At 33.0% G+C, this 68,972-nt stretch overlaps 4 protein-coding genes across 7 annotated transcripts in view; 3 read left to right on the forward strand and 1 right to left on the reverse strand.

Moving 5' to 3' along the window:
- Window positions 1-176, forward strand: part of LOC128206123 (NAD(P)H-dependent FMN reductase PA1204-like) — a 13,972-nt gene extending 13,796 nt beyond the window's left edge. The window contains exon 4 of the mRNA XM_052908390.1: window positions 1-176. This exon is cut by the window's left edge and continues 242 nt beyond it. Within this exon, the coding sequence (XP_052764350.1) occupies window positions 1-3 (3 nt within the window). The 3' untranslated portion in view covers window positions 4-176.
- Window positions 177-2,437: 2,261 nt separating this feature from the next.
- Window positions 2,438-9,355, forward strand: LOC128206122 (quinone reductase-like). Its single transcript, XM_052908389.1, has 4 exons — window positions 2,438-3,159; window positions 4,548-4,652; window positions 4,943-5,074; window positions 8,582-9,355. The coding sequence occupies exons 1-4, from the start codon at window positions 3,012-3,014 to the stop codon at window positions 8,824-8,826; spliced, it is 630 nt and encodes a 209-aa protein (XP_052764349.1). The 5' UTR covers window positions 2,438-3,011; the 3' UTR covers window positions 8,827-9,355.
- Window positions 9,356-36,288: 26,933 nt separating this feature from the next.
- Window positions 36,289-60,442, forward strand: LOC128206121 (bombesin receptor subtype-3-like). Of its 4 annotated transcripts, XM_052908386.1 has the most exons (5): window positions 36,289-36,509; window positions 37,070-37,764; window positions 38,169-38,317; window positions 54,100-54,126; window positions 58,585-60,442. In XM_052908386.1, the coding sequence occupies exon 5, from the start codon at window positions 58,604-58,606 to the stop codon at window positions 59,564-59,566; it is 963 nt and encodes a 320-aa protein (XP_052764346.1). In that variant the 5' UTR covers window positions 36,289-36,509; window positions 37,070-37,764; window positions 38,169-38,317; window positions 54,100-54,126; window positions 58,585-58,603; the 3' UTR covers window positions 59,567-60,442. The 4 variants fall into 4 exon arrangements, 3 of the variants coding, with proteins under 3 accessions (XP_052764346.1, XP_052764345.1, XP_052764347.1); XR_008256390.1 differs by lacking the exons at window positions 54,100-54,126; window positions 58,585-60,442 and adding an exon at window positions 38,888-38,960; XM_052908385.1 differs by lacking the exon at window positions 54,100-54,126.
- Window positions 60,443-63,717: 3,275 nt separating this feature from the next.
- On the reverse strand, window positions 63,718-64,437 carry LOC128206126 (uncharacterized). The gene is made up of 2 exons (XM_052908394.1): window positions 64,310-64,437; window positions 63,718-64,107 (listed from the first exon to the last, which is right to left on the reverse strand). Exons 1-2 carry the CDS (start codon window positions 64,371-64,373, stop codon window positions 63,863-63,865), a joined length of 309 nt encoding a protein of 102 aa, XP_052764354.1. The 5' UTR covers window positions 64,374-64,437; the 3' UTR covers window positions 63,718-63,862.
- Between the last annotated feature and the right edge of the window lie 4,535 nt (window positions 64,438-68,972).

Genomic DNA, 68,972 nt, shown 5'->3' on the forward strand with positions numbered 1-68,972 from the left:
TAGATCTGACATTTTAAGAAACCCATTCCGTGAAGAGTTGTATCAACATTAGAAATGTTCGAATAAAAAACTGTGTACATTGCTTAAATTGTTGTCAAATCATGACCGTCGGTTTAAACTGTTCAAATTATGATCCTTTTCGTTTCTTCATTAAAACAATGTTTTCTTTACATTAATATTTCGTTATATTTGTCTTTATTTATGTCCATCTATATTAAATTTTGATTATGATACAGTATACTACTTAAAACGGCACTATTATTCAAAATAAACACATATTCATGTATAACAAACATACATTCTGAGTGACAAACCTTAAACTTCTTACAAAATTAAGCACAAAATTGTAACCGTGTATTTAATTGCTGAAACCGCAAACATATTAAATAATAAGTGCTAAAAAATTTACTGTGATGTACTATAGTCTCAAAAGCTAAAAATACCGTGTTTGCTGCACCTTTCTTTTAAATAAAACGCGGTATTCTTCATAAGAGCCACTGTTCTTTTTACAATTATTTATCCTTTTTGTTATATTTAAACTATTGTATTAATTGTGGTTAACCTTATTTGGGAGTAAGAGTGCATCTTTAAACTATGCACATATTATGAACATAAGTATGTGAACAATACCGAAAAAGAAACAAATAAATTCGTACCTATCAAGGTATTACTACATACATCAAGCAAATGTTGATCATATTACAACTTAAATACACACAAGAATTATTTAATACCCTGTAGAAAACAATGTTACTTTATAACAGTAAATTGTCAAACATCTAAATATTATAGTTCTATATGCGTCAGAATTTTTAACAAAATCATTTAAAAGAGATTTCATTATGGCATGATATTTTATGATTATAAAACATGTGGTATTCGTTGTCACTATATCATACATTTTAAACGATGTGAGAAAAGTAACAACTTCGGAACACACAGAGTACTGATAATCCATCATAAACACTTTATACACAACACAAATACACAACAGTATTACTGTTTATGCACTTATCAAAACATTCAACACTGTTTTAATATATGTAGAGAAATGACACTTAACATGTTTATGAAACTCACTTGATCAAATATCGATAAATAAACAAACGGTTAATTGCATGATGCAAATTGTGGTAATCTCAAGTGGGAGTAAGCTTATTTATCCTCGCCATCGGGTAATCTCCTTTCGGCTAGCACGCTACAGTTTACCTTAAGACTGCAAAACTATTATTAAAAAAAACACATCATAATATAAAAGTTTTGCAACAATATTTATAGCGTGGTTGCTTTGGACTATAAAATATATCGATGTCTACACAGTAAATAAAAATCTTAAGTTAAATAATCAGTTAACGTTTTTTAATATAATCTAAAGATAACATGATGGTCAAAGAAACAACATAAATATATCAGTAAAAATGACCTAAATCGTATTTCTTCAGACCCAGCCTAAATATATGACATATATTTCATTGGCATTGTATACACTCGCTAGTTTGTAATTCATTAATGTTTTATCACACATATATCTATTGGTCCGTTCTTGTACCCAATTATTAAGAACTCTGTGTATATGCATCCAATACACAGGGGATTTGTCACACCCCTTCCTGTCAATTTATAAAAATGAAAGGAGAAATATTTGACGTCAATCGTGGTCTTTCTACAGTTACATAACATTTTGATTGCTTTGACATTTTGTTTGACGTAAATCGAATGAAATATACGTAGACAACGTTTATTTTGTTTATTATTTTCTTTATATTAGCATCATAATATACATATGGAATTGAAATGATATTATAACAGGAAAGACATGGACCATATCAATCAACCAGAAATGTGTGGCATCATGACAAGTATATTTTGAATAGGAGTAACAGCAGCGTGCCCGAGGGTCGGAACTTTTTACCGCCCCGCATACATAAAAAATAATAATAATAATAATAATAATAATAATAATAATAATAATATTTAATATAGTTATAATTATAATAATAATAATAAGTATAATAATAATAATAATAATAATAATAATAATAATAATAATAATAATAATAATAGTAATAATATTAATAATAATAATAATAATAATAACAAAAAAATATTAAAACATAAATAATAATATTGGAAATAATTAAAAAAAAATATAATAATAATAATAATAATGATAAAAATAATTATAATGAAATAATAATGATAATAATAAAAACAATAATAGTATTAAAAAATAATAATCATGATATTAAAAATAATACTAAAATGATAATAATAATAATGATAATAATAATAATAATAATAATAATAATAATAATAATAATAATAATAATAATAATAATAACAATAATAATAATGATAATAATAATAATAATAATAATAATAATAACAATAATAATAATAATAATATTGATAAAAATAATTATTATTAAAGTAAACAAAGACAATTATTATTATTGATAATAATAATAATAATAATAATAATAATAATAATAATAATAATAATAATAATACTTATACTTATACTAATAATAACAATAATAATAATAATAATAATAATAATAATAGAAATAATAGTAGAAATAATAATAGAAATAATAATAAAAGTAACAGAAGCAATAATAATAAACACCGTAGCATACCAGTATGCAATATTGTTCTACTAAAAGTTAGTAACTGTTTATCTGTCTGTCTTTAAATATATCGAAGAATTTACCAAGTTTTTCACACTTGGCTTCGAACACCTTTAATACCTTTTGTTACACTGTCATTTACTCTGCAGTGGCTTCGCATGCACAGCATGTGTCAGGATTGTACTAAAGGATTATATTTAAGCTGTTTTAGGTGTTGTTGATTAACAAGGTCTTTCATTTCTATAAGCTCGATTGTGACTAGAGTAAATAGGTCTCGGGAATAAAACTTACTTAAGGATTGTATTTAAAACTTCTATTAGCCCGACTGTAGCGAGAGCTGAGATCTTATCGAATATCTCCCGAGAACGAAATATTTAATGAATGTACAGACAATATAAAGCAAATGAAATGGCAGGGAAGTTGAAAATAGGAGTTGTTATATCATCCACCAGAGAAGGTCGCATAGGAGAAAGGATTACAACATTTGTGAAAAATGCCATTCTTAAAGACCATGAAGTTGTTGTATTTGGTATGTAGTTATTTTTTTACAAATTTCATAGTTAATTGTGTTAATAAATGAGTTGTTATAAGCTATTGCGTTATTTTTTAAATATCTTACTATATTGTGTTCATCTATGTGTACAAAATTGGAACGTGCGCATATTCGCGTATTTTAAATATGCATTAAACGTATACTTTTCGCCAAGGCTGTATTGTTCCTGTAAAATTCTCTGCTTTTTTTAGTGTTTCATTGAATATACCCGCTTTGATGGAAAGTTTGATTTTCTCAGATGACAGTGTGTGTATATACCACGTGATAAATTACGTCATATATGCTACGCCGGGAGGCAACATTTTGCTTAAAATGAGGACTATAATCAAAGATAACTTTTCTTTTACAACACCATTTTAAATAAAACAAAGGGCAGTATATGCCGCTTAAAGAGCCCCACCTTCGTTTTATTACTGGAGTTTGATAAGGTGATTAGTTTCATCAAACACTTCGACAGACCTGTTTCCAAAATAATGTTTTGACAGTGCTCCGTCAGATGGCTGTATTGTGAAAAGGTTTGTTTAAGTGTTTTTAGAAACTAAAATCTCAATCAAACTCTGGTTAAATACCGAAGGCGGGCTTCCATAAGCGGCGTAGACTGCGCTATGTTTCATTTAAAATGGTGAAGAAATATTGAAGTTATCTTTGTTTAACGTGATCATTCGAAGCAAAATATTGCATTCCGATGTAGCATTTATGAAGCAATTTACCACTTGGTATACACACACTGGGTAAAGTGCTTGATTTATATAAACTCTTAATATTTTAATATGATAATTAACAAAAAACTAATGACACCTAGCATTTGTATGAGCACAAGTAATTAATCATGTTTACTTCGCTGGATTAAGATATCTTATACATTTTCATGTTTAAAATTGCTCTTAAACACAATTTATTTAGGTCATGAACTTATAACAACGTTATACAATGCAAAATCCATGATCATATAAACTAAAATTCACCCACCCGATCTGTGATAAAAATGCAACTGAACTTTAAGTGTGTCCCATGCTTATCATAATTCCGTTCATTATTAAATGTTTTAGACATAAAAATAAACTTGTAATACAATAAAGTAAACAAGGACATTTTTAGGTGGTAAGTTTGCCTGCTCCCCCTCAATGAAAACGCTAGTGCAATTTCATTATAAATCAACAAATAAAAGTGTTTTTATACTTTATATCAGACGATTGCATAACTTGACTATCCTTTTTGAAAAACCTGAACGCGCCTTAAAATATAGCAATTTCTCTTCGGGGCTAAACATCATAAGCTCTCCTTCGTTTTCATCCGATTCAATATATATTTGAAAGAAATATGCCTAAACATAGCAATAATTTCACCACCATTTGCAATTTCAGATCCGTTGGAAGAAGACCTTCCACTGACACAGCAGTCCTTGAATTTTATGTACAACCCCTCGTCTGTACCTCAAAACATAAAAGATCTGAATGACAGATTTAAAGGCAAGTCATTTGTTGGAAATAAATATTTTAACATTTTAAGCCTTCATTCATAATAGTTAACAAATTTAAATACGGTACGAGTTTATATCCATGATAAATCACAGAAATGAAAAAAAATGTGCTATATTTCTCAGAGAAATAGTAAATTTTAGGTAAAATACCAGTGCACTTTTGACAAAAACATGTCAAGAAGGTTAATAGCGGTGTTAAATTTTAATGTGGTACGTGCTCTTCAAACATTTAAACAAATTCATTTTCGCTTGTATATATAATTTTTCATCGTTTGACAGCCCTGGATGCACTCGTATTTGTTTGTGCTGAGTACAACTGGAGCCTACCCCCCGCCCTCACGAATCTCATGGACAACATTCCACCAACCACTGTGGCATGGAAACCGTGTGGATTTGTAACCTATTCCATGGGTAATGACGTCTTTATCATTACTTACCATTTTAACAACAGGGAAATCTCGGCTGTCTCCGTTCCACGATGAGCCTCGGATGTACTACGGCGCATTTAGTAAAAGTAGTTCGTAATAATAACATAAAACTAAGTGTTGTTTTTAAACGTGTACTTTTTATTACTGAGTTGACATTGATTCACTGTGTATTATTACATAAGTAATTGAGATTCCTAAGTGTTATGTCTTTGGCTTAAATGTGAAATTGAAACAACGACGCGATCTACTTGCGGCGTAGTTAAATGTAAAACGGTCTGACATCGTTAACCGTCCATTATACATCCGAGGATATTATAAATTATAATTGCAGAGGATATGCGTTTGCCAGTTTAACTATCAACTTGTCAATGTTTACAATTTTGAGCCTTTACATTAAAACCGTTCATCGTCATGTTCAAATGGAACTTGGTTCACATGTTGAAAGATACACATATGTACAACAAGGTGCATAACTATGGCTCCCCCCTTAAAGTTATTCCCCCGTTTAGACTTAACAAATGGTGTTCGCCCCACAACGCTCTTATCGTTATCTACCATTTTATTACCATTTAATGTTTATGTTTTGGCATAAAAAAATGTTTTGCCGGTAGTGCATCCGAAAACACTTATATAGCAAACAATTACTCTTTGACACCAACATTGCAGAAAATATACAATTTAAATATAAACAACGCTGGTTGTGGTTGACCCACGCCGGTACAGTGAAGTAAAGGAAATATAACTGATACCATAACCAATTCGCCCACAAGGACCGATATTAAGCTGGCGGATATTTAAACGTATAACAGTGATATACTCACGCGTTAATGCCATTCAACAAATCACGCTACAGCTTTTAACTGAATCGCAATACTAATGGTTGAAATGTTTCAAAATGGTTGAATTTAAAGTTAAAATGTGGGTTTATACCAACATTTTAGCCCCCAATCGTCAGTATTTTAGTGTAAATACTCCATGATTTGAAACACTTTTTTTCATAATATTTTTTCCGTGAAAAGTGCATTTTACAAACCATCAAAAAGTCCCTTTGAAACTAAAGCTGAACTCTCACAGATTCTGAAAGTGTTGCCATTGTTTTAGTTTTTGTCTTAGAATCAACTTAAATTGGTATCAATGCCTTCAATTATTTCATATAACTAACGACATCTCATAATAGAACAGATCTCATTTGTTTAGAGAACTGCCGAAAAAATATTTTTCCTTGAAACCTTAGTAACGCTTTTAGCTTTAAATAAGCAATATTCGAACGTTAATATGAAAAACAACTTCGGCGATCTGATCTTTTATCTGCAGTAACATCACCAGTTTCAAGAAATTTACGCAAACATTGGCTGGTTCAAAGACAAAAAATAAAACGACTGTCAAAACGGTCAATTTGTGAGAGTCAAAACGGTCCATTTGTAAGAGAGAGTAAAAATTGTCAATTTATGAGAGACAAAACGGTCAATTTGTGAGAGTCAAAACGGTCAATTTGTAAGAGAGAGTAAAAATTGTCAATTTATGAGAGACAAAACGGTCAATTTGTGAGAGACAAAACGGTCAATTTGTGAGAGTCAAAACGGTCAATTTGTAAGAGAGAGTAAAAATTGTCAATTTGTGAGAGACAAAACGGTCAATTTGTGAGAGACAAAACAGTCAATTTGTAAGAGAGAGTAAAAATTGTCAATTTGTGAGAGACAAAACGGTCAATTTGTGAGAGACAAAACGGTCAATTTGTGTGAGACAAAACGGTCAATTTGTGAGAGTCAAAACGGTCAATTTGTAAGAGAGAGTAAAAATTGTCAATTTATGAGAGACAAAACGGTCAATTTGTGAGAGACAAAACGGTCAATTTGTGAGAGTCAAAACGGTCAATTTGTAATAATATCATTAATTAATTGTAGTGATTTAGAGTTGTCTTAAATGATCATAGTTTAAACTGATTACCAGTGAAGTGCAGTCATAATTAAGAATCACAGGAGTTCAGTAATAAAGTTTAACTGCCAAACAGAATTACTACGCGATCTACTTGCAGTGGATTAAAACGTATCGCTTTTTGACTATGTAAACCATCCAAATACATCCGTGTTTGTCTTAGATAAAAATGGCCGAGGAGCTTGAAATGTTTAAAAGAACTCAGGTGGAAGTGTGTTTACCCGGATGCTGAGGTACTTTGATCGAAAGTTTTATAGCACTTAAAGGGGCTGTACTCCGTATGATAATATAGCGAAGAAAAAAGAAAATTGTCGATACCTGACATAAACTTGGCATTGATGTGTACAAAAAATGCATTGACACTTACTAACTGAAGTACAGCATAGTTTACAATTTATTTATGTTTAGCAGTTATTTCGTATTTTTCCATTAAAATGATTACTGGGTATGTCTACCAGTTAAAAGTCATTCCTTATGCGTAATTGGCTAGTCGGTGTTATCACGTGATATTACCGAGGTTGGTGTATAGCTTAATAATGTCACCCATTTAGACTAAGCCTTCGTAGCTCAGTGGATACGACACTGGACTGCAATTTTGGCGACACGGGTTCGAACCCTGTCTCCGACACAATTTTGGTACTTTTCTTTACAATTAGGATATCAAAGCTTAACACATTCTATTAGATATTTGTCCTGAGATTCGTTACAGAAAAAAACTTTTTTGGGTGCCAATTTGGTGCACAGTCCCTTTAAAGCGCATACACGCATGCAAATTTAAAAAAAAATCAATAACAGCAACGAAAACATGCTCAAGTATTCAACATCGTCTAGGTACATATTATAACAGCTAAATGTTAGACCAGGGCTTCCCATTTACGTTCTGTAGTTTGCCTTTACTAAGAAATATTTCTAAATTTTATATATATCATTTATAGATAGCCAAGCAATCTCATTATTCTCTTATTAGAAATCAGCTCCGACAATATAGATATTTACGTGTCAGTCAGCATTCTTTAACGTTAACGTATAAACTCACATCCTTGTTTTATAAGATACTCGTTTGAGGAAAAGCAAGTTTCTCAGTTGTTATACATTATCATCGTCATCATCATTTTTATAAGGATATCATTATTATTATTTTTATAACTATTATTATTATTATTATTATTATTATTATTATTATTTATTATTATTATTATTATTATTATTTATTATTATTATTATTATTATTATTATTATTATTATTATTATTATTATTATTATTATTATCATTATTATTATTATTATTATTATTATTATTATTATTATTATTATTATTATTATTATTATTATTCATTATTATTATTATTATTATTATTATTATTATTATTATTATTATTATTATTTTTATTTATTATTATTATCATTAATATTATTATTATTATATTGTTATTACTATTATTATTTTTATAATTATTATTATATTTTATTATTATTATTATTATTATTATTATTATTATTATTATTATTATTATTATTATTATTATATTATTATTACTATCATTTTTTTTCAAAGGACGATTGGGAGGATCAAGAGCGGCGGTTCAGCTTCGGGTATTTACGGGCGGTATGGGCATGATGGCTGTACCAACTGGTACATCCATTCCACTAGCCCACCAAGCACTAGATGAGAGCGGAAAACCCAAAGACGATACGCTGAGCAAGGAGCTTGACGTAACGTTAAAACAAGTGTATTGGGCCGCCAAGGCACTGAAGTCCTACGCTGGGAACAACCCTGCACCGAACTGGGCACCATCGTAGATCTGACATTTAAAGAAACCCATTCCTTGAAATGTTTTACCACCATTAGAAATGTTCTTAGAAAAAAAAACTGTGAAACTTGCTAAGAAGGTTTTAAAATTTCATGACCCTCGGTTAAACCACTTAGCAGGTATTTTCAGTATTTCGTTTATTTATCATTTATATCACCATACTTACAGAAGCATCACTGTCTTGACTATGAAACCGTTTACTTTATTCAATAAAATTATGTATAGTCTGCATTGATAGATTTTTATATTTCGAAAATTTAATTCAATTGTTCTAGTTTGTTTTAAAATGAGTAAAAACTTGTTTCTTCATCATCCTAACTAATATTTCGAATGATTATCATACATGTATATCAATTATAACTTTATTATCCTTTCTACTTGTAAAAATAGATGAAATGATTTTATGTATCTGTTTTAGTGTTCCAAAATGTGGCAGAGACATACATTCTAATATAGCATGTTTTGCGTTGCTTGAGGACAAGCATATAAAAAAATATCGATTTGGTGTAACATAATAATAAAACGTAACATACTAGTATGCAATTGTTAAAGTATATCAACATCAATTTTACGTAGTTTAATTTTATATATTACTTAACACCGTAACCTACTTGTGTACAATTATTATACTATATCAAAGTAGGAACAGTTTGGGTAAAAGATGAGGTATCCGTTGGGGATATCTCAGACATTCTACACCATGTGTGAAAAGTACAAACCATGTACAATAATTTATGTCAGCCTGTGATACATGCCAGCCTGTGATATATGTCAGCCTGTGATATATGTCAGCCTGTGATACATGTCAGCCTGTGATACATGTCAGCCTGTGATATATGTCAGCCTGTGATATATGTCAGCCTGTGATTCATGTCAGCCTGTGATACATGTCAGCCTGTGATATATATCAGCCTGTGATACATGTCAGCCTGAAATACACGTCAGCTTGGGATACAAGTCGGCCTGTAATGTCTGTCAGCTTGTAATATATGTCGGCATGTGATACATGTCAGCCTGTGATACATGTCAGTCTGTGATACATGTCAGCCTGTGATACATGTCAGCCTGTGCTATATGTCAGCCTGTGATATTATTAGCCTTTGATATATGGCAGCCTGTTATACATGTCAGCCTGAGATACATGTCGGCCTGTAATGTCTGTCAGCTTGTGATATATGTCGGCATGTGATACATGTCAGTCTGTGATATATGTCAGTCTGTGATGTATGTCAGTCTGTGATACATGTCAGCCTGTGCTTTATGTAAGTCTGTGATATTATCAGCCTTTGATATATGTCAGCCTGTGAAATATGTCAGCCTGTGCTATATGTCAGCCTGTGATACATGTCAGCCTGTGATGCATGTCAACCTGTGATATATGTCAGCCTGTGATACATGTCAGACTGTGATATGTAAAAGGCTGATATATATATATCAGCCTGAGATAAATGTCAGCCTGTGATACGGGTCAGCCTGTGATAAATATCTTGCTATGATACGGGTCAGGCCGTGATATGGGTTAGCCTGATATATATGTCACCACGTGATGTATGTCAGGCTGTGATACGGGTCAGCCTGTTGTACGGGCCAGCCAGTGATACGGGTCAGGCTGTGATACACTTCAGCCAGTGATATATGTTAGTCTGTGATACATGTCAGTCTGTGATATTTGTTAGCCAGTGATACGGGTCAGGCTGTGATATATGTCAGCCTGTGATACATGTCAGCCTGTGATACGGATCAGCCTGTGATACATGTCAGCATGTGATACGGATCAGCCTGTGATATATATTAGCCTGTGATACGGATCAGGCTGTGATACATGCCAGCCTGTGATACAAGTCAGTCTGTGATACAAGTCAGTCTGTGATATATGTCAGTCTGTGATACAAGTCAGTCTGTGATATATGTCAGTCTGTGATATATGTCAGCCTGTGATACAAGTCAGTCTGTGATATATGTCAGTCTGTGATATATGTCAGTCTGTGATATATGTCAGCCTGTGATACATGTCAGTCTGTGATATATGTCAGCCTGTGATATATGTCAGCCTGTGATACTTGTAGTTCACAGAGGCCTTACGAAATCAGAATTTGTCCGTTTATTATGATACAAATGCGCTAAGATGTAAAAGAAGAGGAAACACAGAACCAAGCTTCCTGTATTTTATACTTTCATAAATGTTAGTCTTTATGATATCTACAGCTTTTCAATATGCTTAAGATACCCGAAGTACATTAAATTTGTCATTGTGTTGAGCCAGTGGAAATAAGGTTACATTTTGAGGTTGTATGACCCAGTGTGATATTAGTATTGAAAGAATAGTGTTAATTGATAAACAATTTATAACAAAATGTATCACAAAAGAAAGTGATCTCTAAATTTATTGCAACCCATACGTGTATAATTTAACGTATAATTGCTCACAATATTATGGTCTTAAAAAATGACGTTATGGATTTACGGCTTAGGCACTATTTTTAATATTTTGTTTATGTTTCATTTTTAGAAAACCTTTAACAATATTTCAGGTTCAAATGAACATTCCAAATGCAACAAAATCGGACAAATTTTAGGAAACTATAACATTTTTTTATATGGCATTTTAATACTTTTTAGGATATGTCATTTATCATATGTCATTGTCTTATTTTCCATTGACAAGTGAAAGCGTATATTCATACTGAATACAATTATAATTGTCATAAGTGTACTGTATTTTGTAACTTTAAGTATAATGATCTATTTTTTAAACATCTGTTTGCATTTTTTATATCATCTTATCATTTTTTTAAAGCATCATTGAAAAAAACATCTGCAAAGAGAACAAAATTATTTGTCAGAAATCTTACAAAAATATTCTTCAATTTCTTTTTTCAAGGACTTAACGACGTGGTTTCTGCCGGCATAATTGCAGTTGTGAATCGCCCTCAATTTATATATTGGCGGTTTTTAAGATTTTAAAACTTACATTGCAAGGTTTCTTCCTTTACACATAATTTCTCTCGAATATCAACTTGGTAGATTATTTAATGTTTAATGATAACAAAAACAATGACAGCACTTTTATGTGATTTACTATACAGATTTCTTCGGCTATTAATATATGCCAGGTGTTCCGAACTTCGCAATGGAGAAAAAGAGAACTAGGAAATTGTTCCAAAGGCTAAACTTGCAAGTGCAAATATATTGATATATTTAAGAAACATTATATGCAACTTACAATGTTTGACCAGTTGTCGATCTCTTTAAGCCCTAGTAAATGCAAACATTGAGGTCATAGGGCTTGAATAAATCATCAACATCTCAATATATACGAATGTTTAAGCGCGGTATCTTTACATAACTGTTATACTTTTATTACATTAATGTAATTTCGAATCATAAATTATAATGGAACTAATGAATATTGCACAATGTTACCGTCTTAATATTAATTGCTCATGATGAACTACGAGTCACTGATTATTACATGCGGACTTTTATGATCTTGTTTGAACAATTTAACAAATGCGAGAGCATTGTCGATAATGAGTTTCAGTATGATCTGTCCATAACCTTTGTTAACATTTTAAAATCAATTTTGTAGAATAGGTTTTAGCTATGAATTGAAATATATCTTACAATGCAACGCAGTCCATCGCGTTCTTTTGACTTAATTCAAAATACAGAAAACTATAATGTCATCTATTTATCCTTTTATTCAGTAACTTTTATCTTAAATTAAAAAAGAAGCAAATACCGAACATCACTCATCAATTAAGTTCATTCAGCATTTCTAATTGCTTATATAATGTATAATAATATCATTTTATCAAATTTGCTAATTATACATCTGTTAAAACTTTACCCCAAATATAGAATACGTGTTAAAGCTTTGCTCACTATTATACAGGCTCAAAACCGAACGAAACTAAGCAGAGCCTATTCAAGCTACATGTATGTATACAAACAGGACTAGTTTTTATCATTATTGTTAAAATATCAGACTTAAGTAACGACGTAAATTTAATAGAACCGATACATTTCCTTTCACAAATCATTTTGAGCGTGTTAATGCCAGACAACAAATATTCACCAGAGCACGGTCAAAATGGGTTCGGTAGTCACCGCCAAATCGCCCGTTTCCGTCAAAACAAAACAATGTGTTAGGATTATAGTGGCCCAATAGTTCTCAAATATTTCAGCGTTTGCTTATTAACAATATATATAAATCATATTGATCAACTGAAACAGAAGGAATTATTACTATTTTATACGTTTTGGGTGAAATAAAATTTGTATTGATTTTTAAAATAAAGATATTCATACGCAATGATTTTCATTCGAAACAAAGTTCACATTTTAATGTTTTTTTTGTTTGTTTTAAAGATGCACTCTTACCCCCAAATAAGATTTACCACAATTAATAATTCTGTCTTAATATTCCATAAAGGATGAATAAATGTCGAAAACAATGGTTCATATGAAGGATACGGAATTTAATTCGAAAGAAATGAGCATAAAACATGGTATTTCTACCTGATGAGACTAAAGCAAAACACAGTAAACTTTTAAGCATTCACCAATCATTTAAAGTTTTTGCGCTTTCTGCTATAAAATACATGTTTATAAACTTGTTATTAATAATTAATGTGTTCCATAAATGCATTATTTAGTAAGCAGTTAAAGGTTTGTCAAAATTGATGTTTGTTATACATGTGTATGTATTGATTTTGAAAAGAGTGTCACTTTAACTTTGGATTTAAGGATATACTTATATGAAAAATGAGACACTTGTTGATTGGGTTTACTTGCCTATAATGCAGCCATACATGATAACCAATTTGATTTCAATCATTGTCAACAAATAACTGGTCTTCTATTGTGACTTAATTTATAGATGGAGTGGATACGGGCCAACATCATGGCTGAGTAAGAGATTGAGTTTTAAATTTGACGGAAAGATATATTAAAAACCTGTCGACCAACTGATAGAGAAGTTGAAAGTAAACAAAAATGACGTTGCGGGAGGACTCTAACCTCTGCCAAGCAACACTGTGTGCTTGTAAGATATTGTAAATATAAAATGGTCTGCGATGTTACCGGCTAGGTTTCTTTTCCTACATATCAACACGGTGCCTATGTAAGAGATTACAAGTAAAATGATAAACATGGAAGATCCAGCATCAGCATGTACCCGCACGCCAACCAACATCAGACAATACTGTGCCTGAGTAAGATATTTTAAAAAGATGGCCAGGAAAGGCGGCATGGGTTGCCATCTGCCTCCAACAAACACCATGGCTCGGTAAGTGTGCGATTAACCTTAACACGCAAATACAAGATATGCTTTGGTCACGCTAAATCAATGGACACACAATTATTTAAGTAAGCGGAGGCCATTAAGGTATATAGATATATAAGGTTAAGATTCCGAAACATGTTAAATACTCATTTTGCATATGTTCGACTAAAAGATACTTGAATGTTATCAATATTTTTGTATTAAGATTACATATTGAATTAAAATTTTGATGCTTTTCAAATAAATTGCAATGCTGGAAATGAGACAACGCAAACCTGCTCCTTTATCGTTATCATTTTTACCTTGAATAAGCTTGTAACATTGCATAGGTTGACTTATCGTAAACGCCACAAAGACCCGTAACCATCATTATTTGATCTAGTATGAATTCTATTATTATTGAGCTAAGAAAAACAAGTCGCTATGCAAATAACACTTTTAATTGTTCTGTCGAGGTCTTATAAATAAAAGTTTTTTTCACTTATTATTCGTTTTTACTGTTATAAAGTATTGCACGCCTATGCGAATTAAGTAAACTGTCAGTATTCATAGAAACGAATCCTTAAATAACAAAATATGTATCAGCAACTTTTTACAAGATTTATTATTTGTTGCACTATTATAAAAACAACATATGTTTATCTACATAAACATAAAAATACATATCACCATAAATCAGAACAATTTCCTACTTTTCCCGTTGGTATTAAGCACAATACTTGCAAACCAAAATATATTATTATATACACTATCAAGTCATACAGTTATGCATATGAAACGCGTATGTAACATAAATAAATTGGGGGTTGCAGAACGTAGCATGTGCACGAAGGTCATGTTGACCAATTGTTAAGTGCTACGTCATCCAACCGGACATGAGAACAAAGTCACGAGGGACACTGTATTTGTGAATGCCGTTCCAACTTTTATTCAAACACCTTAAAAGTAAAGCAGCTACTTTTAAGGATAGTTACACGTTGACGTGGAAGTACTAGTGTTTGTCTCGCAACCTCTCTTTTATTGCATACAAAGCAATTGCTATATATATATATATATATATATATATATATATATATATATATATATATATATATATATATATATATATATATATATATATATATATATATATATATATATATATATATATATATATATATATATATATACACACTTTCAATGTTATTAGCATAATCGTAAAGGCAAACAAATGGACATTCTGGTACAAGTTATGCGAAAACAAATATAGGATACAAGAGGAGGACAAGAGGAGGACATTACGCTCGACTATTCCGACGCATAGTTCATAGGTCGTGCAAATAAGACAGTATTCTAAGACGTGCAACAATGTTCCTCTATTTAAATTAAACACTTGACAAAGTTAATTAACTTATTTCATTTTTTTCTGTATAAAGGGATACTATTTTTTAAATATTCTTAGTCAAAAAAGGGATATAATTTCACACAATTAAACCAATATAACTTGATTGTCTGATATCGCCGAGGACACTGATCACGTTTTAAATGAATGACAATAGAATGGCAGGATACTTACAGGTTGTTGATATTTTAATGACAGTCTAAACACGAGTGGACGTATTCGCATTTTTATATAATGGTATTTTGCCTTACGCTTAAGACATATAAGTTTGTTTATTTTAACACAAAACCTCATATTTACAAGCCGAAATCGAAAGTAAAAAATAACAGAAAATCCCAACAGTCGCTTACTACCGTTTTATGCCTGGCATACATACAGAATCTGTCATTTTACCTATCCGTAAGTGCATTCGTAAACATGTATTTATTAATAATTTCGGGAATCAACAAAAATCCCTATTAACTAAACCTAGAATTTGTAAAAAAAAATGTCTAATGTTTAAACACTTAACTAAGTGTTCAAAGTAACCTTATATGAAATGAAATCAATTTAAAAGCTTAAAAATGCGAAATTGGTTTTTTGCCACTTTGTAAACATTTGACGATAAAAACTGTTTTACATCCATACCAGAACAATACTTTTTAGATTCAATGTCTTAAAACAGCCATCAGAAAAAAGCGCAATCTTTTAGAAACTATTATTGTAAAAAGTAGTACATCAACAGTTTACACGTCAAATAGCAAATGATATCGCACACACAGAAAAAGAGAAATATATAATGAATTACTTTTAAGTATATAATAAACAATTGCCCTCTTAACTTTAACAAAATTGTCTTAGTGTAAAAAGATCCTAACCTTCAGAGTTAAACTGTATATAACGGTCTCTATTATGTTAAACCATTCATATCAGTGGTTATTTACATACAGGAACTATAGAAGATTGCATTCTAGCTATATATAAAAACCCCAAAAGCATATTTCATGATTTTGAAAAGAGACATATACACTACAGGTGAATTGTATAAAAACAACAACAACGAACATGACATTTAATTGATATATATGCAGGAATTCGACGCCGACGCGATGTTTGGCTTTAGAACCGGTCCGTCGAATAGTCAAGCTATTGAAACAAAATGATTTTGATTTTAATTGTATGCTCTATGAATCGTATAAATTCTGTAAACAGGATCGTGTAAACAACCGCCAAAAAGAGCTCCTTCACTAGTCAACCAGTATGTATATAACTTCATTAGGGCATGACACATGCATATTCTTATACAAGTAATTTAAGCATTATTATATCAGGAGGAGCCCAAAGACAGTTTAAGCATAATTGATTGTTATTGAATATGACAAAGAAATCAGAACGTTAGTGTGAGCATTTTGCAATACTGCTCAATAAAAAAGTAAAAATAGATACCTATGGCAACTACGTATGTTTCTCTTGGGGATTATTTCACAAATCATGTTCAAAATCGATTTCTTCCGATACATTTGCAAAAAATGCTTTTGAGAAATTGTCTGAACTTCGAATTAAACAATCCAATAATGTACGGATTAATGACATTATTTAACATAAATGATCTCATAGCGATTTGTATGCCAACACTGAATTCTTGTTCCATTGCATTTTCGTTCTGTTTTACTGTTAAATTTACAATAAAGTAGGGCACGAAGCTAAAAACAGATGCTAGTGTTATGACAATCATCATCAGCGTAATCTTTCGTTCATCGGGATATTGCTTCGATCTCTTAGAATGATGTCTTCTTTCTCCGTTATCTTTTGAACCATTGTTGCTTTGAAAAGTAACAAACGACTTATTGATATTATTTGGTCTGTCTTCCCCATGAGTGTTAATCTTAAGATATCTGTCCTTATCCTTGACAGCAGCAATGTTGCCTGATATAACATCAGAATTTGAGTCAAACTGTATGTGCCGGATTGTGTTCTGTATCGACGGCACAAGTGAAGGCTCTGTGGTTGAATTTACTGCATCATTCTTTGCAAAATCTTCTTGTGTTTTAGAAAATGATGTTTCTTCCGTACTTCTGGCTCCTTCATACCAAATTCTTGTACCCTTCCTTTCTTGATAGCATTCTACTGAACTCCCTTTTCCTTTGTAAGTGTGTTTGATATGCTTTCGTGACACCCATAGAGCTCTGTATATCAAAACGTACAAAATTATACATCCGAAGACAACTATGATAATTGTCAGAATATCTAAAGCATGAAATACGGTAATAGCGGTTTTTAATGCAGGGTCTTTTGAGTGCGTGCAATAGAATGCCTTAATTGTTTTTCCATCTGCTTCTGTCACGTTTACATGAACAACATCCATAGTTACAAGATAATTTATCCATTGCTGCAATAACGGTAATAAGGAATGAAATCTTGGCTGATTTAATTGAAAATTGCCATCCAAAGGGTCGACAAATTTTCCGGTACCGATCAATAGCCACAAAAAATAGCATAACTGCTGACGTGATAACAACCCAATGGTTTAAGAAATACATAATTTTGCAACCGGGCTTGTTTTTGAATGTAACTGTGTAACAAAGTTCGATGATTCCGTCGACGAATAAGATGCATGCTGTAAGATCCACTATAGCAAGCCACGTTATTATTGCATGTGTAGACGTCCTTGGTACTTTGAATCCGTAAAACACGACCGACATGATATTGCCAAGTATTCCAAACACTATGACAGACACGGTAAAAGCGATGGCCCCAGTGTACTCTTCAATTTTTCTTTTATTTAGTGCTTCAAGATCATCGTTATAACTATTGTCTTCCATTGTAAAAGTCATTGATTCCCTGGAAAAAGGAAACGATAATATTAATTAAATTTAATTTTCAAACAATGAAATTATCGGTGTTATACTTTAACGTAATATGAAGTTAAATCACGTTTGTAACCTAACGTTAATCATCAAACTGTTGGGTGTTAAGACAACACTTCATACTGATTTACATTTTACTTTGACATAAAAAAGGAAGTTTGTAATTCTTTAACATATGACTGTTACAATTATGCTAGTTTGGATTGAATATTTTTATGCCAACGAATCGGAATTTTTTATAATGGGAATACCATCTGAGTAATTAATTTCCGCATTCACATTCCTCATTGTATTAAGAAACAACAGCTCAGTTTCATACTGACTTGAATTCCGCATCTTGTCAAGTATTGTAACCAAACCATACAATACTAATCTTCCGTGAGAAAATCATGACAAAACATACATTTTGCGATATCTGTTCAACATTGAACTTATTTGTTTTGTACAAAACGTACGAGCCAACACATGATAAATTACATGTATGTGCACATCATAGTGATTCTGCGAATATATTGTTTTCTCTTCAATAAATACTGCTTACTTCTTTAATGGATCATATTTTGCCTTTGTTACAATTATTTGTACAGTTATTTCTACTAACACTTTCTATAAAATGCTTTCATTCTTGTTTTCATAATCAAAGTTTTTTTTTCTTAATCATTCATATCCGCGGTTACACATATATATATGAAAGAAAGTAATTTGCATGAAACATATTAAACAAACAATCCCAAGAAGGGACTCCTATTCCAATATTTAAATTTAGAGTCATATAACAGGTTGTTTTTATAAAACGCTTTAGGGCACACTTAAAGTTTTAACTTAATAACATTACTGTTAACTGATTTATGTGCACTTAAGTGACTTTTTGTTGAGTGCTACTCCCGGTGTCAACCAACATGTTTTTCTACCATATCTCAAATTATGTAAAAACACAATTTAACAACATTTTCCCAGTGCAGATCTGAATCAGATAATATGTAATTGGTAAATACCTAAAATCTGACCCTAAATCAAAGCCAAACCCACATCAGAAAGCCTCGACAGACTCACAAAGAGAAAAAGATTTAAAAACAAAAAAGTTACATCCCCTAGCACTGAATCGTTAGACAAAAAATAAAGACATTCCTCTGGCTCAGATATCAGTAACGTAAAATAAATAAGTGTAACATTTGGGTTAACACTACTCAAAAACCTGATATTATAATTGATATGTCTAGTGCAAATGAAAATATAATCGCAATGGCAACTGAGACACATAGAAACTTTAAAATAACCCCTGTCAATACCAGACATGCATTTGCATATTGTACGCCTCTTCAACGGCAACAACAACTTCAGTATATTTATACTCCTCTCAAATTACAAGTCGACATGCAATCGCCCATATTATACATTATATCTCAGATGCCAACCAACCATCAACAGTCCATCCTGTCTGACGTGGAAATCCAGCGAATAGTGACTTGTCTTAGGGAGTCATTAAGGGATGATTTAACTGCTATAGTCAACACTATTTTCCATGAAAAAATTACAGACCCTTAAAGAAGAAGTGTCGAAGTAAGAGGCTTAGGGTTTTCACGTAGATAGTTAAAGTGAGCCAGTACAGCAGAGGAAACTGTGTACTCATAAGCAACATTAAAGAGCAGCCAAGAGAGAACACTGACTCTGTTGTTGTACAGGTGACCAAGGAAGGTGGTATCGACATATTGCCAAAGGATATTGACAGGTCCCACATAAATGGTAGGCCCAAGGACAGACCAAATATACATCATAGTGAAATTTGTTTCATAAAGTTATAAGAAAAGAATTAAGACAAAGAAATGTAGTGCCTTCATAAACAAGCACCTAACAAAACTTAGGGGTTAAACATAGCATACTTGTGTAGAAAACTTAAGGAAGAAAAAAACATTCTCCTGTCACTTACACATGAAAATATATTTATTAAAACTGAAAGGTCCCATGGCCGAAATCAACAGGGTTTCAGCCCTGGTTCCATATGGGTACAACTCACATTCCCCCCTTCCTCATGAAATATTCAAGTACATGGATTGCATCCAAGCATACCATCCCCCTCATTTAAGTTATCCAAATTCATATACTTTGTTTGTGCCAAATTGTGAAGAACGTGTATATACATGCGCTCTCTCTCTATATATATATATGTGTATGGTGTATCTATGTGTATTGATATATATGTGTAAATACATATAGAGTAGTGTACATTCATTTTAAATGTATGTAATTACCTTATACAACTTGTTTTGTGATAGAGTAACTAAGTAATATACCTCGTATCTCGAAACTTAGCTGTGAATGTTTTTTTAATCTGCTGTCTATCAATAAGAAATACGCATATACCATTTTCTTTGTACACTGTACCACGAACTAGCTGTATTATACCCAAGTTGTTTTCTTAGTCTTTCATAGTCTTAGTCAATCATTTGTATTGTTGAGGTTAACATACACTCATATAAATTTCACTTGTATTAATTTGTAAAATGCATAATTTAACAGAAATTACCTGACACATTTAACAAACATGGAATATAAACTAAGAAGCTGTTAACCTTAAATATTCCTTTCCATAAAGCTTTTCACACATTACCCGCAGTTGTACTATAATATTCTTATTCGCATTTCACATTTAATATTTATATAAAGACTAAAAAACATTTACCTAAACACTGACTTCATAATGGAACTTTCATTTTATATGTTCTAGTTATGTTACTCAAGTACTTTCCCCATACATCTTTTCTTCCCTCTTTCTCTTTCTTTTCCGTATGTGTCCGTGACACAGGTCAGACAGTATGTATATATTCCTTATTTATAGAGCTTTTTGACCCCTATATCACTTGATTTTAAATGTCTATTGTAATAGGCTGGTATCGACTGAGGGTCGGTTTGTTTTTATCAAACTCAAGCAAAAGGTGCTGAGCATTTAACCTAAATTTGAATTAATTCATTGATTGTTCAGTTGTTACTCCTTCCAAGTGGTGTTCACGAACATCACAATCCAAAATCATCTCTGTCGACCACTTCTTCCGAATCCTCTACTGCCTTTGTTGGCAGTCTAAGTATAGTAAATTACAATGTGAAAAGTTTCTTCGGCAAAACAGACATTCTTTATGCTGATTTACACGGTGATATATTAGCTTTTACTGAAACATTGCACACGCCAGACGTTGAATCTCATGAGTTGCTTTTTCTTGCCTTTCATACTCCTTTTTAGAAGAAAAAGTTCAACTGACCAATATAGAGGTGTCATTTTCTTCATTTTATCTGATAAATTTGTATTAGAGCGACATGATTTTGAAATTAATGATGTAAAATGTATTTGGATGAAAATACGCATTAAAACTGAACCTTTTGTTATGTACTTTTTACAGATATACATATTCCATTTCGTATGTACTTTGATCCATTACCAACTCAATTGCATTGGCGGTTAATACTTGTATAAAAGGCATAATCGTTACAGGATATTTTAACCGTGATATGAATAAAATATTTTACATCTCGATTAAAAAATGAGTCCGTATGTCAACTATTAAATTTCTGACAAGTCACGGACGCTACTCATTTTATCGAGATGTCAGAATCTCTTCTCCACTTATTCTTATTTTCATCATCAGATACCGATTTACAATGTGGTGTAAGGGAACATACCTGTATCAGTTTGTTTGTTATCACTGCCCTATTTATTTAATTTTGAAATTCAAGTCCGGAGTGAGTCGACCTCCGATCGCATGTGTCATCTTTTGGCAGGAGTTTTCACACAAATATAGATAGGTACGCTAAAACATTCACTAATCAAGTTATGACTTTTTGTAAAATATGTATACCGTCAAAGAAAATAACGCACTCAGGACTCCTTTAGTTTCATAATACAGTTCGTAAATTAATCCGTCAAAGACGAAACCCATATAAAAGAGTCGGACTCTCGAAAAATGAATACCACTGGCGTGCGTAAAGGACGATACGCAATCATGCTAACCGTATTATAAGAACTGCTAGGCAAACACAATATGAGAAAATTGATTCGATACATAATGATAATATCTTATCCTCAACAGAATTGGGAGTGATGTCATGCATTTTTCTGCAGCTTTTTGTTTTGTATGATGGAGCTTCATACCATGTTTTATATATTTGATATATGTGTCAATATATACGATTAAGAAGGAGCTATATTCTGTCACGGTTTTAACCTTTACCTTCATATAAATAGTATGAATCTCGACATCTATGATATATAATTTAACTGCTGTCCCCTGAATAACATAAACGAAAATGGCCATTACCATTATACTGGATGCAAAACGTATTTAGTAGAATAAGTGTAAGGTTATTATTTCTACTTTGAACCGATATAACTATTTAAAAAAATGTATAACCGTTTACAAGATTTATTATTTATTGCACTTAAAAAATAAGATACTTTATGCACGTATCCACATAAACATAAAAATACACTGGTTAGAATTTCCCTCCTTTATATAAATTCGATACGCATTATAAATTTAACACAATATGTTTTATGAGTACTCTCTTAAAAGTATGAGTTGAGTTCATTTGCTTCGAGTAATTGACAAACCAGGATGGAAACTGAAAAATGTCATTTATTCACATTAAATGACGTGTATCGCTACAAACGAAACACAATATGTTTTATTATAGAAACCAAAATGTAACATGCACTATCAAGGCATGGCCATACAAATTTGTAAATATAAACTCATGCCATAAAGACCATTTTAGTGACACCTATGTTTGTACCACACAATATATCAACAATTTAAACGTGCAATACACAATGATATCGGATGTTTGTGGACAACAGAACAGGGCCATAATGCTTGATAGTGTTTTTTAATGAAAACATTTGAATATACTTACTAGAAACACGTTAGACTTAAAAAAAACTTGACCTTCCATGTAGAAGCAATTTAATCCTAAAACGTTGCTGCACAAACTTAATCATTCATACTAGCCGTTGCTGAGAATATGAAAATAGTTAGCACGAATAACATAATACAAAATAACTTAAAGGGCAATATGTTCTATTAATATAATTTAAGAGAAATATAACAGGCTGATATAAAACCACTAACGACGCTCATAAGGTTTCAAGCATATAATATAACTGTTAACGGACATTTGTACACTATTGTGATTTCACAAAGAGCATTTATTAAGCTTAATCGGTAACGACAACGCGGAAGTGAGTTTAAAAGGGAAAAGTCGAGCTTTTGACGCAAAAATGATTTTGATACTAACTGTATTATGCATGAATCGAAATAGTAGCGGGTAAACAGTTCCCTAAAAGTTAAAGCATCAGAGTTCCTGCCAATGTTAACTCGTATGTATGCTACTTCAGATGAGGATACGACTTTAATACAATCAGAATAAGACTAAACAAGGGTTTTAATGATTGACTGAAGAAATTCAGTCCTCGTTTTGAGATTCAGTTTCAACTGTTCCTATTTATAGTAACACTGACATTGGCATTGACCCTAGAAGACCCCCAGCCCCTCCTCCCCCACCCGCATAAAAACAACAAAACACAATCACATGAAACACATTTGGTCACAATAGAGTTGTTTGCTCGGAACGAAATTTAATTACGGTGACTTTGACCTTTGACGGAATGGACTCAACACGTCATTAAAATATGCTTAATATACACGTAAGGTGTCCATATGATGACAGAATTTGTAGATTTTTTTCGGAAACGAACTTTCTATATGAAGTGACCGTAACGGTGCCCTTGACCTTTAAATGACGGTTTGAAAAACAATCACAAGCGAGCTTATCATTAATTCTTAATATTCACTGAGTTTTGTGTCCATATGATGAACGAAACTGAATATTCACCAAATACCATGACATTGCCTTTGACATGACGGAACCAAAAGCGATCCCAAGCATACTCGTCACTTGTTGTCACTTCAAAATAAATACCAAGTTTGGTTTCGATATGATGAACGGAACTATAATAAATCGCCGTAAACAAATTTCTATTTTAAGAAACTGTGACCGTGACCTTTGAAGGAGCGGACCCAAAAGCAATCCCAAGCAAGCTCTCTTCACCTATCCTGGTGTTATTACTGTATATTATGTTTGTTGTCAACAAGATGAACGAAACTAAAGTTATTCGCTAGACACACTAGTTCGACAATCGCACGCCCGACTACCCGCTCAACCCGCCCGACCGCGTGCCCAACAACCAACCCCATTCCAATAACCTGGTTTTCGTTGAAAACCTTGTTAAAATATAAATTATACATGGTCAAATTTTATAAATCCAAAATTAATGGTGATAAAGCAGGAATATTGCCCAAATATTATTTGAACATTAAATAATTGATTGCAACAAAATTATAACAACATGCATTACGTAAAAGTATGATTGAAGTTCGTTTTAATAAAACCTTTAAACTCGATTTCTCCTGATGCACTTGCAAACAAAGCCATTAACAAATTGTCTGAATTTCGAATTAAACAGTCCAATTATGTAAGGATTGACCGCATTATTTAATATAAATGATCGAAAAGCGATCTGTATTCCAACGCTGAATTCTTGTTCGCTTACACTTGCTTTCTGATTTACTGTTATGTTTACAATGAAGTGCCGCAGAAAGCTAACTATTGATGCTAATGATATAACAATCATCATCAGGGTTATCTTCTTTTCAACGTGGTATAGCTTTGTTATCCTTGAACGATGTATTGAATCATGTTTAGGATCATAATCGCTTTTGAATGTTGCAAACTTAAACGTTTTATCGGCATCATTAGCTTTGTCTTTCCCATGAGATTTTATCTTAAGACGGGTGTCCATGTCTTTGGCAGCAGCATTGTCGCCTGATAAAATATTACAGGGATCAGCATTCAAGTCAAGCTTTTCATGGCAAATTTTATCAGAATTATATAGCACACATAAAGGCTTGCTGGTAGACTCCACTTCATCATATTTTATATTACCGATGTGAGTGTTATTAAAAGACGTTTCTACTGTACTATTTGCTCCCCTATGCCAGGTTCTGGTACTGGCACCATCTTGTTGCCCGTCTGCTGAATTCCTCTTTGCCTTGTAAGTGTGTTTGATATGCTTTCTTGACATCCATAATGCTCTTGATATCAAAAGGTACAACACTATACATCCACCAATAACTATAATAAATGCCAGAAGATCAAGATAATGGAATAAGGTTTTTAATCTCGGGTCTTGTGAGTGCGTGCAATAGAATGCTTCAATTGTTTTGTCACTTTTTGTTTCTGTCTCATTTACGTGAACAACATCAATAGTAACAAGATGCCTCACCGAATAACTCATTACTGCAATAACGACTATCAGGAATGAAATCAGTACTAATTTGATTAAGAATTGCCATGCAAAAGGTCGACAAATCTTCCGATACCGATCAATAGCCACCAACAATAGCATGTAACCTGACGTGACTATAAGCCAATGGTTCAAAAAGTACATCAATTTGCAGCCTAATATGTTTTTGAATGTAACTGTAAGACAAAGTTCGATAACTTTGACGGAGAATGATACGCATGCTATCAGATCAACTGTAGCGAGCCCCGTTATCATCACATTTGTAGACGTCCTAGGTACTTTGAATCCGTAAAACACAATCGACATAGTATTGCCAAGTATTCCAAACACGATGACGAGCAGATTAAAGGCGATCGCACCGGCATAGTCCTCAATGTTCCTTTTATTTAATGCTTCGAGATCATCGTTTAAACTGCTGTTGTAATCCATTTTATAATTCCCTGACTTACTGCATTTAGATACACGCTTCAATAAATTTAGTGTTCAAATAATTGGTGTTATGTATAATAAATACTTGGTTAAAATCAAGTTCAAACACATGTTTATTCTCAACGTATATTGTCAAAACTTCCAATGTACTTGAATTTGCCTTTAAACATTCTTATTGAAAGCATACTACTCTTACGAATACACCAGGTCGAATTCAATGCAAGACCAACCGATAGGCTCCTTTATTCTCCTCTGTTTTCTTTAACAGACCATTGTTTCATATTGACAAATGTTTGTTCAATGGATAAATTATAAGGACCTTCGACCTCTATTATCTTGTTTGCCGATGAGATAAATGAGTCAAACTGCTCGACCTTTCACTTCCATTGTTGATGAGTCACGCGAAACAATTAAAACCATACAATGATATGTCAGTCTATAATTTATTGTGAGTAATCTAATTATTACATCTACGAACAGTACCACCATTAATCTTCCCATTAAATAACATTAATTTAAACACGTTTGAACTGCGTAAAGTAAGACCTTTTGTGGGGACTGCTTGACGTCAACTGTAAAGATTTATGCGCATTTGACGTCAGTTCATAACAACTCACGCGTGGTGTGTTAAAATTCGCAATACAGCTATCAGCTTCTTGAATGTTTACGGTATATAAGAACAATACTCATTTATATGATTCCGGTCTGGATTAGAAAATCCGAACATCAGGCACTGTGCATAACTGGTAACTCCCAAAGATAACCAGCTTACATACATTCCCTCTGGTCAGATAACCTAATCCGTTCAAGAAGCAAGTGAAATAAACTTACAGTCGCTTATATATTTCCATTTTGAAAACGTTGTTGTTTTGCATATCAAATCAAAATGTTTACACTATATTCTAAGAAAATAGAAAAGTATAGGTTATTTATGATTCTATACAGTACGAAGATATTTTTGGATGAGTACACATCTTGGAAAACCATATTGGACAAGCCGTTAGTCGAGTCCAATGTGGTTTCCTAGTTGTTTATGAGTTCAAATATATGCCGTATTGTACAGCACAATCACGAATAACTTATTTATTCTATATTTTTATTATTCCAAATATTTTAATCATAACGACGTTGATATTAGATTTTGGATAACATTTTGACGTTTTTATTGTACCCAAATGAGAATTGAACATTGTTAATATCACTCTAACTTGATAGCGTCTGTCGATGCAAATATTCATTCGGAACCTTTTCACGCGTTTCTTTATTATATATTTAACATCGAACCTTGGAATCGTACAATACCGAATAAATACAAGAATTGGTGTACAAACGTGCTTCCCAATACGGAAATGTATTGTTAAAAAGTCTACGATTGAACGAATAAATAAGCTGTATAATTACAGACATCTATTATAACGTACCTATGCGACTGAAAATATGTTATTCAGAACACTTGCCCTACCAGTGTTCGATTTGAAGACATCATTGAGAGGGTGTGTGTGGGGATAGTGGGATACTGACGTTGGATTGATGAATGTTTTCCGTAAATCTTTTAAAGAGAAGAAGCCCGAAGTTTTAAAACAAGTTTATAATTATGCGTTTGCCAAGCGGTTAAAACAAGAGTGTTGACGTGGCTGCATATCTGCTCGCATTCGTGTCATTGTTGGTCAATTGCCACTCTGTAGGCTTTTCGTCATTGACGGAGTAATTTGCGAATTGCGTAATGAAATTATGGGGTTGCATTACAACCTTTTAAAGTGTAATTAATTTATTAAAAAGGCGTATTTTATCAAATGAACTTACAGGCATTAAAAAGATATTTGTGTGAAAATATATACACCAATTAAATGATTGAACAGGCGTTCGAAGTTTGACACAGTCGCCTTGTCAAATTGTCCGTTTGAATATTGATCTAAACGATCATTTTAATGATGTAAAAGGCAATGAAAAGGACAATGACTCACTTACTGATCAGAACTTTTTAACCTTCCCCAAATTTTAAAATATCATATAATTATAAAACTACGATTAAGTCGAGAAGAGAATCAAACGTTTCGGTAAAACGAGTAGCGTCAAGGATTGCTTGTAACAGTTTAAATTGATGACATACGGACTCCATCTTTTGTCGAGATGAAACCTTATAAATATCAAAGTTCAAATCACATGTTATGGCTATATATAATGTACAAGTATCAATCGCCAATGATATTGAGTTGATAATGCATTCAAGGACATATGAAGTGGACATAAGAGTTATGTAAAAAGTACCAAACAGACGACGTTAATCATTTATGCGTGATTCAAGCCTTTCTATTTCGTCAACGGCAGGATCCCGTCTCTGTGGTCAAAATATGTCAGAATTAATGAAAACAATGACGCCTCACGCCGAATTAGTTTGTCTGTCCCTTCTATAAGGAATACAAAAAGCAGAACATTTAGACTCAATGTAAATAGAACGCCTTGTTTCAGTTAAAGCTAAGATGTCAGCTTACGTAAGTTAGCATACGGTATGCATTTTGTACCATACAATCTCTGCATATTATGTTGAGCTATGCTTAATCTACTATCAACCACAGTAGAAGCTTTTTAATATGTGGTCGCAAAACCGATGTAGGGCCGGGACCTCTCTAACGTCAATGCTAAACTTTTAAATGATTAACTCCTTTTGTTTACGTTTGATAAAAACAGAACGAACCGATCCCTATTCGATACGTGTCCATTTCATTATACAGTTTAGATGAGGTTATACATGGATTAGGCAGCTCTATGGACGAGGGGTATCAAATTATTCACTGACCTGCACCACAAAGCAATGGAAAGAAGACAAAGTAAGGAGGCGTATATATATGAGCGAAGAACTTGATTAACATAACAAAGACTTTAAACGAAAGACTCCATTTAGTAAGTTAGGGTAGCTAGTTAACTTTTAAAAATATTGTTTGTAGAGAACTTGTACCAGTACATAAGCAATTGTTCAACTTGTAACAGTTCGATACTGGATGTGTCATACCCAGAAAATGTGTAAAAACTAACAACAACCATAATGCCCATGTTCATAGTATTTATTCAGACCTACACACGCAATGTAATATGGTCGCCCAGCAGAGCACGCGCCTAACATGAACGTTACCTGTCAAAGCAGCCAGAACTGCCTACAATGGTTGATTGTCGTGCTCTCAATGTGAGCAATACTAAAATCCTCGTAACAATTTTAAATTAAATTAAATCCCAAATGTAACCATTGGTTTCAGTGCCGTTGTCCCATGTAGGTGCCCGGGCCGGTCGGTGCCATAAAATGGAAGAAATTGTCTGGGTTTTGGAACTTCCATGCTACCATTAGCCTGGGTCGCCGCGTTTTTTTTCTCCTATCCTGGCTAGCAAGCCTAACATTCGCTGCTATTTACCTCTGCCATAACTTAGCACTATAATGTGATGTGGTAACAGCTTAATCACATCAGTTAATGTTAAACCTCGGATAGAAAAACACATACTTTCCTTCTGAAAAGTATGTCGCTGATGTTAAATAAATTACATACCATATTGCAAACAGCGCAAACATATGAAACACTGTATACTTTTGTATTAGCGAATGGCAAATATTGATTAAAAGTCTCATAAATGAACATATTAATTCAAAAATAATCATAATATATGTACTGGGTTACAACAATTATATTCCTTAGCATTTCGATTCAACATGCTTTTTGTAACGTCGCCTGTACCAGTTGAACATAAGTACGGCATCATCTATAAGGTAAACTGAACACCCATACAGAGAATATAAAATATAATTCACTCCTTTCTACAAAAAGAAGAAAATAATGCATTTTTTTTACATTAAACTTTCCATTCGAGTTCTCAGTATTGATGGTCATTGCCAGAATTAGAGCAGCCGAAATAATATTATGTTTGTACATCAGGAGTGATGAATTATGTCCTTTGCCCAGAAAGAAGTCAATAACAAGATTTTAGGTGTCAGTCTCTCACCCAAGAGGTCGTGGGTTGGATCCCCATTAAAGGTACTTTCTCATTCTTTCGTCACAATCGAGCTAAAATAAGTTCGTATTTACGAAATTGGTTAGCTGAACACCCATATAGCTCTAGACCACTTTTATTAAGATAATTACAAAATATAATTGCCTTCTTTGTCCAGAAAGAAGTCCATTACAAGAAATAAGACTGTTAACATAACTTCCTGACATTGCTCATGAAACGCCATTGACTTTAAATAAGCGATACTTGAAAGTAAGCCTTTTGCGGTTAAGTTTTAATCATAATGAAAAAATAACCTTACTATCACTACCATTGATTGTGATTTATTGATGGCAGTAGCTCTTAAAATATTTCAGTGTTTGCTTATGAATTTGCTTATGAATAAAATATATAAATAATGTTGTTAAACTTCGACAGAAAAAATAACATTAATTTATATGTGTTTGGTAAGATAACCTGTGTGTTCACTTTAATAAAATTTAAGATAAGCATACGCTATGTCTGCTATTTAAAACGAAATTCGCTTTTAGTTCATCGGTGATATTATAGAGTTTAGAATATATTTAAAGGTTTGACAATTTTTTATTGGAAATCATTTTTTAATAATGCATTCATGGTTGATTACAAATTTGATTTCAATAATTATAAACAAATTTGGTTGATTTTGGTTTTTGCAACACTATTGCTGAGTGAGGAATTGTGGCGAAAATGATGTATAGGATGTGTAAACCAACATGCCAACACCACAGCTGTGTAAGAGCTTGTGACCTAAATTGGACGGGAACATATGTTAAAACAAATCCACCAACAGAGAGTTCGAAACTAAAAAAAATGATGCGGATGCTACTGGGGGTAGCGATGACCTTTTACACTCAAAGACGTTTTGTGTAAAAGCTAAATACCAAGGTGACACTGTGAGGGTTATAAACGCCAACGTGCGAGGCTTTAAATGATACTTTGCGAACTATCCCTTTTGTCGTTATTTTTTTACCCTGAGTAAGCTTGTGGCTTTGATAGCGTTGTCATTTCTAAAACGCCAAAAAGACCCGCAACTGTTATCATATTGTACAAACAACCTGACAATATATCTACAACATACAAAACAGCATGTTCATGACATTTTATATTTAAACTAGTATGTTTTTAATATTTCTGAGAGATTAAAAAAACTGTTACTTTATAAAGACCACTGAGAAGAACTCTATCGAAGTCCTACATATATTTCGTTTTTATTGTCAATATTCATTGCACGAGCATGAGAGTTGTGTACATTGAAAGTATTTGTAGAAACCATTCCATAAGTAACAAAAGCATGCACCTCAAAGTTTTAACAAGCGTTTTTTTTATTAAAATAGTAGAAATACAACATTATACATGTATCTACATAAACATAATAATTCACCTGCACAAGTAGTATCAGGACCATTTAACATTTTTTGGCTAAGTTCGATGCGCATTGAAGATTAATCACTATCAATGCAAAACAAAAATGGTTATACAATGTTTTGTAAATGAAAACGTTAACGTAACACCAATAATTTTGAGGGTTTGCAAAACGTTACATGTACGCGTACGTGCACGTGTTGACATCTCATTGAGTGCTACGTCATCCGAATTTGTGTACAGCCGATTTAACTAAGAGCTTTAATCAAGCTTAAACTGCGAATCTGACGCCGAAGGGATTTATACTGCGCTCCGTTTTCGTCGAACAGACAAGCCATTGACACAAAACTATTTGTTTTCCGGATTAATTGAATGGACTATGTTAACAATATCGGATAAAGAACCCCTAAAAACAGAACCTTGAACTAGTATGTTTGTAACTTAGGTAGGGCATATGACTCAATAATTACAAATATATAGTAATATATAGATTTTAAAAAGGAAATTATTAATGATGATACTATCATGACTATATCGCAATAATGGTTGGAACATTCAATAATTGATTGTTATTGATAATAATAAGGAAATCTGCACTTCGAAGATAGTTTTAATATAACTGCTACAGGATTTAAATACGACCACTTCATATGCATACATCGGAGTAATTGAACAAATAATACTCAAAATCGATTTTCCCCGATACACTTACAAAATATTTCCTTGACAAATTGTCTGAACTTCGAATTAAACAGTCCAATTATGTAAGGATTGATGGCATTATTCAATATAAATGATCTCAGAGCGATTTGTATTCCAACGCTGAATTCCTGTTCGCTTGAGCCTTCTGTCCGCTTTAATGTAAGATTTACAATAAAGTATGGCACGAAGCTAAATATAGAAGCGATTGTTATGGCAATCATCATCAGGGCAACCTTGTTTTCAACGTGATATTGCTTTGTTATCTTATCATGATGTTTTATGTCTCTGTCATCTTTTGAATTATTGTTGCTTTTGAAAGTTACATATTTTAACGTTTTTTTCGGAATCACTTGGTGTGTTTTCCCCATGAGGGTTTATCTTAAAACTTTTGTCCACGTCCTTGACAACAGCAACGTCGCCTGATAAAGTATTAAAAGGATCAGCAGTTAGAATCAAGATTTTCATGGATGATTTGATCAGGACTATATGGCACACAAGACGGCTGCATGGTAGGCATCACAGCATCATTCACTGTATCATCGCTGTGTGTGTAAGAAAATGAGGTTTCTCCTGTACTATTGGCTCCTGCATACCAGACACTGGAACTGGCCCCTTCATGATGTCCGTCATTTGAACTTCTTTCTCCTCTATTAGCTTGTTTGATATGCTTTCGCGACACCCATAGAGCTCTTGATATTAATATGTACAAAACTATACACACACCAATGACAATGATGAATGTCAGAAGATCAAGCACATGGAATAGTGTAATAGCGGTTTTAATCCAGAGTGCGTGCAATAGAATGCTTCAATTGTTTTATCACTCTCTTCTTCTGTCACGTTTACATTAACAACATCCAAAATAACGAGATATCTTACAGAATGAACCATTGCTGCAATAACGATGATCAGGAATGAAATCTTGGCTGATTTTATTGAGAATTGCCATGCAAAAGGTCGACAAATCTTCCGGTACCGATCAATGGCAACGAACAATAGCATGAAACCTGACGTAATTGCAAGCCAATGGTTCAAGAAATACATCACTTTGCAGCCGGGTTTGTTTTTGAATGTTACTGTAAAACAAAGTTCGATAATTTCGTCGGAGAATAAGACGCACGCTATAAGATCAACTGCAGCAAGCACCGTTATTATAACATTTGTAGATGTCCTTGGTACTTTGAACCCATAAAAGATGACGGACATGATATTGCCAAGTATTCCAAACACTATGACGAGTAAGGTATAGGCGATGGCCCCGGAATACTCTTCAATTTTCCTTTTACTTAATGCTTCGAGATCAACGTTATTACTGTTCTTGTGTTCCATTGTTATTTTGATTTCCTGAAAGTAGATCGCGATATCACTCAGTTAATTTTATGTTCAATGAATTGAAGTTATCGATTTTTTATATTTGGTTAACATTAAGTTTCAACACGTCTTTTAATCTCAACGTCAATTGTCAATTTAACTTAACATTTACTTTAAATTGACATTCAATAATATAAATGTAGTTCTAAAAGGTATATTCATAAACTAATGTGAGATTTAAATGCATTATTCTGATGCAAACATTTCTTCCCATTTTTATGAAAAGACTAAATAAATTTCCGCATTAACATTTCTCATTGTTAGACCAAACGATAGGTTTCTTTCTTCTCTTCTATTTATTTTAACAGGTGAAATCCAGTGTTTCATCCTGATATGAATTCAATGTCTATACGGATGTTTTGATGATCTGTAAGCATACAATGCATTCCATTGCATATTTCTTTCATGTGGCTTTTATTCAAGCTGCAAAAAAGCAATTCTCTGTGACACATATATTATTCATTTTATGCACATAAATTTACTGATGCAAATATAAATCTTCAAATAACAAAACATATTGCAATATATGTTCGACGTTGAACTCATTTTTATTTGTACAAATGTCCACTCCAGATATAAATATCACCTTTGTACTTATCTTAGTGATACTGCCATAAATAAAAGAAATATGCGTCCCCGTTTGATATATACTGCTTACTTCGTGTACTGGCGTACTATCTTGGAATCATTTGTGTTATACCAAATACACGATTCCATACACGATAAAATAACACCTATGTTTATATCTGTGTTTGTTTATTTATTTAACGTACTAGATCGATTATTAAAAATGCACCAAAAAATCTTATATATTAAATGATAATTATATTTTGAAGATCTACAAAATAAGAGAGAGCAACCGGAGCTTGCGGCCAAGGTACATACGCCCTATATGCTGTAGATCGCGATAACTGTACTCTAACATTTAATTAGAGGTAGTGCAAGATCGTTACCCCTTTAATAAATACTGTTTAATTCGCGTACTAGATTTGGATATATTACAATTAATACTACAATCCTCTCTACTCATTTACTGCTAAATACTATCTTTTCGCGAAGAACAACACTTCACTTTTAATTTACTAAATTTTGTTATTATTACAATAACTACTTAAAAATAAAATTGAGCATTTAAAAATAACTTAAATAGTGCTTGAATTATAAAGAAGATGTAGTAAAATAATATCAAAAACGTTACCTATAAACCTAATCCAACTGTGATGTTCCACTCTAGTGCGCGCATATGGTCCATACATCGTTCATATATCTATCGTGAGGTTTAAAGATTTGGTTTTTTTTGTAAAATTTGGGTTATTGATAAAAAGCCCCTACCAAACTCTATATCATTTTACTGAAATAAGGAAGTTTAAATATTTGCAATAAAAATGAAGAATCATGTCACGTAAATCGTGTATCAATGTAAAAATGCATTTCACACGATGACTCAATTATTGTAAGCTACATAGAATACGTATATGTAACTGAAATCCTGTCAAATTAATATGTTAATCTGCTCAAACATGTAGTAGAATAAGTTCGTAACCCTCTAAATTCCATTTTTTAGGCAGATGAGTCATGTTAAACAACGTTCTCGCTCAATGTATGCTGGGCCTAATAAGCCTACTGCCTTTTAACAAGATGATCGTTAAATGTGTTGCTGATGCGCTTTTCCCTGAAGTATCCATTGTATCATTCGAATTATAAATGCTACCACAAACAATAAATGCATCTTCACCGTTTAAGATTATATAAAATACAGATATATTGAAGTTATTTCCATAGTGCATTTAACTTGGTGAACTTCTATACCTTAATTAAGAAATATTGTACAATCCGAAGATTAGGGTTGTTTATAGGGTATTTAGGTATATGCTTTTGAAATCCTTTTCATTCACTTCGATGGCAGTTGTGGTGTGTTAAAACTCGCTATAAATAGTAACGTTTCGTACTCTAACATGATGTGTGTGCGTGCTTTCGTTATGTAAAAATCATAATCTTTGTTTACCTGCCATAAATTGAAACTAGGATTTATACATAATCAGTAAATCTAATGACCCATGAGCATAAAGATCGCAGGACTGGCCACAAATGTTTGAATTTGTGTTTAATAAATCTCAAAAGCTGCTCAGTTTTTATTGATGCATCGTCATTTCCTTTGTAAACTGATATCTGAAGACAGTGACTACAATTATAATAATGCGGCTCAGGCATACAAATACATATACATTCAGCGTTCAGTTTCAAACTGTTTTTAAAAGTGTGAATGCTTTAACTATTATTGGTTTGTTTTAAAGGGACTTTACACCAGATTGGCACATAACTTACCTAATCGTAACGCAAACTATATTGTTTTTGTTAAACTCGGATTGAATAGCAAAATAATACGTAAGATGTTTGCAATTTTATATCGACTTAGGTCGAAGTTACCTTAAATATGCTGTTAACCTTATCCTCATGTAACCAATGGGACCGGGCATATCTTCTTAAACTCTAATTAAATAAAATAAATTTGAGAAAGTCAAAATCACTTTTAAAGATATCGTGTTATTTTGAGTAATAGTTTAACAGATATATAATTGGTAGAAATGCTTTAAACGTAATTACACTACATAACCACTCTAGTTTGTATGGCTTAAAGCTATTTAAGCTGTTAAGCGAGGTTGGTATGTAATTAGTTTAACAAATATGAATACCACTAAATTCTTAATCGCAAACATCGGCACTTGTATTGATAGGAATTATCCGGTATAATTATAAAATGAGAAATATGAAACAGATTTAAGGAAGTACGTTTTATTTTAAACTTGGGTTTTTGCATAGGGCTATCAGTTGTAAAGGCATTATAAACTATGCTTGTGTGATTAAATGATGGAAATACTTGACTAGGTGTTTATGGAATTAAAAACTTGTCAGATTTTTATAATCGAGGGTAAGTCTTGGTCGGTTATCTGACAGTGTGAAACATACATTTATTATATTATTCTGATTAAAAATGATACCATCGTATAATTCAGTTAACAAACACACATACAATTTTTAATATGAACGTATATTTTGGCTTAACATGATTCTAATGTACTTACCGTTTTCCTAAACATTTATGTAAATTTATCAACACACTGCTATGAGAAGTATTTAAAACATGACGTGTTTTGATAATAAGAAATGCATGAACAATAATTAAGGTAATCTGTCGCATAGTATTTTACAAAATCTCTCTATTATTTGAACAGTTCGGCAAGGATAACATAATTAAAATTACTCCTGATCATTTCATTACGTTGAACACAGAATAGAACGTTGTCTTGCATGTGCTGTGAGAAGTTTAGATGTTTTCTATGTAGCAAATTAATAAGAACAATCCAGGTTCAAGTAACAACAAAAAAGTGATTTATTTTTGGGAATGACTACATTTTGACAGTCGTCCTTTCTTTTGAAATACTTGTTCTATCCTTACAATCTTTCATGAATTCATTGTTTTGATTGCAGATGTGAGTAGACATTTTTTCACCGGTATGAGTCAAAAGAAGGTCCTGAGCGAGGATAACAGAAATAGGACTCCATCAGATTTAGGAAAGGAAATGTTAAATACCTTAAAAGAACGAGTCTTAATTGCCTACGTTTATTCTTATTAATCATATAACGTTTTGTCTATATTTCCTCTTATCTATCTACTCCTTTATAAAATGGCGATTTCTTGTATCACCTTGGCTTCATTTTGACAAGAGAAAATGAAGTATGCAAGACTGCAAATGATTTTACAAAAAGATTGCCACACCGTCCTGAAAACAATCGTGTAACAGAAAGTTAATACTCTTGCTGCGGGTGTAAGCATCGACAATTTCAATCACCAACACAATAGTTATCACTTTAGTAAAACACTACAAATGATGACATTGATTTTAGTAGGAAGAAGAAAATGATCTCAGCCAAATAGATGACCCGGAGGCTGCGGAAGACATATTCACAACTCGGATTTGGATGAAATCATAAAGCGGAGATTTAGATACTTAACGGACACAAAAGTAGAAGAAGAAACTGAATAAGACTTGGTAGACATTATCAATCGATGATTGGAGCATTTGGTGTACGCTTACAGAGCTATTCATAGGAAAAGCTTAAATATGCAGAAGTTACAAGATCTACAGTTCGGTCACGTCTTCCAGTTACAATATATCTGCCAGGTAATTGCAGCAATTTATGTCCTTATTCAAATGGGTTTTGATAATCGCGGAACAAAGACAGATACGCAGGCATGCCTAATGTGACATTGATAGCTCATTTTTTCTCTATAAACTCGTTAAGATTGTTAAAAATGTTGCATGCCAATTCGTGTTGCACAAACACTCGGTCATCAGATTAAAGTCTCACCTACTTGGAAAGCTAACTCCTCTTTCTGCATACAATGTCCATTGCGAAATTCACGAGAATGCGGTTGGGTCTACCTATAACGCTTTTAGAAAGGTAAGGGCAATTTAGGATGCTATAAACTGCATCTGTTCTAGGTTTTAAAGAACATTGTTCAAAATTTGGGTTTTACAACTAATGAACTATGGAGTTGATATATAACTTGCAAAATGCGTTTCAGGATGCTTATTGGGTAAACTTCTCGTAGAAAACTGCAGAACCACTCAAGAAGAGAACCGGGTTACCGATGTCATTGTGCAAAACTTGGACTTAGTGAAAGAATAAGATGCAAACTTCAAGGCTGCGTTGAAGAAATCAAAGATGAATATGGTAGGTTGTTTATATGTACATTATTGTCAATTATATTATTAAAAAAACTACTCGATCCAACAAAACGCATGACCCTTCTGTCTAAGAAAAAAATCGTTTTAATTTCAAACCTCTGAAGCACTTCCTCATAATTATCAGTACGTTTTGCTTGAGATACAGCCAGGAATATTGAAAGCCCGAATTGTATAAGAATAATACAAGGTTATCCAGTAAGCTGCACTTCTTAATTAATTGTGTTCGACATATGGTAGTTGATTGATATTAAAAGCTTATCATAAAGCAATATTAATGCTCACGTAAAATGATGCTTATGAAGTGTCAAAAGCTTAATTGTAGCACTGTGTACGAACACACATAGATATTAATTTTAATCTTGATTATAACAGTAATATAAGTATTAAATCAAAAGTGTATGAACATTTATCTGCGTATATATCCAAGGACAGTTACATCACTGAAAAAAAGGTTGCGTTGAATTTTCAATCAAATTCAACACGTTGGACACTTGTTTGAGTTATATAGATGATGTCGCAGCAGGAAAAAATGAGCACGATATTTCAACCTCTTCAGGATGCCTTACGTCAAGAATTTGACAGTGATAAACTTGGATTGAAGTTTATTATCTCAGATGTACAGTTAAAAAAAGGCATTGTTCATGTGTGTAAGTATGTATTGCTCGTTTTACAAGCAAACAAAAATGTTAACAGAGTTTCCAATGTGTTAATATTACCATGATAATATATAACTTTAAGCTACAGGAAACATATAGTTTAATTATGCCCTGATCGCAGAAGCCGGGATCGTTTGCTTTGCTTTGCTCGTTCCGTCGTTCGGTAGGTCGGTCAGTAAGTCCGTCGGTCATTACTAGAACATGATCCATATCGACTTTGATGTCAGTCGGTCGAAGGTTATGTTCGTTTTGACCTTGCAAATAAAAGTCTTATCCTATAGATACATTGAATGTGTTGGCGCTGAAGGTACCAAAACTCGCTAATTAAGTTGATGATGACCCGCAGATAACCTCTATCGATTTTGTGGTCTTTAGGTCAAAGGTCACGGTTGTGGTGACCTTGAACACTAACAGCCTGTCCGATTGGTAACTAGGGTATGATTGGGTCCAAGACTCTAAAGCCTTGGATGGAAAGTTGGTCATGATCATCAGATGAATCCTATTTATTTTGAGGACAGTAGCTCAAAGCTCACCATTTTAGTGACCTTGCACACAAAGAGCTTGTACGAACAAAAACAATGTCTTACAGATGACTTAAAAATGCCGATCAATATCAATAAATTAGTGAAAGTTACCTACAAAAACTTGGAGGTAAATATTGTAACTGCTATTACTATGAATACAATTATGTAAACTTGTGGCTGACAAACATTTTAACGTTATTATTATGATTTACAAATTAGAGGTAACTTGGTTCTTTAGCCATTGATGAAATGCGGAAAATGCAACTAGCTCCTCATTCAAAAACTTAAACGAATAACTCAACGACTAAAACAAACATTACTTCTAACTGTTGTTTTCGTCTTTTAGCATACATATAGGCAATATTTTGATTTACTTAACCGTACGTGAATGATCGTCTTATCTTTCCTACACAAGATTGTCGTACACTATTTATTTCCACTCGACGTTATAACCTCGTACAAAATCACATAACCTCGCACGTATTGTTTCCAGCCCGGAGCTATCAATATTTTATATTTGACTTAATGAAAACAAACTGATAATATATTTATTATAAACAAAACATTAATTTAAGGAATATAGCGTGTATTAAACTGTTTTATTTTACTGTTAAAGGCGCACAAGAAAAGTAATGTAAGAGTAAATGTATTTTTATTATTGCATAAGTTTTCGCGTGTATCGTAATTGTTATAACAAATTATCTGCCTTTAATTAGCTTAATTATATTCTAAACGAGTTATTGAGATATGCTTTATTGACAGAGATTATTAGAATTTGTACAAATAGTTCATAACACTAATGTGATCGGGCATACAGACGTTTTGCGTACATTCGATCAATGCGAATCGAGTCAGTGCCCTTTTGTGTTGCTTGGTAGGGTGTGTGCCTCTTGCTCAGTAACTGTTGGACCTTAGTACACTATGTGTCTCTTTAAATGTTCTGCCTTGTCAAAGATTTTTTGTTTATAACTGCTTGTTAGTTAAATGATTGACTGCTTATGTAGCACAACATGTAGCACTTATGCACCACATGAAATGGTTGAGGTCTCGAACTCTGGCATCACCATGAGAGTGGGCCTGATAGGTCTGCCTCAAATTCGTGTCTATAAGAATCTCGGCTTCTAGTGGTACGTAGCCTTTGCCTATTATCTTCCGCTTTTCTGATTTCCTATCAAACCATTTCTCACTTAAGCGAACTGAATATCATCTTTAACATAATTATATTTTCAAAATTTAACATATAGGATGTCTCCCAACAGGGCTCACAAAGCGTATTTCCACCAAACGACTACTCAGTTTGTGTATGCATTGCTGCAGTACAGACGACAACAAATATGTATATTCTACATGAATAATTGAGTCAAGGGAAGCACATTTTTCAAAAAAGAAGACAGTAAGCGGTCCCGAGTTGTTTGAAGTGGTGAGCCACTTTCATCAATTTGTCAACTTTCTCAATAAATTCATGATAATGACGATGGTTAAGTTGATATAAACCACATCCTATTCAACAGTACACCCTATTGCGTACTTCACTTGTGTGAGAAAAGATTTAAAGGAAACGTGTATATTGATAAAACGTGATTAAACCTAAATCAGGAAGTAAACGTAATTACAAAAACCAACTACAAACTACAGTCAACCTTGAATGAGATAGTGGCACTGAGGGGGTTGCAATGTACTTTTTCTCTTTTTTGCAAATTAATTGACAATTAAACAATGGTATATAAAGTGGCTTTTTCGTGAGAATTTTTTCTTTAAACTATTCTATTTTTTGAGAGATAAGAACAACCGTTGCTATATTTTGACCTGCTTCAAGTATTAATTAGAGAGCTTATCTATTTAAGTTATTTACTAAGTTATTCATTTCACTGTCATTATCCATTTTACTTGTATGCAATAACTCGTACGTATTTATAAAACGTGTTTCACAAGTAACAAAATCATGCACATGCAACTTTTTACAAGCTTTATTATTCATTGCAAGATTTGAAATAAAGCATAATACATGTTTCTACACAAGCATAAAATACATCTGTGTCTGTTAAATCATATTCGAATCATTTTCCCCTTTTTTTGAAAAATTGATCTGCATCTGTTTTTAAGCACTATAAATGCAAACCAAACAATAATTTATACGTTATCAAGTAATGGTTATATAGATATGTAAATACAAACGCGTATGTAAAAAAACATTTTGAGCGGGAGCAAAATGTTACATGTACAGATACATGTGGAGCACTTGTTGAGTTCTACTTTATCCGGATTTCAACTATATGCTAAGAGAAGAAAATCAAAAGGGAAACCTTTGATGTCAACGCATGAGTTTGCAAACGCCTTTAAAGAAAAGCAGCTACCTTAACGGATAGTTACACGTAGATGTGGCAGTACAAGTATGTGTCTTACAATCTCTCTACGCTTGCATTTAAAGCAGATGTCATACACGTTGCGTATACTAATTGCATAATCGGATAGGCACATACATGGACAACCTGGTAAAAAGAATGCATACAAATTATACAATGATAGAAACCGGGAGTCGTCGGAGGACACTGCGCTCGACTATTCCAATTGTTTGCTCATAGGTTGTATAAATTAGTCAATAATGATAAAGGTGACGATTATTTAACCAATTTCATATGTTGCTATCTGTAAAATAGCATTTAACCCTAACTCTTCTTATCAATTATTCGAAATCAAAATAGGATATATTAAATTCCATACAATTCAACAAATAGTAATTTGATAATCTGATATCATCGAAGAGACAGATCAGGATTTCAATCATTGACAACTGCATGGATGATTACCTACAGGTCATTAAATTTAAATGACAATATATACACGATTGCATATTTTAGTATATAAATTAAATACTTTTTCATACGATTAAGTCATATGTATTCGTTAAATTGTTCAGTTAAAAGTGTCCATTTCAACAAAAACATCATATGGCGATCTAGCAACAAGCTGCAAACGAAAGTAAGAATTAATATCAATTCAAAATATTCGTTAATTTCATGTCTATGGCTGGCTATCAAGCCAAACGTGTCATGGCATCAATCATGAATTTCATTCGTAACAATGTATGTTTAGGACTTTTGGAAACCCCTAGGAAACCCCGTTCACCAAAACTTTAGTTTTAAAACAATTAGCAAGATGACTTAACAATGACGTTTAGCTTCTCCATTAATTCTGTTCATAATACGATTCCTATATTAAAAACACATGCAGTTTAAGAGTTCAAATACCAACAGCACGCTTAACTGAAATAAAAAAGGTTAGTGTCATTTGATAAACTGTTAAAAATGACTTAAAAGCTTGTACCAGAAACCTTTTATCATCCATATCAATCCATATTAGTTATAATTGCACTTCGTACGATCATGCTTGAAGTACTGCTTAATTAATCGTTGGTCCGATATTTACCTACGACCAATATACATTTCGTCACGGTTATTGATGAAATCACGTTCAAAATCAATTTCTCCCGTTACAATTGCAAAAAGTGCCTTTCACGAATTGTCTGAACTTCGAATTAAAAAGTCCGATTATATAAGGATTAATGGCATTATTCAATAAATAAGATTTCAGAGCGATCTGTATTCCAACACTGAATTCTTGTTCACTTGAATTTGCTTTCTGCTTTACTATTAATTGAACATAGAAGTTGGGCACGAAGCTAATTATAAATTGATTTTCTGAAAGTAAATAACGATATTGTCTAGTTAGCTAAATGTTGAAAGAATGAAATAATCAATGTTATACATTTACATAATGTTGAGATATTCACGATTCAAATCTCAACGTAATAATAAAAACCTCTTTGCTGTTTCGGAAAACATCATTTAAATTAGTTTTAACATACCCTTAAATAAAGAAGTAAAAACATATACGTCTTACAAGCATGGCATGACAAAATAAGTATTTTTTAAGCAAAATCATTCGTCATCTATGATGATTGAAAATACTCTTCGGTAATTTAAATTTCGTATTTACTTAACTCATTGTTATACCACACGATTGGCTCCTCTATTACTCTCCTCTTTTTACTTTTACAATTGACAAAAGACAATTGTTTCTCACCGCTATTTTATTTTCCTCTTTTTACTGAACAATTGACAAAAGACCATTATTTCGCGATGATTTGTATTCTTCCAACAATGCTTTATACTCATTTATAGACTAATTGTTACCACATAATACACGGCTTATCTTCCGTATAAAATTAAAGACGAGGAAAAGATTATGTGACGCCTACATTCAGTAAGAGTAGCGCATTAATTTATTGATGCAAATATGAGTTATTACTGACGACAAATACATTTTGCAATATCAGTAGATCTTTGTTCCTATTTGTATAATAGAAAATGTATTAGATCAAACAATATTGTTTACAAGTTTACATACATAATTAAGTGAAAGTGCCAAATATGTTTCCCCTTCAATAAAAAGTGATTAGTTTGTAAACCGGTAGAGCTTTTACCTTTGCTAGATTTACTATTACAGCAATCACTACTCCGTTTTTCTTTTTAGTTATGTTATTCTAACATTTTGTATATACTATAATAAATTTAAGGCCACTTTTAATTTTTTATCTTAGTTACATGTCTGTTAACATATATGAACAAGGCAGTTACTTTCATAAAGAGCAATACTCAAACTGAAACGGCGGTGGCGACGCAAGGGGGCCTGTTATACAACTCCGTTTTCGTCGATTGTCAAGCTATTGCCACAAAAATGCATTGGCATTTATCTGTATTGTTTCGTGAATAGAATCATAAAAAAACACTCCATGACCAAACACATGTTTCAGAGCAATTACCTATGTCCACCAATAAGTAGGTAACTACATTAAAGCATACGACTTTAATAACGAGATATCTATTATTACAATGTAAAGAGGGCATTTTGAAATAGAAACAATTATTTATTATAGTACCAAAAATAAAGGCCAAAGACACTACGGCATTTAATGGGTATATACCTGTTTGTAGTTGAACATGATTAAGAAATCTGCATTTCGTGCGAGCATTTTCGCAGATCTTCTTTATAAAATAAGATGACACAAAATACATGAACCAAAAATGTAGGTTTTTCTAAAGGGTAAGTAACGTTCAAAATCCATTTTTCCTGAAACACTTGCAAAACATGCTTTTGACAAATTTTCTGAACTTTGTATTAAATAGTCCAATAATGTACGGATTAATAGCATTATTCAATATAAATGATCTCAGAGCGACCTGTATTCCAACGCTGAACTCTTGTTCATTTGATTTTGTGTTTTTCTTTACCGCAATATTGACAATTAATAGGGAACAAAGCTTATTATAGATGCTAATGTTATAGCTATCATCATAAGGGTAACATTCCTCTCAATGCGATGTTGCTTTGTTCTCATTGAATGATGTCTATTGTGTTTGATATGATTTGGATCTTTATCGCTTTTGAAATCAAAATGCTTAGACAGATTTCCTGCATCACTAGGTTTTTTATTCATATGCAAGTTTACTTAAAGTATTTTGTCCATATCCTCGACAAGAGCGATTTCGCCTGACAAAATGTCACAGGGATCAGCGTTTAAGTCATTATTTTAAATGCTTATTTGATCAGGTATTGATGGCTGACACGAAAGTTATATGGTAGACACCTCTGTATCATTCGCTGCTACATTGCTTTGCGTGTCATAAAATGATGTTTCCGCTGTATTTAAGGCTCTTATGTACCAGGTACTGTTACCTTCTTGATGGCCGTCTGTTGAACTTCCTTCTCCTTTGTAAACATGTTTGATATGTTTCTTGGACACCAATAGAGTTCTGAATATCAAAACATACAAAATTATACATGCGCCTATGACAATGATAAAGGTTAGAAGATCAAAAGCATGAAACAAAGAAATAGCGGTTTTTAATTGACTACAAGCAAATGGTTCAAGAAATATATCACTTTGCAGCCGGGATTGTTTTTGAATGTAACTGTAAAACAAAGTTCGATAATTTCGTCGGAGAATAAGACGCACGCTATAAGATCGACTATAACAAGCCTCGTTATTATGACATTTGTAGATGTTCTAGGTACTTTGAATCCAGAGAACATGACGGACAAGATATTTCCAAGTATTCCAAACACTATGACGAGCAAGGTATAAGCGATGGCCCCGGCATACCCTTTGATTTTTCTGTTGTTTAAGCTTTCAAGATCATCGATATAACTGCTGTTTCGATCCATTGCTTATTCTCTGACTACCTGAAAGTAGATAATGATAATGTCAAATGAATTTAATGTCCAAAGAATTTGAATTATCGATGTGACATATTTTGTTAATGTTAAGTAGCATAATGCATATTGAATCTCAACGTATTATCAAAACTTTAAACTTACTTCCACCTTTGGAATTGTAAAACACTTATAAAACTAAAGGCTCCTATTTTCCTCTTATTATTTTAACAATTGAACGGCCATTGTTTCGAATTTACCTGCATTCTACAAATAATGTTTATACGCTCTCACATATGAATTGTACAACCTGTTGATGACGGAGCATAATTCTTGGCCTATGCTAAACATATGCAGAAAATAAATTTACTGATACTGTTAAAATAAACTAAACAACCCGATAACGTTGAACGTTATAGTAAGAATGCTACTGTTGGATATGATGGTGCAGTTGCAGCTCGATAGTTATGTTGTTATTTAAGATTATGTTGAGCATGACGAAAGTGAAGTAGAACGTAGAATATTGTAAACATTACCTATACACTAATTCCAAATGCTATGTCCTATTCTAGTGCTCGCGTTTGATTATATTTATCTATCGTGAAAAAAATAATATTTTTAAAAATAATGTGTATTAGTCAACGAGACCCTTACAAACACAATGGCAATTTACTGCAATAAGGAAGATTAAATACTTGCAGATGCTGATCAAATTAAGCCAGATTTCTTTGTTAATCTTGATTTACTCAATGAAAATCAGTTTATTTGGATTATCATAAGCATAAGTTCAAAAACTATTATAAATATAAATATTAAGAAATTAAACCAAAACAAAACTACTGAGCTTAGCTTAATCAAGTTATATTAAGCGACATCCTTTTCTGAAGGATTTAAGGGTTTTCTAGCCCGTGGTATAACATAAAAGGATGTGAGTAAGCTATCAGCATACTACCATATAACTGCATTGCTACAGTGCTAAGTTGCCAGACCATATCACCATAATTCTAGCAAAAGCGATACAATCTAAGTAGAATATTCTTTTGATGAGTAAACAATATCATTAAAACAATAAAGATATCATTTTACAGAAAGAATAAACAGACTAGTAGGACTTTAACTAGCGCTAGATAACGTATTGAATATGTTCAAAGCTAATTTGACGGGGTCACCTGTTCGACGATGAAACATGAGCCTTGGACCGTATTCAATCAAAACCTAATACTCAACTTCATTTTAAGAATAGAATCCGAGTGTTATGATTGGACTGCAAACTTAGTTTGTCTATAGACTGAATGGACTCACTGAGACATGCCTAAGGGTATGGGAAACACGAATTTCAATGATAACCCTTAAGTGATGGCAGATGTAAATAGCAGCAGATGTTTGAATGGCTAGCCAGAATAGGAGAATGAAACCCGGCGACCCCGGCAATAGGGACATGGAATCGGCAAAAACCGAGTTAAATCTACCATTTTATGACACCTGACCGGTCCGGGCACCTACAAAAGACCAACGGCACTGAAACCAATGGTTACAGGACTGTGGGTTACATTATGGATACAATAATTGTTACGAGTATGTTGGCCAGGCTCACATCAAAAGCATTGAAATCAACCATTGTTGGCGGTTCCAGCTGTTTAGACCTGTAGCGTTCTTGTTAGGTGCCTGCTCTGCTCAGGGGACCATATGGAGATATTACATGGCGTATCTAGGTCTGACCTTAGTCAGAAAACATGGACGTTCTAATAAATACTATGTACATGAGCATACTAAAGGCTATGTTTGGTTGTTGTTTTTTAACATTTACTTGGTATGGTACGTCCGGTTGCGAACTGAAACAAGTGGAAAAAATTCTTATATACTTGTATAACTTTTCTAGGTTGATTATTTTTAAAAGTTACCCAATAAATTACTCTTACTAATTAAATGGGTATGTACGCCTCCTTGCTTTGTCTTCTTCCTATTGCTCAGTGTGGCAGGTCTTTGAATCCCCTCGTCCAGACAGCTGCCTTATCCAGGTATAACCTTATCTTAACTGTATAATGAAATAGACACACATCGAATAGGGAGTGGTTTGTTCTGCTATTACCAGACGTAAACAAAAATAGAGTTAATCATTTAAAAGTTTAAGGTTAGCATTGACGCTAGTGAAAGTCCAGGCCCTACATCGGCTTTGTCGACCTCATATTATAAAGCTTCTACTGTGGTTGATAGTAGCTTAAGTAAAGCTCATTATAATATGCAGAGATTGCACGGTACAAAATACATACCTTATGCTAACTTACGTAACGCTGACATCTTAGCTTGTACTGAAATATGGCTTTCTATTTACAGTGAGTTAAAATTTCTGCTTTTGTATTCATAGAATAGACGGACAAAGTGATTCGGCTGAAGATGTCATTGGCGTTATCAAATTTGACATTTCTAGACTAGAGCGACGGGATTCTGACATAAACGAAAATGAAAGGCTTGATTAATGTCTTCTGTTTTGTACTTTTTACAGAACCCTGTCCACGTCATATGACTTTGAATTCAATTTCAACAGAATATCGTTGGCGATTGATTCTGGTACATGATATATAGTCATTACAAGTCATGTGATTTGAACTTTGAAATTTATAAGGTTTCATCTCGACAAAAGATGGAGTCCGTATGTCAAAAATTAAACTGTCACAAGTAATCCTTGACGCTATTAATTTTACCGAAGCGTTTGATTCTATTCTCGACTTAATCGTAGTTCTATCATCATATGCTATTTTAAAATCGGGTGTTGAGTAAAAAAATCATTGGTCAGTTAGTTCGTCATTTTCCTATTTATTGCATTTTTAGATCTTCAAGATGATCGGTCGGATCATATTCGAGCAGACAATAGGACAAGGCGACTGTGTCGAACTTTGAACGCTTGTCCAATTATTTAAATGAAGTTTTTTCACACAAACATTTTTTAATGCTTGTAAATTCACTTAACAAAATATGACCTTTTTATAAATCATGTATGCTTTCAAAATTGGTCATGATTTGCACTAACGACCCCCATAAGTTTATGACGCAATTTGCAAATAACTCCGTCAAAGACGTAGAGCATACATAGTGGCAAATGACCACCAATGACACGAAAGCAAGCAGATATGCAACCACGTCAATAGTCTTGTTAAAACCGGCAGGCTAACAAATCATTAAAAACTTGCTTTGAAACTTCGGGAAAGTACCGTCTCTTTAACAGACTTAAGGAAACAATCCACAAGTCCAACGTCTATATCCAAGTATATACCTTACACACACACATCCTTGTAATGATGGTACTTCAAATCGAACACTGGTAAGGCACGTGTTCTGAATAACATTTTTCATTCATTCACATAGGTACGTTATGATAGATGTATGTTAGTGTATAGCTAATGTATTCGCCCAATCGTAGACTATCATTTTCATCACGTGACAATACAATTTATTTCCGTATAGGGAAGCACGCACGTACAACAGATTCTGTATTTGTTCTGTATTGCACGATTCAAAGGTCCAATGTAAAACTATGATAAAAACCGAAACGCGTGAAAAGGTTCCGAATGAAAATTGGGATCAACAGACTTGATCAAGTTAGAGTGACATTAATCCTCTTTAATAACAATTTTAATTCTCGTTTGGGTACAAACGTCAACATGTCATCAAAATCTAATATTAACGCCCTATGATAAAAATATTTGGAATAATAAAAGTATAGAAAAAATAAGTTATTTCACATTGTTTTATACAATACGGCATATATTTGGACTCGTACACCATTAGGAAATCCATATTGGAGTCGACTAACGGCTCGTCCAATATGATTTTCCAAGCCGTGTACTTGTCCAAACGTATATTTGTATTGTACAGAATAATGTTAAATAACCTATAATTATTTTCTTAGAATACGTACAAATTTTGCTTTGATATGCACAAAGCATGGTTTTCAAAATAGCATATGTTTACGTGGTTAAGAAAATCAACCTTATTTTGTATTTGACGTCTTATATCACACATTTCGATTAAAATGTATCAAATGATATTAGAAGTATAAAAAAGAGAATTTAAATGATTTTTGAGTCTTATGTAAGGTGTATGTACTTGTACAAGATTAAAAATTGAAGTTGGTATCCAAGATAATTGTGTGATCTACGTCCTACAGTTATGTCTAAGATTGTAAAACCTTAGCGGAATGAAGACTACATAATCACGAGGAAAGAGTTTCTTGCGTGAGTTGGCCAGCCGCAGATAAAGATATTTCTGAAATGACTTTTATAGTCAAGTGCAACTTTACTTGTGTTGAATTGTTTTATTCTTTCTAGCCTTTATTAACAAACAAAGCGCCTTTCAGTAAAATAGAGCATTTTTAAATGATTACTAGCAATTGAAATATCATTTTGTAATGTCTTCACCTTGGAACAACCATTCTGTTTACATTTTACACGCTTTTTATTGATGTTTTGTCTGATCATATAAACCGTCATATCAGTTTACAATATAAATGTTTATTTACGTAATATAGCAGATGTTGAGATCTTTTAAATAAATATTCAGAAATCAGGCTTCTTAAATATATGAATTGTGTAGATGGGCTACCAAAATAATTGATTATGTGTAAATTCTTGCTTGCTTTTACAGATAAATACACAAAGGAATTTTACACGACAAAAACACGGCACGCGCCTCATTTCAAAGTTTGGAACGTGACCGTTTGTATCGATTTTCAACCGACGTGATAAAAAAGTATTTCGAATACACCAAACTAAATAACATCTCACAAACAGCCTCACTCGTTAGATAATATTTTTTTCTTAATAAAGGTATGAAAGTACAAGTTCTTGAATTCATGTAGGGCTGCGATTACCGCATTGCAACGGTCAGCGATACAAAGTTCACTCGGGGGTATTCTTTTACCTTTGATTTTTTCCCATCGACATTTTTAAAGATAGATAACAATACTAGTTATCGATAGCTGAATGAGAAGGATAAGAATAACCAGTCAATGTTCGATTAAGAATGTTTTTGAAAGCAGTGGTATGGCATTGGCAAAAAAATCTAAAAACGTAATATGCAATATTCGATTTTTAAAAATCCCTTCTGCAACAAATTAAATTATTTCGAAAACAAAATAGAAAAAAGAAATATACTGTTGCTTCTTTAAGTCTATTTCATTTGCTTCCGGGACCATTGAGGATACCTGACCAGAGGGCACGATCCCTGCGTAAGCTTGTTATCTTTCCGAGCTACAAGTTACGCACAGTGCCTGATGGTCGGATTTTCTAATCTAGAACGGAGTCATATAAATGAGTATTGTCCAACGCGCTTTAATTTTAACAAATTTTAAATTTTAAATTTAACAAAAGGTCTCACGGTTGAAACGTAGTATTAATAAAGTTATTTAATAGAAAGATTAATGATGGTATTGTTCGGATATGTCATAATTAAATTTCTCACAATAAATTATAGACAGACATATCATTTTATGGCTTTAATTGTGTCGCGTGACTCATCAACCATGGATGTGGAAGGTCGAGCTTTTTAGCACTTTCCACATGATCGGTAACTCATATATGGTATGCAGATTGTTACGGCTTAACTGATGCATCTACAAACAATGAATATAGGTCCCAGGCGTTTTTGCGGTTTCAATAAATCACACACGAAATAATTGTATTGTAATATGTGTATTTAAATGATACATTGTATAAACATTGGTCAATATGAAACAATAGTCTATCAAAGAAAACAGAGGAGAATGAAGGAGCCTATCGGTTGGTCTAGCATTGAGTTCCACCTAGTATGTTTTCAATTACAAACTTATTTGTTCAAAGCCAAGTTTAAGTAGATTTGAAGTTTACACAATATACTTGAGAATAAAAATGAATTTAAACTTGAAGTTAAAAAGTATTTATTATATATCATCAATTCTTTAAACACCAGATTAATAAAGAAGTGTATCTTAATGCAGTAACTTAATGGATAATAAAATGGAACACAACAACAGTCATAACGATGATCTCGAAGCATTAAGTAAAAAAAAATTGAGGAGTATGCCGGTGCAATCGCTTGTACCCCACTCGTCATGGTGTTTTGCGTTTTATTTTCCGACGAAATTATTGAACTTTGTTTCACGGTTATATTCACAAACAAACCCAGTTGAAAAGTGATGTATTTATTGAATCATTGGGTTGTTATCACGTCAGGTTTCATGCCATTGTTTATGGCTGTTGATCTGTACCGGAAGATTTGTCGACCTTTTGCATGGTAATTTTCCATGTAATCAGTGATGATTTAATTTATGATTATCGTTATTGCAGCAATGGCTTTTTGTGTAAGACAACTTGTTATTTTTGATGTTGTTCACGTAAATGTGACAGAAGCAGAAAGTAAGAAAACAATTGAAATATTCCATTAAACGCACTCACAAGACCCGGGATTAAAAACCATGATTACCTTATTCCATTATCTTGATCTTTTGGCATTTATCATAGTTATTGGTGGATGTATGGCGTTGTACATGTTGATATCAGGAGCGTTATAGATTTCAAGAATATATCAATCGCGGTTTTAAACGAAAGAGGACTTCAGCAGACAGAAATCAAGATGGTGCCTGTACCAGAACCTGGTATACAGAGACGTCCAATTATGGCACGCTCTACACACATTATGATATAGAAGAGTCTACCTTGCAGCCTTCATGTTTGCAAACTTATTCTGATCCCTTAATTTTTTTATCAGGCGACAATGCTTTTATGACGGATATCGACACTCATCTTTATATAAATTCTCATGGGGAAGACAAACCTTATGATGCCAATAAAACGTTTAAGTTTGTAACATTCAAAAGCGATATTGATCCAAAACACAACAAAGACAAAATACTTTGTTCAAAGGGAACAAAGCTATACCACGTTGAAATGAAGATAACACTGATGATGATTGTTTTATCAATAGCATCAATAGTTAGCTTTCTACACTACTTCATTGTAAATATAACTGTTAGGCAGAAAGCAAGTGTAAGCGAACAGGAATTCAGCGTTGGAATACAGATCGCTCTGAGATCATTAATATTAAATAATGCCATCAACCCTTACATAATTGGACTGTTTAATTCGAATTTCAGACAATTTGTTTACGGCTTTGTTTGCAAGTGTATCGGGAGAAATCGACTTTTGAACTTGATTTTATTAATAAAATTCAACAAATGCATACTTGGTGATCTTATTGCATATTGTTTCTTTATTAAACATACTTCAAATATGATATAACAATGTGCAAAGAACTTTGTTGTTATCAATTTTAATTACATATTTAAAATTAAGAATAATATTTTGACTATAATTCTAAAAATATCCCCTTTAATTTTTCATTTATTTAAATTACAATCATACCTTTATGATACATTTCGTTGTTTACTAATTAAAATGTTAGGTTTTAATGAAGTTATATTCTTATTAGTTGACATTAGTGGGAATTGAGCGCATGCTTTTCAATGGGGTGGTTTAACCAATAGTGTTTGTGTTCGATTCATGCATGATACACATATAAGAACATTCATTTTTGTCAATTACTCGAATATTCGCTATTGAACACAGTTCTGCGTTGTCGATAAAGTTTCGATTTCCAGAAAGTTAATTCAAGCGAGCAAGAATTAAGTGTTGGAATGGAGATCTCTCTGAGATCATTGGTGATGAATTATGCCCTAAATCCTTATATTATCGGATTGTTTTATTCAAACCAAACAACTTGTCAAAGGTACAATATGCAAGTTTTCGCTTAGACAGATCGGTTGAGGTCTGGTATGTTCTTGCTAAGTATAAACAAAGTTTTTGTGTGCACATCACTGCCATGCAAGTATGAACTTATTACACATTCAAATCTTATTCCCTATTTACTTCGGTTGTCCACAGGCGTCCGCGTTCATTGTAAACGTTTGTATCGGATTTGATACCTCAACTCCATCAATTTGCGTCTAAAATTATGCGATATTAGCGTAAAATACTAATTCTGGAATGGGTAAAAACGTTTTTTGGTACAGGCATTTAGTCGTTTTCAAATATATTTTTAGAACAACCGTTATCGGACAAATATAGAGTCTAAGCAAGGCTATTGATAGTTGGTTTATTATTTCTTTTTGTTTTGTAATGTGTTTAAGGCTATATTTTCGACAATCGGAATTATTTCCTGCCAAAAGTTTGCGCGTGCTTACATTTCCAGAACAGATGAGTTAAATTTTCGTGTTCACTGTTGCAGATTTTACATAGTCCGTCTGAATAATTCATTTTGCTAAGTTTTTGCTGCTTGAAAATCGTTTGGTGTAATATTTTGAATTGCAACTGTTTTGCTTTTAATGACGCTTTTGATTTGTTTAGACAACTCCAAATTTTGGTCCACGGAAGGTAAATATTTTAGTTGGTTTGTTATTTCTTTTTGTTTTGTAATGTGTTTAAGGCTATATTTTCGACAATCGGAATTATTTCCTGCCAAAAGTTTTGCGCGTGCTTACATTTCCAGAACAGATGAGTTAAATTTTCGTGTTCACTGTTGCAGATTTTACATAGTCCGTCTGAATAATTCATTTTGCTAAGTTTTTGCTGCTTGAAAATCGTTTGGTGTTATAATTTGAATTGCAACTGTTTTGCTTTTAATGACGCTTTTGATTTGTATAGACAACTCCAAATTTTGGTCGACGGAAGAGAAATATTTAAAATATTATTCCATTTTCGTTCACTTCCTGTCTTTGAAGTTTTACTATTAAACAGTTGGTGGATGTCCTTTAATTTTAAATCGTAGTAGTCTATATCTTTGCCTGTTTTTCGGCGGATGGATGTTTTCAGATATTTTTATTTATATGTGTGTAGTATGTTTAGCTTTATCGGCCTGTAAACATTTTGTAACTGCCGTTTTAATTGTGGTCCATTCTGATATCCAGTTTCGTTTGTATTTTAATTACGTGTATAAATCTTTATCATCTAGAAAGTTTTCCTGTTCAGTACTCCAGATATATTCGGGATTTATTAATTTACTCTTTGTGAAGCATTTTTGCAACAAAATGCAAAATATAAACACTTTACTGTTAGAAACAAAGTGGCGTATGTGGAAAAGTAGAAACTGCATAAACTATGAACAGAAATACACAGATATTAAGCTGATGTTACTGGACATTAAAATATCTACTATTGACCAATTAAAATGGTCTGACAATAACCGGTCAGTAGAACTAGTTAAAGAGCTCTTTATTATTTGATGTCTCTTTTTGGCTCTTATTTTCAGAATTTATGACACTTAGTCAGAAACCTTAAGGACTGTTGTCATGTGTAAACTTGTATAAGTGTTTACCAGTTTTGCTATTAAGCTTTAGCTGTTATTATATATAATTTGTTGATAAACATCCGTTGCCTTATTTTACTCATTTGGATATTATCTTATTTCGGATAAAATAACAAAATCATACGAGTACAATGTAAATGTTTATAATGATCTAAATCATTAAAAAGGCACTTTTGAAGTGCATTGTACCTGCTGCTATGCTTTTACCTCTTTTGCTTTCGAAGGTAAAAACATTTCAAACACATATTTATTAAACATATGCAATATATAGTACTGCTATTCTAAATATCTAAACATTTTTGTCGAAACTGTAACTTGATTACTGCATGCACTTTGAATATTACTGTTTTTGAATGTTGTAAGGGCCTATGGGGATGGCCCCGACACCATGGTCCCTATAACGGTGCAAATAAAAGGGGTACTCGAGACCTCAATAAGAAAAATGACCAACCATTATCATTTTTCAAAGCTCTGTAATTGAATTAGATAAAATAAACGCGATTGCAAACTCTTGATGTGTTTTATATGTAGAATGATTGACTAATTTAAGTGATATATTAGGAAACTTATGTGTGTAGTATGTTTAGCTTTATCGGCCTGTAGGAACAATGTTTAGCCTTTTTGATGAGTTCATGAAAATTCGTTGTTTGGAAAATAAGGGTTCGTTATGATTTCCTAAAACTGCAATTAATGTTATGAATAAAATAACTGACATTTTACATAACACATACATACATACATGTATACATGTATACATGCACATATGCAAATATGCTCACAAACGCACATACACACATACACACGTACGTACGTACGTACGTACTTATATGCTACATGCACACATACACACGTACGTAAACACACATACACGCACACGCACGCACGGACGCACCCACGTACGCACATACATACATATATACATACATACATACATATATACATACACATATAACACACATTTTTGACCGGTTAATAATGGGATAACCACCTTGGAATGGTCATAGAAGCAAGAGTTTAGTTTATCACGAGTCTGGGGGCTTTAAATTGTTTGAATGCCCAAAATATCACACATGTCAAATCAAAACTATGACAACATTAAAATATCAGCCTCATCAGAGCCAGCATCAACTTAAAGAATGATCAGTGAAGAATAAAGTTAAACAATAACATATAAACCGATACAGTAAGTTCAAGTACTCAACGACTGAATAGGAAATACACATGCATACGAATAAGTGAAGCTATAGCAACAGTGCAAGCAAGGTACGATTTGTGTATACAAAATTTATACGATGATCTACACAAAACATATCCAGTTTAAACGCAAACCCTGTTGGCAAAGGGTCAACGCCAGAACAGAAAAAAACAAACGTTCATAACCCCGACACATGAAACGACAACATAGACCTCAAAACTACAAAACACAAACAAACGTTGGTCTCTATTGAGTGAGAAGAGCAAGTATTACAAATTTCTACGATAAAATTCTCAATTAAAGTAGATAGTATTCCATTTCAAATATGTAAGACATATTTATTGTTCTCCCAATGTATAAGTTATAAGCATTGCTCGACACTTTTTATCGCGTTTGAAAACACGTTAATTGATTTGTTAACACATTTCATTAAATTACTGAAATTTAATGCTAGTGTGAAGATCAAACAGGTTGCAGTCTACGTTACCCTTATGCAAAGCAAACCGTGGACATACCTTCGTGAAGTGGTTGCCATGACCTAAATTCGCACAGCCTTTCCCCTATAAAACGCTACGTTTCAAGCGCATGAAGTTTTGGAATGCCACTTGGATTGTCCATCATGGGTGGCCGTATCGGGATTCGTATGTTTTTAAATGTGAAAAAAAGTTCTTTGCAGTATGAAGAAAATAATTTTAAAGCTTTTTTTGCTATGTCTGCTGTGTCTTGTATATGGTATGTCTTCATTGTTTTTAACGTTCTGTTTCTCTCGTTGAATACCCGATGAGCTTTTGCTTTTGCCTTTAAACATGGTAATCGTATATCGACCGACTTGACGATATAGTTTCCATTGCTTTATAAAACATCCTAGTTTTGTTTTAAAGCAAAAACTGCAATAATTAAGATATCTACATAAAAATGCGTACGCAACCGTTGAGAGTGACAGTTAAGTATTTCATATTCATCACAATACATAATCAAACATCAAAGTTCATCAGAACGTACAGCATTTTTCACTTACTTATATAAGTAAACTCCCTTTAACATGCTATCTGAAAGTTTAAACAATATATTTATGTTTGATAAATTCTGCATTGGTAAAGAAGGAATTTATATATGTAGTACATCATTCTATTGATTGAATAATACACTGGAAGATGCAGGTCCGATCACAGGAGTCAAAATTTAACGGCATATGACTTATTCCCATCAGACACTGGAAGAGAAACATACACCATGCTACACAACATAGACAGGCCACAAACGCATTAAAATAGTTTATCAATTCATTATAAAGTGTTGCGCATAGCGCCTGTGAACGGTCGGCTAAACAGTTTTCACTTGGGCTTTATTTTATTTCATTGACATTCTTCAAAAGAAGTTAAAAGTAATGAGCCATTGTTTTGATCGCTGTGTTCGAATATCCAAACGTTTAGAAATAGCAGTCAATGTTCGAGACTGTGTGTAGGCATTTCCCTTACAATACCCATTCATGCAACATATGAATTGATAATGAGAAACCACAATTATAAATTACTACACTGTTGAGACTGCTAGTATGTTTCGTATGATTCCGGCAGGGATCGGATTATCTGACTTGAGGGGGCAAATGCGTAAGCTGCCTAACCTTACTAGTCAGGTCTTTGCATAGGACCTGATGGTCAGGTTGACCTCTCTAGAACGAAATCACATAATTGTTTTTTTAAACGTAGTGAACAATATGTTTTGCAATGGATACATTAGAGTTAATTGTATCACTAACATATGTACGAAGTAGTAATTTATAATGAAAAAAGTTTCAAGCTGAAAATATACTGCAAACTGTGTTTGTCATCAGAATATATATATAGGTATCGGTAGAATCAAGTGCTGCACCCAATGGATTTGGTCACATATATTTTTGCGGCTTCGATAAATGCCACACGGAAGATTTGTATTGTAATGTGCGCTTATAATTTATGTGAATAAACTTTGGTTAGTATGAAACAATGGTTTTTAATTGTCATTAATGTAGAGGAAAATGAATACCCTTCCGGTTTGTCTAACTGGAGTTAAGTGCAGGAATTTATTTGTCTGGTAATATCTTCATTCAAAGAAATTTGCATATCATTTTGCACTAATAACATTCGTTTCAATCTGAAATCATCGTAAGTGTAAGTGTTACATTTTCAATTAAAACTTTCTTTGTTTAAAGGCAATTCAAGTAAATTTGGCACTATACGATGTGATTGAAAATATGTTTAAACGTGATGTTTCTTATAATTTAACATCGACAACATCATTTACTTAAACATAACATTTTAATACATTAACTGGTATTGTTATTTTCTTTCAGGACGTCAAGGCGTTATCAAATGGAACACAACAGCAGTTATAACGACGATCTAAAAGAAATAAGTAAAAGGAAAATTGAAGAGTATGCCGGTGCCATCGCCTATACCCTTGTCATCATAGTGTTTGGAATACTTGGAAATATCATGTCCGTCATTTTCTATGGATTCAAAGTTCAAAGGACAACTACACATGTGATAATAACGGGGCTTGCTATAGTAGATCTCATAGCATGCGTCTTATTCTCCGACTTAACTGTCGAACTTTGTTTTACAGTTACATTCAAAAACAAACCTGGCTGCAAAGTGATGAATTTCCTGAACTATTGGCTTGAAACCACGTCAGGTTACATGTTACTGTTTGTGGCTTTTGATCGGTATCGGAAGATTTGTCGACCTTTTGCATGGCAATTCTCAATCAAATCCATACACATTTCATTCCTGGTTATCGTTATTGCAGCAATGGTTTATTCTGTAAGATATCTCATTATGTTTGATGTTCTTCACGTTAACGTGACAGACGCAGAAAGTGATAAAACAATTGAAGTTTTCTATTGCACGCACTCAAATGACCCTGAATTAAAAACCGTCATTACCTTTTTCCATGTTCTTGATCTTCTGACATTTATTGCAATTATTTGTGGATGTATAAGTTTGTATTCGTTGATATCCAGAGCTCTATGGTTGTCGAGAAAGCATACCAAACACATTAACAAAGGAGAGGGGCGTTCAAAAGACGGCCATCAAGAAAGAGCCAGTACCAATTCATCTTATACTGGAGTCAGAAATACTGGAGAAAAATCCAGTTATGATACGCGAAGCGATAACATAAAGAATGATGCAGTGAAGCATACCAAGCATCCGTCATGTGTGCTACCAAATCAAGATGAAATCAGCCATGAAAAGCTAGATTCTAATGCTGATTCTTTGCTAATTTATCAGGCGACATTGCTATTGTCAATAACGAGGACAAAATTCTTAAAATAAACTCTCACGGAGAAGTCAAACTAAGTGATGCCAATGTAACGTTTAAGAATTTTACTTTCAAAAGCGATAATGATCCAAAATATAACAGAGACAAGATATTATATTAAAAAAATCAAAGCAATACCAAATTGAAAGGAAGGTTACCCTGATCATGATTTTCATAGCAATATCATCTTTAGTTAGTTTTGTGCCCTACTTCATTATAGATGTTACATTAAGGCAGAAGGAAGATTTAAGCGAACAAGAATTCAGCGTTGGAATACAGATTGCTTTGAGATCATTTATATTGAATAATGCCATCAATCCTTACATAATTGGACTGTTTAATTCAAAGTTCAGACAATTTGTAAAGGACACCTTTTGTAAGTTTATCGGGAGACACTGATTTTGAACTTGGATATGTTCAATTACTATCAATTACTCCAGAGAAATGCATATGCAGTTGACGTATATTTATATTGTAACCGTTATATCAAGACGTTCTTACAATATGCTCGTTCGAAGTGTATATTTCTTCATTATTATCAATAATAATCTTTAACTTTAAACTGTGTGTATATATTTTGGTGTGCATGTATTGCGCTTTATATCAAATGTGCATGGAATTAAGGAAAATGAGGTAAATGATTCTGATACAACATGAACCGGTGTATTTTTATGTTTATGTGAATTCATCTTTTATTTCTTAATGTACAATAAATAATAAAGCTTGTTGAAAGTTGAACGGGCATGGTTCTGTTACTTTTGGAATGGCTTTTTATGAATACTAACAGTTAACCTTCTTTTACAGACGAGTAATTTCAAATGCAATTAGGTTTGCATGGTTAAGAATATAAACCTTATATTTTTATCTGACCTCTTATACCAGTCATGTTTATAAACATGTACCAAATGATATTAAAAGTATGAACAAGATCATTTAAATCCTTGTGGTCTAAGTCTGTGGTGTCTTCTTGTGGTATGTCTCTGTTGTTCTGTACATGATATGTCTCTTGTTGAGTGTCTGATGGGCTTTGAACGTCTGCCTTTTTTAACAGGGTTATAATAAATATATTGACTATCAGGTTTTACCCTGTAATTTCCATCGTATTACATAACATTTTATTTCCGTTCGCCACCAATTCACTTTTTGAGTCCTACATTAGGTGTGTGTACTTGCATCAGATTGAAGACTGTAGTTGGTAGCCATGATACAATGTCTACATCTTACAGTTATGTGTGGGATTATGTAACTTTGGCGAAAATGAAATTGACATAATCTCAATCAAAGCGTTTTATTTCGTATGACTGCCTACCCGTGCACGTAGATGAAGATAATTTTAAAATGACAGTGATGCAACATTTAATTGTAACTGCAGAAACTCACTCGAGTGGAAGTACCGGTTATGTTTCGCAACTTCTCTATTACAGAGACCACTTTACAGATTTTAGTTAATCTTTGTAGAGCATTTTCAAAAGAACTACTAACAACTGAAATAAATTTGATGATGTTTTGACATTAATACAACATATTTTTTTCACATTTCACACGTATTTTTATGATTTTTTTATCTAAATATATTAAACGTCAAATCAGTTTACAATGTAAACGTTAATTTATGCAATAGAGCAGATGTGGAGTTTTATTAAATAACCACTCAAAGATTTGTATCAGTCTTCCTAAATAGATGTGTACATGGGAAACCAGAATGATTGTTCTCCCGTACGTAATAAAAGGGCGGACTCCAGGCGGAATCGAGGCGGAATTGGAACGGAATCATCCCTTTATCATTTGTTTTTCACATTAAGAGATAGAAGATAAACAATTTCCATGTTATTATATGAACACCGCATAACCCCTGTAAAATAAAAAATGCAATTAAAATATAAAACTACAAAGAAAAGTCAAAAACATACTGAAAAAAATACATGACTCCATGATATAAATTAACACTCAGATTTTTTTTAACTGTCAAGTCCACTTAACATATTACTTATGACACTTTGTGGGATATTACAACATCAATCACTTATATCAATTGAACTAAACTCGGCCGAGTCGGCTATAACTAATTTACTTCCACTCGATTCGGGACCATCATGTACAATACTGTGCTACAATAGTTGACTCACCGATAAGCCTCAATACTGGTTTAATTGGTTGTATAAAAAACAACACTTGATTGTTGTCAAGACAATCACTCCGTTTCAATTTTTAAGTAAGAAATTTAGTATCATCATGGCCCTTTCTTTGCTTGGTCTGGGTACCGAAATCATAGTTGATTATTTTAAGGTAACTAAGCGTCGCCGGTTTTTTCCTTTCTCTACAAGAGAACTGCGATAGGCCGAAACCCTAAAGGAAAATGTACGAAAAATGGGTTCAATAATGGTCCAAGGACACACCTTTAGGTGCATGTTTTTGAACCGCAAAGGACTATTACAATGTATACGTCAAGCAGTGGGCTAAATTTCAATAAAGAACAAATTAGAAGAAATCAGAATGGCTGATTACTGGCGCTGACAGAATGGTCACAGATAAAAATACAGTCTATTAAACAAAGACAATTTGAAATACATAGACAAGTGTAACCGACTCATTTCAAGTTTTAGGTACACATTATATTGAAAGTGTTACTATAAAGGCGTGTTAGTATAGTTTTGATCTATTTACTGTTCATTGTTCAAACGTCGTTATAGAACCAAGTCTCGGAAAATTTGAGCCCATGATCACCTTATGCGGGGTATCCTCGTGACAAAACGGTTGGCTAAAGATCACAAAGGACCTGATTCGCAATGATCAATCATTGTCATGATGATTTTTAAATGTAGCATAGCCTATCATTTTCCAGTTTACCTTCTGTTTATTAGCATATCCATGTTGTTTTTTCTTTGCAACTTTTACCGTTGTCGGGAACAGTTTATCAATGAACCCCTCAATCCAAATTGTGCACTATTTTACTGGTCAATGAATACGGAATGTGTGGGTATTAAACATGATATGGGTCTTCATTATGTTCAGGTTTACTTCCATTTAGGCCAGGGACTGCCTATGTGTGTAGCTTAAGGTATATTACATTATCCATATATGGAATGCAATTTTTTCCTTGGACGTATTTCTTAATACCATTTAGATATAATCCGTGGACAGCTATAACCCTTTAGTTACGGCTTAGACGAGTGAACTTTGAGAGCAATTGAACTATTTTTCTCTTAATAAAATTAGCAAAATTACCCTCATATCGCCTAACTACGGACGAGACTCATACAATAACAATAAGGACTCTTTGAAGGCTTTTGTTTTCTAAATACCATTAAGCGTGTGTAAAAAGTGTGTGTTGCGTTCTTCTAATATACTGCCCCTAGAATATCTTAGTAATTCTGCTTAAGGGTGTCTACTATAACGTTCATATTCGCCTAGTATAACCAATCCCTTGTACATTCTTGCAAAAATTAACCCAACTCCTTACTAATTTTAGGAAACGTTTCATTTAAAGTACTTGCTATGTACATATGTTCTTTCTTCTCCCTACTATTTCGCCTTGATACAGGTCAGCAAGTATGTAGATACTTCTCGTATGATCCTGGTATGACCTGCTAATAAATACACACTCCGAATGAGGGTCGGTTTGTTCTGCTATTGTCAGAAACATTAAACATTTGAGTAAACTTGTTGGTTGTCTATGCCTTTCCTTTTTACTCCTTTTTCATTACGTCCTCTACATCGTTTCTGTCAACGTCTGGTTTTAAAGGTTCTACTGCGGTTGGTGGCAGTTGAAATAAAGTTCACTTTACAGTAAAAAAGACATACTGTATGCTGACTTGCGTAACCTGATATCGTAGCTTTTACTGAAACATGGCTGATATTTAACATTGAATCTGAGTAAGTATTTCCTGCTTTTCATACTTCTTAGACAGACCAACTGACCGACATGGAGTTGTCATTACTTTCAATAACATAATTAGTGTTACACATTTGTACAAGAGCGACGGGATACTGAAGTTTGCGACAAAGAAAGCCATTAGCTTGAACTAAGTATAACTAATGAATGTTTTGTTGAGTTCTTTTTACAGAACTGTTATATACTAAACATCTTGTTCAATATCGTTTAAGTTGTTACATGAATCGAAATCGCCCATAGGTAAAAAACGAGAGCGAAATATAACACTAAGAAAACAATACATCGTTTCATTAAAGGCAATGCCAAAGAAAAAAGGTTTCATTTTACTTTATTTATACAAATTGAAATATAACAATATTCTAAGCAAGCTTCACAGTTGTTCTCTTTTTTCGGAATTGAGTATCTTTAAATGCCAGTTCTATGATGGCGCCCAGTTTGGTGCAGGGTTATTCCCAGAGTAGGACTTCAGTGCCCTGGCCGCCCAATACACCTGTTTTAACGTTACATCAAGCTCCTCCTTCAGCTTATTGTCCTCGGTGTTTCCACTCTCATCTAGTGTTTCGTGGGCTTGTGGAATGGCTGTACCCGTTGGTACAGCAATCATGCCCATACCGCCCGTAAATATCCGAAGCTGTACAGCGGCTCTTGATCCTCCCATTGGTCCTTGAATAATAATCATATTAATTAAAATAATAATAATATAATAATAATAATAATAATAATAATAATAATAATAATAATAATAATAATAATAATCACAAGAACCATACTTTTTTCTTTAAAAAATAGGACAGACTTTAAAATGCAAATAGTTATACAATGGTATTTAAGTAATAATGCTAAATAATAATTAAAACGTTGATACCGATGGCATAGGTAACAAATCCACATGGCTTCCATGCCACAGTGTGTGGGGGAATGTTGTCCATGAGATTCGTCAGGGCGGGGGGTAGGCACCAGTTGTATTCAGCACATACAAGTACGATTGCGTCCAGGGCTGTTAATGATGAACATTAATGAATGTAAACGGAAACAAAATACTTTATCTTTGAAGTAAACATTTCACATTGAAATACAACTCCGCCATTTTCTTTCTTCACTAGTTCACATAAACCAGCGTCAACGAAAAACATTAAGAAGAAGAACATAAACTGTAAACATTGGTAATATACCAATGACTTGCCTTTGAATCTTTCATTCAGATCCTTTATGTTTTGAGGTACAGCCGAAGGGTTGAACATAAAATTCAAGGACTGTTGTGTCAGTGGAAGATCTTCTTTCAACGGATCTGAAATTCCAACAGTGGTTGATAAATGAAATTAGATATAGATGGGTTCAGTTTCTCCAGTAGTAAAGTTATGCAATTATGATAGTAGAAGTTGCGAAACACTTCTTGTATTTGTAGTATGTTTTTCAGTCCAATCCATATACAGCTGTATACATACACACATACACCAAACCATATTTAAGATTACTAAGATACTATATATACGGGTGCATTAAGCATTTTGAAAACACGTGTGAACAACATTATGTGAGTCATGTCCAGATATGTGATCCATTTCCCCTGGTATATCTGTCCAGCTTTCATAAATATGACCGCTATATGTGTGTTCCATTTGGGTTATCCTTGCTTACATGCTAATCAAGCATATACACAATTTACATCATTACAAACATGTGAGAACCATTATGTGTACACATTAAAGCAATCAAATCATTATCATGTTATAATTGGTAAACATGTGGGCGATGAAATACAATGGCAATGAGTTTTAACTTGCTGTCGGACTTATCTGTAAGTTCATTGGCTGAACATGTAGGTTGTATTCTAAAGTGCGAATCAACCACTTACATGCCAGGCCATTGCCTCAAAACCTCCCAAAACACAAGTTATGAGTTATAGATGTGTCAGTAAATACTATTATTGTGCTTGCCGTAGAGTCGTCCTGGTGCCCCTATTGTGGTCTGTAGAGCTCATATGTTCACCTTTCCACATTTTAGGTCCTGCATAATAATTTGTGTAAGGTCACTTTCCAGAATGGGTCGCAAGGCATCCTCTGTTTCCAACTCTTCTTATCTCAGCGCCTGCGACACCGTTCGCGACAGTTTTAGGGAAGCTTCCCATTCATCAAAATTAAATTCCTCCGCTGCTGAGGTAGCTGCTTCTAGTCACTCATTTTGGATGTATAAATTTCAAGTCCTAAATTACAAAACGTGTTACTCTATTTCACGCATAATACAAAATCTATTTAAAATTAAATTAAAACATATTGCAGAGCGTCCAGTCTGATTAGCCCGCATGAAAGGACTAGCATGGAGCGAGGAATTTGCTCCAGAGTGGTCATATGCCCAGAAGGTGTGAACAAGAACGTGTCAGTAGTAGTCTGTCTTATTACAATTAAGAACCTTAATTAAACAAAAATAAGCCACGTCTAACAATACAAAGCATTTCTTTATTCACACTAATAGTTTCAGCTTTAGGCAATGCAGAGGAAGTTGACGGAGGGAAATAGCGGAGATGTTGTGTCAAAATTCGATATATGATTTGATGACCGTTCATTTTGATTGAGAGACGGTGACTGTATACGGTAATGCCATAATAAACCTTATTATATAAATATTTTGTTTTAACGATATTTTGTAAACCTAAACGAATAAAACGCATCGCCCATGCCAAAAAGGAGTCCTTTTCAAATATGAACCGTAAAAGGTTTTTAAACCCGTATTAACCAATATCCAGGAAACATTCAACAAAAGTATTAGAAGCTAAATGTACATGTTCACATGAGTTGATTTTAGTATTGCTATGAACATGTTATGTGAACTGCTGATGGATGTATTTCATGCGCGCATCTGTATCGCCAGTAAATAAATAAATAATATATATATATAAATATATATATATATATATATATATAATATATATATATATATATATATATATATTCACTTCGAGAAATATTTGAATTTAGGCTTATCGTATACGTCGTGTGGATGAATTTTAGTTCTATATGCGCATCATCATTTTGAATTGACCTGAATACTATAAGATGTGTATAGCTATGTAAACACAGATAACGGTATTTGACATTTTGAACAAACAACGTATACTCCATTTATAACCTTTGCGTTAAAATAGGCTACGAACAGCATGTCCTCATATTATAAATATTATTTTTAAAATCTGCTTGAAATAAACGAACTTAATTTTAATAATATATTTTGTATAAGCGTTAATAAGTGTGGTAGTTACGATAGTTACGTTTGTAAAGCCTTTTTATACCAATCTTAGACAAGAAATGTACATGAACAATGCAAAACACAATGCAAAACTAAAAGTACATACAGTCAGTGCAACATTTGCAAACAAATGCACGTACTAAATATAACAAATTTATTGTAACAGTGAACTATTAAATTCGAAAAATAAAATGTACGTACCAAATACAACAACTTCATGGTCCTTAAGGATGGCATTTTTCACAAATGTTGTAACCCTTTCTCCTATGCGAACCTCTCTGGTGGATGATATAACAACTCCTATCTTTAACTTTTCGGTCATCTCTTTTGCTTTAAACTGTCTGTATATCCATCAAATATAGTTCGGTATTGAGAGAGATATGGTAAGCGATCAGATCTCTCCACTAACAATCTTAAAGTAAATTTAAGATTTTAATCTAGTACTACATTTGGAACAGTTGAATACATTACTACAGTATAATCCTGACACACACTGTTTATGCGAGGGCACAGCATTTACGGCATCTGGAGCACAAACTATATGTATGTGTTAATTTAAAGGGACTAGACACCAGATGATAAAAAACCTATGATGATAAAGCATAGAATTGTCGGTGCGATAATACATCATTGTACACAATTAAAATACTAAACGCAACAATTATGTTGCTTTCTCATTTGTGTTTACCCGTTTATAAATAGTGCATAATAGTTTCCAAATTTAAATCTGTTTTGAGTGTAGCTTCATATCCCGACGCTATTACAAAGAATTACTTATTGGGATTTACGAGGTAGACAACCCAAGTAAATTTCGAATTCAATTTTTTGTAAGAGTTAGCTAAAACTACGAAAGACGCATGTCGTAAGCGACGTGATACATCAAAAAGTTAGATTAAATGGGCTCTGCACTACGATGTGAATTTTATATTAGTTTTTGACAATATTTTTTTATGCTTTTAGGTCGAAAAGGGGCAATAACTATATATTTAAGCCATATGTATGTACCTTGCTATACATATCTGTTATGTATCTGGCAACATGTGTACCAAATCGCATTTGAAAGATCTTGAACGTTCATAGAGTAATGGCTGAAAACTGAAGACGATAACAAATCTATAGTTTAAAGGACAATCGGATAACATCGGCAATTTTCCTTCGAAAAACCTTGGATGTATAATGGACGGTTTGCAATGTCAGATTGTTTTTACATCTAACTACGCTACGTAGATCGCGTCTTAATTTCAATTTAACAGTTAAGCCAATGTAATTTTCTCTTAGGAATCTCAATTATTTATGCAATAGTACACTGCACTGGGAATCAATTTCAACGTAGTATAAGAAAGTATACGTTCAAACACTATACTAAGTTTCAAGTTAGTTTACGAACTACTTTTACTAAATGCGTTGGTGTACATCCGTGGCTCGTCCTGGGGCGTGGAAACACGAGAATTTCCTATTGTTAAAATTGTAGATAATGATAAAGTCGTTGTTACCAATGTAACAGGTAACAAATTCACACCGTTTTCATGCCACGGTGGGTGGGGAATGTTGTCCATGAGATTTGTCAGGGAGAGGGTGGGCACCAGTTGTATTCAGCACATACAAATATGATCTAATCCAGGAGTGTGAATGAGGATGAAACATTATATATACAATAGAAGAGGATTTTTGTTTCAATTTCCGAAATGCACGTATAACATTGGAATATATCATCGCTATTTCTTTCTAGACTAGTTATTGTCAAACATACACTAGCGATGGCGAAAGAAAGAAATTAACTTTTTTGTATCAATGATATTTATCATATCCGTTTTCATTCCTTAACATGTTACAATATTTTTCCTAAGTTTGTATAAATGAGGGCGCAATCTGAAAAGATGGTTTTTTGGCTACCAGACAAATCGGCCTCTTACCAAATCGGCCCCTATTTGAAAAGGTTACCTTTTCGGCTCCTTACCAAATCGGCCCAATCCAGTAGATGTTTTGTCCCCTGATTTACGGAGACGTTTCGGCCTTTTTTATTTTATTTTTTATTTTTAAATATAAAAGAAAAAAAATAATTTTATTTTATAGAAGTTGTTATTAGATATGTTTACTTGAACACAAACATACATATGAACATAGACATTTATTGATGATAATTTTTATAAGAATAAATCAAGTAAAAACGAAAATCTTTATACTTCAAACAAATCTTGAAATCATCTTCAAACTAATATACGTTAGTATGTTGCTAATACATACAAGAGGTAAATAGATATTTTTTAAAAAATCCACTAAAAAGA

This window comes from Mya arenaria, chromosome 10, assembly GCF_026914265.1.
Source record: "Mya arenaria isolate MELC-2E11 chromosome 10, ASM2691426v1".
Lineage (NCBI taxonomy): Eukaryota > Metazoa > Mollusca > Bivalvia > Myida > Myidae > Mya > Mya arenaria.

Coding starts and splice junctions, on each gene's coding strand:
- LOC128206122 (XM_052908389.1), top strand. CDS start 3,012: ATGTACAGACAATATAAAGCAAATGAAATGGCAGGGAAGTTGAAAATA. Junction 3,160..4,547: donor CCATGAAGTTGTTGTATTTG/GTATGTAGTTAT, acceptor TTGCAATTTCAG/ATCCGTTGGAAGAAGACCTT. Junction 4,653..4,942: donor TCTGAATGACAGATTTAAAG/GCAAGTCATTTG, acceptor ATCGTTTGACAG/CCCTGGATGCACTCGTATTT.
- LOC128206121 (XM_052908386.1), top strand. CDS start 58,604: ATGGAACACAACAGCAGTTATAACGACGATCTAAAAGAAATAAGTAAA.
- LOC128206126 (XM_052908394.1), bottom strand. CDS start 64,373: ATGGACAACATTCCCCCACACACTGTGGCATGGAAGCCATGTGGATTT. Junction 64,108..64,309: donor ATTTGTTACCTATGCCATCG/GTATCAACGTTT, acceptor TTATTATTCAAG/GACCAATGGGAGGATCAAGA.